Genomic DNA, 72089 nt, shown 5'->3' on the forward strand with positions numbered 1-72089 from the left:
ATCATCTGCACAGATTTGCGTGCTGAAAGCGCCCTGTCACTTCCTGCTCATGCATGTTGGAGCTAAAGAAAGACATGTGCTGCAGGTCAGTTGTGAGCAGCAGGGCTGTCGTCATGGCAGCTGCTCAGTCAGGTCCAAAAAACAAACCAACAGCCTGACTCAACAAAAAATAAATAAAGACAGGAAAGGCTCCAAAGCAAGGTAAGTGCCAGGGTGTGAGGTGAATTTGTCCTGCTCATGCAACACATTTTGAGAAAATGTAAAGATTAACCACACGATGAGAAACCAATCGCTAACAGCCAACAGTTTCTTAAATTGTCAATAATGTAACTAAAACTGCTGTCTATGAAAGCAGCTTAAGAATAAGTATAACGGGTTTGATATTTAGAATTGTATAAAATTAGTGTTATCAACATACCGATTTAAATTTATAGTTGTTTCTTAATTTCATTTAATAAAAACGGAATTTAACTCAATATGAGCAGGATGCTAAATTTTTGGCAATGTCTTTTTTTTTATCACTTATCAGATTGCTATTTAGGGAAAAATGTACTTAATATATGTTATTATTAATAGGTTATTGTTTTTATTTATTATTATTAATATCATGTCCTTTGGATTTAATGCAAGAGAAATTTAGTAAATTACATAACAATGAAGTAAAAATATAATACCAAATATTTAATGATTTTACAATGCACCATCAGAAAATTCTTAAAATTCTCAGTTTGAAAAATTGATTGAAGACATTTATAAAAACAAAGAGTCTTTCATTTGATTGAATTTAAGATTTTAACGATCTTCTGAAACCTTGGTGTGTTAAGTATGCGTTCAGGTGGGTCAAATCTCAAGAGAGTTTAATCATTTTCCAATCAAAGCATGTGAAAAACACTTGAATAAAACGAGAAGTAATCATCTCTAATCTTGTTTTTTCCCTCGACAACTGCTCACTTTTTCTGTCCAGTTTGAAGACACGAAGTGGCCCAGAGAAGGTTTTGAATCCAGCCTGACCGCAGCCCTGCTGAAAAGTACACTAGCACTTTTGTGTAGTTTTGGTGGAGGAGATTTTCTGAAAGCAATTAACATTCAGGTGAGCTATTCAGATAAACTATCAGCTAATAAAGACACAAAACGTTATATCTTTACATAAAACGTACATTTTATAATTAATCAAGGCCCATGCACGAGATTTTCATAATATTTAAAGCAAAACATACAAATGTTAAACCTCTGACCTATACGCAGTTACAGACAAAAAGACAGTGAGAAAAAAGACTCCAGCAAGCTTCTGTGGCCTACTGGCTATTCTATTAAGAATAAAGCACATATGGTGATCCACATAATACAAAACAATGCACATACATTTGCATAAGGCACATTAGAGAAGTGCAGACGGGAATGTGTAGGAAGCAGGGTGGTTCAGGTCAGGGCTTTCTGCATCCCTCAAAGCGGGCCTTGTGGTTTGAATCAGTGTCCGTAGCCCTTTTATCCTCTTTCTATTTCCCGTAAAATTTCTTGTTGAGCAGGAAAATGAGCAGGTTGACATTGATGGTGGCTCTGTCGAAGAGCTTCATCACCGCCACACCTTCATACTGCAGCTGGAGGAGATCCTGAAAAACAGACGGGGAAAGAACAAATTAGCCACAATAAATATGCCAAATGTGTTTTCAGGTTTCAGACAGAGGGTGAAAAGAAGTGCTGCAGCACAGGCAGTATGAGAAAAATAAAGAGCTTTTTGAACATTGAAGCATGGAGACATGTAGAGACACTACATACAATATTAATATGAACCTGAAAATGAGCATAATAGGGCCCCTTTAAAAAGAAGTCCTAGAATTACTGTAGGTACATTTAATTATTGACAATAAAACTCACTCGAGGCAGAATCGAGCTCAATGGATTCTTCCACGTATTAAAAGTGGTATTCTCCATTCAAGTCTTAATTAAGCTAAATCTAAAGTGTAAATCTGAAAAAAAGCTGGATAGGTAGTTTAACAGTCACCAAGGAGTTTATAATGAGCTTACATCAATGAATCCAAGACATTCAATTAATTCAGTTAGTCTATCTACTTCCCTGGTGGAAAGATATAGAGATATGAAAGCGAAACAATACCTGATATTCCAACTGTAACGTCTCCAAGTGCACGCCCATGAACTTGGCCTTAACCTCGAAAACGCCGACAGTCTCTGCTGGAGAAATCTCAAAAATAGCATTTTTGAACCTGTAAAGAGTAAACAGGAAGGACAACATATCATTAATGTTGAGGAAAGATAAACCACGCAATAAGAAACTGAGCAATAACGGCCATCTGATTTTTAAATTGTCAATAATTTAACTAAAGACTACTGACCTTTTTTTTTTTTTCATGAAGGTCTATGACAGCAGTTTAATATGAAACTCATGTTTTGATATTTAACATAAAAAAGGGCTTTAAGTAGCATACTGATCAACAACTGATTTTATTTTCCATAGACACTTTTTAAACCTTTTCAAACAAATCAAAAAGTTAAAAATAGTAATTGCCTCAAAAATACTGTCCAAAATGGCAAGTATGAACTATTGATCTTGCTGGAAATCACACATTTTTGACTGTGACGTGTAGGTGTTCATTTTGACGCCTGGCAGAACTCACTGGTTGGGCTGCAGATCCTCGATGGCGATCAGCACGCCCTTCTCGTGGAGGCGGGAGGCGGTGTATTTCTGTGAGACCTGTTTACTCTTCTTGGCCTTGTTGTTGCCTGGTTTCGCCCTGAGAAGAAGACAGAGAAAGACAAGTGTACAGCTTGATACCATCTCTCAGCACTTGGTGTGAATGATTCTTCGAGTCTTGTTCAACATGTTTGGAAATGGGGTTTTCCAGAATGACACTAATGAAAAATGAACCAACCATGAATTCCTGGCCTTCATTCCGGTGTTTACTTTGCAGAGTATACACTGTGGCTCTCTGATAAATACACCGTCAGCTGTTTCATGTGTATGTGTTTTGCTGACACAGAATAATTCCACTTCTGACAAACAGATGCCTCATAAAAAAAAGAGGAAGGATGATCTACTCTGTTTGAGATCCTGCTCTTTAGTTCCCACAGGTTTCCTATCTAAGCAGGCAGCAGCTGAGTTGAGTTGCACTCTGCACTCTAGCAGTAAAACGGCACTGGATTAGAAGTCCAAAATCAAAACCAGCGGGAGTCCGAGGATTAACACTGTGACCCACAGCCTGTTACCCATGACCTAGTTCAGATTTTTGGCACAATTCGGCACGAAGCAAAATATGCTTTGAAAAAGATAAAAAGAGGATCACAGAATGCTATATTTCGTTCATTACATATGAGGGAATAAGTCTGATAGAGTTCAGATATCTACATGTACAGTGTAGGGCTGCACAAAAAATAGTTTTTATATAGCCATCTCAATATTAAATTGCGTGACAAACGCATTACGAAAAGCCTTAAGGGACTTTTTTTAAGAATTAGAGTACAAAACTGCCCTTTGAAATATAAACTAGATTATTAACCAATATCGGTTCATTTGTGCATTTGTGTTTGGTTCCATATATATATTTTTTAAATCAACAACCAATGTGTTAAGTGTTAGGGAATAATTTGCTTAGGTATTCAACCTTTGACACAGTTCATCGTTTTCTCTTTTCACCGTCTCTTTTCCAATCATGGCAATTGCTGCTATCTCTCTTAAGTAGGGGCAGCTTGGGATCATTGTTGAGGCCAGTCTATGACAGAGCACAGCCGCCATGAGGTAGTTTATTGTTCAGGAACGTAGGTTCCCTGGCGCACATTCTTTTCTATGGACGAGAGCTCTAGTTAGATTCAGGGTCCAGTCTCGCTGCTGAGGAATGTTGATCATTACACTCCGAACTAGTTAAAACCTCAAACTACAGAAGAGTTCTTCAGAATTGGTTTTGCAACCAACCACTGTGTCACCTCGTGGCACAGCACATGTCTAGTCAATTCTTCGGCCATTGCTCCATAATAAACCATCAGTGTTTGCCATCAAAGTTTGAGCTCTCTCTGTGTCTCTCTGAGTTCGTCTCCATTGTTTCAGAAGTTTCCATCACAATAAGCACCAAGCCGTTTACTGAACGTAGCATAACGGCAGAACTGTGTACACCACAATATCTGTTTTGTCCCAAGTAATATCATTGTTGCAATTTCAAACAATGTATTTGCATATTTTCCCTGATATAGAGTGGTGCAGGAATCAGTCCTAAAACCCGGACATGAGTTAGCATTAAAGCACCTCGTTTCAACTTAATTTTTGGTTTTGGGAAGATGCCTCAAATAAAGTCTGTGGTTATTAAGAGATGTTAATGTTATGTTTTATGACATAACATACATCAGTAAAATACGCCACTTCTGAATGTGTGGAGAACAGTCTCCTTTGTGCCCTAAAAACGTTGACTTAATCTCATAACGCAGGACAGTGTTAATATGTGAAGACCCGCATGTTTGGCACCGAGCTTATTTTCCACTTCAATCCAATGGAAAGTAGGACCTCCACCTTGGATGCAAACACCAGCCCAACCCCAGCTGGAAATATAATCCCTGTCTTTTTGTGTAAAATAAAGATGGTAACCGTTACTGCTTCTGTCTGCAGTTCAATCATGCACACATGTGGGTTGTTTGGCCTGTCAACAGAAATCCTATATGACCCATATTTCTACGGTATATGTAAAACAAGAAGCCAATAAATAATCAAATATGTTAAAGAAAGTTCTCCACTGCATTACATTTAATTTAAAGCTAAAAAAGGTCACTCACTTGCCCTTGCTGGCCAGGTTGTCCATGCAGGTCTTGATATACTGATTGTAGGAATCGATCTGGACATTGAAGAAGTTGGTCTTTGAATTGAGGGCGGTGTTGGTCTGCTGAAGTCTCACCAGCTCGGCTTTCCTGCGCTGGCGATACCGCCTCTGATTCCTGATGTCCTGTAACACACACATCACATATATGTTAAACACTGAAGAGTTTAATTGTCTAAATCCAGGGGATGATTCGATGTTTTCTTACCTTGGCTATGTCGTTGATGAGGTCCTGGTAGCGGTTCTCGGGGTGCACCTTCCCCAGCTCGGCGAGCCTTTGCAGGTTGCTCTTGATCTTGTCCTTCTTGCCCTGTAGCGTCAGGCTGTCGTCCACCACCGGCTTCACCTGCTTCATCTTCTCGGGGGTCTTGGCGTCTCTGATGGCCCTCCTCTGCATGGCGCGCTGGTACTCTGCTTCCTGTCATCCAGGGAAACCGGAGGAATTATAGCTAGTTAGTCCATGTTAAACCATGTTCCCATTGAAAAAGCACTGTATCTTTAAAGTGCAGGCAACTATTTCAACACTGTTTGCAGCTTACACCTTATTTACTTAACATTAAATTAATTATGGCAAGTAGTGTCTATGATTTGGCTGATTTGCTACAGCAGCTAACAGATGTCCGTCTCTGCAGCTGCTGCCTGCCCTGCTCCTGGCAATATGAGTTATTTTCACGCTTCCTTCACTTTATAGGCTTTAATCCAATAAACAAAACTTTGAACTGACTTGAGTTCTGTTAATATGCACTAGGGCTGTGCAATTAATCGTATTTTAATCGCGATTATGATTATGGCTTGCGACGATTATGAAAACAGCATAATTGACAAAATACGATTATTTTGCTGGGTGCGCTTTCGCCCCTCCCTAAAAGCCCACTCGGCCACGTGGGAGTGACATGTGTTGTGAGTGTTCAGCGCGAGCGAAGATGTCAGAACAAGAGCAGCAACTCGTTAAAAAGAAGGGTAAAACTATTTCCACTATTTGCAAGTACTTTGCCATTACATTCCACATCGCTAAAGATATGTGCCCAGTTAGCACTGTTAGCAACCAGGGCTTTAAGCAACTTGTCAACACGTTCGACAAGCGTTACGCGATGCCGTCTCGGTATTATTTCAGCAGGTCTGCGCTGCCTGCGCTATGTGACAAATGCCGTGGGGAAGTTGAGAGAGATGTGGCTTCAGCTGACTACTTTGAGACCACACCTATGGTCTAGCTCAGGGGTGCCCAACCAGTCGATTACAAGATGTGTCTAAAAATAGAACAACAATATTCTGTTTTATCGTTAATGTCCTGTAACATAATCTTCCTGTGCCAGAATAATGCACTTGAACGCATCAAAGCTTTGTGATTGGCCGGCGTCACCCCATGTGTCGGGGCGTGGCTGAGGGTCTTCAGTACAGGTGGCAATATCGTCACCTGCCTGCGCTCATCTCTGAAACCAGACCATGTAAACAGGCTGTTGTTTCTTGCAAAAAATCTTTAAGAGATGACATGAGCAGCCCTACCAGCATTTGCCATGGTGGCCTAAAATTTTTTATTTGGTCTTAAATTGTAGTTCAACATTTATTTCCTGTTACTTCTGGACCATGACGGTTGGCCAGCCTTCAACGTTTAACTGAGTGGAATATGTTGAATATGTTTTACCAAAATGTTGGCTATATGTTAAGGAGTTTTCAGTAGGTTGTGACAGTGCACTGCAACATGTTGGATTTCATTTATTTTGGTCTAATTTCTTTTTATTTATCATATTAATAATATATGTTTAGTATGGTTTTGGAAGTGTGCTCCAACATATTTGTTGATCTTGTTTATTGGTAAAATATTATTTGTTTTAAAGTTCAATAAATGGTCAATGAATAATCGTCAAAATAATCGTGATATCAATTATTGACCCAAATAATCGTGATTATGATTTTTGCCATAATCGCACAGCCCTAATATGCACTCACTTGATCCTCCTTAACAAATGGATGTGTGTCTCTAAAACCAAACTAAATTGGAATCACAATAAATTAATTTGGAAATAAACTGTAATGACAGTTACATTTCCAGGCAGCATCATATGAATTGTATTATATTACACTCAATTTTCAAGCTTATTGGGGTTGAGTTGTCTCAATATTTATGATTTGCTTTATATTTGTAACCGTCATTTAAACAATATTCTTTCCTCAGTGTCACATTTTGGATGTCTGCTAAAACTGCTTGCCATGTGTACTTCCCCAATACATAAATAAAATAAACATGATCTATTATGAGGAATTGGTGTTCTCATAGTCAAACAAATAGATTGTGAAGAAAACAAATGTTAGCAACAATACACCTATCTGGTATTTTAGTAGTATCATTAGCTATAATGATATCTAATAATGCCATTGGCCCATAAACACAGCTGCATGTGTTACAAAGAGGATTTTGCCATTGAGGTATTTTCAGTTTGTACAAATTCTGTGAGAAAAATAGGAAATAGAATAACCTTTTCCTGTTTTGTGCCATAAGAAAAAGCAGTTTGTACACCTGTGAAAAAGCTACAGGCTTGTGGTGAGGGTCTAGAAGGTTGACATTAATTATGGCAATTTCTTCACATTTTCAGGTAAATATGATCAGTTGTCGCTTCTATTGCCCTGAATGGTTTGTCTGACCTGCTCTGTGCTTGCTGACAGGTCCAGGATCTCAGTGAGAGTGTCCCCAGGCTGGAACCTGATCACATCCACGATGAGCCTCTTGGTGCTGAAAAGAAACATTTAAGAAACAATTAGATTTTCTGAAACAACCAAATACAAATCTACTCTGATAGCCATGAATGGACAGTATCTTACTTGAGCAGGAGAGTCCGGGCATCCATCTCTGCATTGGCCTCACCAGGGAGGTCAAACTTGTTAGTGAGGGTGAGAGACACCTCCGTCTTCCCCATCAGCTCTTTGTTGGGGTCGTTGGGAGGAAGAGGATTCTCCCCTAAGAGTGGATCAGATGGAGAGAGATGTTGATTTAAGGCAAGTTAGACATTCACAGGGCATTATATGACATAACATATATATTGTTAAAGGTTAATGGGATAACAAAAATCTCTCAGTTACGAATGTATTCTTTCTGTACCTCAATCTTTTTCTATCAAAGCATGTTTCTCAAAAAGTATCCAATTTTCCCTAATACACATTTTTTAGAAGTAAAAAAAAAAAAAAAAAAAAATCTTTATCGCTCTTTAATGAGCTTGTAGCGATATTTGCTTCACTACTGTCTAGTTTTTTTACTTACGTGTACTTTAATGTTGCACACTGCAATTTGCATTGTTCTTAGCCTTATGACAATAAAGATCCAATATATTCTCACCGATGAGGGACTCCACGGTGGGAACCTCCCCCAGGTCCTCCAGCAGCTCGTGGATGGGGTCATTATGCTCTGGAGCGATGGCGTCCTGATGGTCCAGCAGCAGCTAACAGGAGAGAAGAACAGGCAGTGTGTTAGCCAAACTTAAGAAGACCAAACCGTTCAAAAACATCTGATAATGAAGAATCCAGGCACCAATTGATGAGAATACATATAAGCAGTTGGGATAACATGAGGTGGAAGGAGGTCCAAACTCACAGTGTGAGTGTTGATGATCTCTCCAATGGAGATGTAGATGACAGGTTTGGTGACAGTCACCAAGTCAGAGTACTGATCCACATTAAACTTATCCTCCAGCGAGGGAACATCACAAGCTGCCAGGAAGAAACGCCTGCGATGAAAGGAAGGATAAAATCAGATGGTCCAAGAAACAAAAGAGACGAGGTAAAAAGGAAGGAATAGGATTTCTTGAATGTATCTCTACAACAGCTAACAACAGACCTGAACTTCTGGTAGGAGTTGCTGAGATATTCGTTGATGGGGTTGAGGTGGGCGTTGTCTCCCAGGAACATCTTGTTGGAGGCGGCGTGCTGCAGCATCTTGGCAACGGAGCCCAGGTTTCTCCGCTGCTCAGTGGTCAGCTGGCCCCCCGCCGACACCTCGATAATGTCGAAGGCATCGGGGGCCACGATGGCTGGGTTCATGTAGCGGTAATACAAGAGGTTCCCCACAATCTGGAAAGCCGCAAATAGAATGAGTCAGTTAGTTTAAATTATAACTATAACTATTTGACTTCTTTTTTGTGCTTAATGAGAACAATTTTAGGAGGACAAAATAGTTGAACAAGCATAGAAAGGCTCTTATGATTGGAAATATTACCTAACGGATCAAATAAAAGCTCAAGCAATGTTAGTTCAGTTATATTAAAAAGGTGCTGTTTTGTATGGAAGCCCTGAGAGGCAAGTTCAAAAATAAACATTTTGGTGAGAGCATTTTCTCAGTCAAAATGGTTTTATCTGTAGGTCGTAAAAATGTTTTGCCTGTATCATTTTTGAAAGTTCCCTACATTATTTTCATCTGTGAAACAACATGTTTGCCTTGTGAAAATAACTACTTTTGGCAAGATCATACTTTAGGTTATTTATATGTTTTACTCTGTCAAAACAAATATTTGTTTGTTGGAATAATTATATTAGTTTGTGTTGTTGTCATATCTGGAAAAAACACAAATGCTTTTGATCTCATTTAAAACATGGTGCAGTTCAGCCTAGTGTGGCCAAAGCTAGTATTACAACAACAAGCTCTGTCACAGACCAAAAGCCGTATCACTGGATTAAATAAATCATTGAATTAGGATGATTTTCTAAACATTTTAACTTTGGCCATTCAGGGAGTGCACTTGTTGTCATTCAAAACAAGGAGCTGCAAATGACATCTTTGTTGGCATCTTTCTATTGAATTACTATTCAGATTAATCTTGAATTGGATGAGTTGAGTTTAAGAGGTTAGTCGGTTCTACAGAAAAAAAGGAGGAAAGGCTCTTGACCATGTCAGGACACAGCTTGTGGAGGAAGAAGAGGAAAGCCAGGAGAGTGTCAGGGCTCGCCTTAATGTCAGCAGACACCCCGCCCCGACAGACAGGCTGCAGCTGGTCCAACAGGCGGGTAAAGCAGAGCAAGAGCAAGAAAGGGGAACAAGGAGAGTCATGTTTAAGAAACAGTGAAGAGGGAGCCAGGCAGAAGATGGGAAAACACTTTCAACAAAGAGGCCAGAGAAGGGAAGATTTCAACACACGTCTTTCTATCTCAGTATGTTTTAAACTATCTGTGGGCTGGTTGTGTCTGAGTGGACTGGGAACATAAATATATATATTGTGTGATTTGAGTGAACTGATCCTTACCCCTAACCCTATGACAAGTATAAACACTCAGAATAAAGAAGCGAACCTTGAGCAGCTCGTCCTCAGTGGCATCAGGGAATTTCTCATGAAGGGTGTCTTTCAGCACCTTGGAGACGAAACGCATCCCGTATCTGACAAACAAAATAAAGTGTGAGACAGGCAAGGAGAACAAATAATGATTACTGCTTTGAGAAAGCTGATGAGGATGCTGAGGACGCAGGGAGGAACGTACGGAATTTTATCCACCGAGACGATTATGGCCAACAGGAATTTGTCTGTGATCGTCTTCATGTTCTTGATGGACGCCTCCAGTCTTATCCTCACCTCCTCGTGGGCCATGGCCTGCTCTGGAGTCACGTCGTAAGGCAGCTTACTGTTGAGGACAGGACAGGAAGAGATGAAGACATATAGAATCTAGTGTTCATAATAACCTACTGAAGACGTATGTGCTTTACTGTGTAGACATGCAAAAAAACAGCATTGAAAAACAAGCAAAATAATTGCCAGTATCAAACATTTAACATCTTTTTAGCAACATTGAGCCCCATTCACAAACTGCTTTTAAGAAATGTATTCGTTAAACGCTCTTTAGCATAAGATTGTGACATTCACTAATGTTTCTTATCTAAGATAATTTTAACAGGAGCACATTTGAGAGCGGACCCGTTTTTCCAAAATAATAGGTTATTGCATTTTCTTTAATTAAACATTTGATAATAATAATATATTCGTTAATGTAATGTTGCGACCATGCAATCACTTTTTGCAGACTCTAGCTGAAAAAACTGATGAAATATCTTGCTTAGAAAAAAAAAAAACAATGCTTTGGAACAAGTTTGATTAATGACTGAATGGTGCTTTATGATAATATTAAAGGGGCCCTTTTATGCAAATTCTCAGGTTCATATTTGTACATTCCCTTAAATGTATATTATGTTTTAGAATAAAGCTCTACATATACTGTACCATGTGTCTCCTCCACCTGACAGTTGTCGCACAGGCAGTGGAGGACTGTAACTATATTTACTGACTTACTGATGCACAATTTTGAGGTATTGAAAGGGTCCCTATTATGCTAATTTCCAGGTTCATAATTGTATTTAGTGTCTCTACTGTGACATGTCTCCATGCTTTAATGTTCAAAAAGCTCTTTATTTTTCTCATACTGCCTGTGCTGCAGCACCTCTTTTCACCCTCTGTCTGAAACCAGTGATGTTTAACCGCTTAGATATGTCCCGCCCCTTAGCCGATCACGTACAATGTGTTGGAGGGCTAGCCAATAGAAGCGTAACTGTTACACAGTGATGTCATTATGTAACAGAAGTAAACTTGGCAGTGTGACAGGCAGGGGGGGAGAGAACGCCTTCTGGAGGGAACTATAGGATTTTAACCTTTTCTAGACCATTTACATGCACAAAACCTATAGAACACACTACAGGAAAGGGAACCCTCCAAGAAGCATAATAGGACCAATCCATATAGACAGTTATAGACCAATGAATTGCTTTCCTGTTTTTTAGCATTGATATTGCAGTATGTTTTCTACATTATGAAAAAACATGAACCCCTCCGGCTCACCTGGCCTCTCCAGTCTGCGTCTCCATCTGGTTCACCCAGCTCTTGTAGATGTCCACGGGGTCGGTCTTTATGTTTAGCGTTTTGTCATCCATGATCTCCTTGACGACGGGGGCCAGGATCTGCCGCAGAGCGTTCTGTCCCCGCGCCCCTCTGTGGAAGCTCACCACCATCTTGATGACGGTCGGGTTTCCTGTGATGATCTCCTTCATCTCGTCCACCTTTGACCTGCGAAACAAAACATGATTACACAGTGTATTCATCAACCAGGCCTCGTGATCCTGTGGGTATGGATGACTGTTGACTGTGTTTCAGTGTCAGCTTCTCACTTGATCTCCTCCTGCAGGGCAGTTTTGAAGAGCTTGGTCAGCAGGTACTCCTCCCTCTGGTTGGAGGCGTAGTTATACAGGGTGAAGATGACGGAGTCCATGAACTTAGTGGACTTATTCTGTGGCATCTGGAAGATCAGCTTGGCGAGATACGTGGGGTTGGTCTAAAAGGAAGGATTATCATAAGAGAGTTTAAGACCAGGATAAAAAGCTGCTGTGAGTCTGTTGTTCAGAAGACAAAAGGCTCCTTTCACATGTGCAATGCAACCTTACAAATATTTAGAAATGACCCAGAGGAGCTGTATGTGAGAACAAAAAAGTCCTTATCGTTCTGACAGGATATTAAACAGGCTTTTCACAGCCAGCTTCCTAGTACTGAGTCTGAGTCATGTTCAATGTGTGAATAGAGACCCTTATAGCCCAGAGAATACATAGAAGATAAATGGCTGCGTTGATGACTTTTCTATCGTGGTTGGCAAACATATTGGAAACACAAACAAAAATACCTTTTCCCATTTTGGGAATTTCTTTCTTTAAAAGGCTGACAATAAAACATTCAGACAATTTTAAGGAACAGTAAGAGACCTGATTGTTAAGGACAGGGGTCTTTAAAAGGGGATCCTGAGTGTTACAGCAGGGGCTCCACATTCCTTTTGTTGGATAATATTTTTTATTTTGTTGTATTTTATGCACTTTACAGGAACATCATAAATAAAACATAACATTGAACTGTTACAAAGGTTGGAAATTAACTCTTGAATAAAAAGTGTACCGTCTCTTGAAAGATTAATATTGTTTGTTGGGCTGTTGAATGAAGCTAATTCAACAGCTACTTGCATACCAGCATTTGGCTGAAGCTAATTTCCGAGACTGCTCTTATTAAAGGGGCCCTATTCTGCTCATTTTCAGGTTCATATTTGTATTTTGTGCCTCTACTGTGACATGTTTCCATGCTTTAATGTATTGTAACGTACCTGTAACAGATAAAAGAGGAACTGGTAGGCCTCCAGTTTGACCCTCTTCTCCTTGCTGAGGGCCTTCAGCCCCCCCCTCTGCTTGTTCATCATCATCATGTTGGACAGCTGGCCCTTGTTTTTCCTGGTCAGCTTCTTGCTGTGGGACACCACCTCCTGCAACGTGATCTTGTTCTTCACCAGCAGGCCGATCTTGATGTCCATCAGGTTCAGGTCGTTCTCCAGCTGCTGGTTGGAGCGGATGTTGGTGACCACCTCCTCGCGGATATGCATCAGCTCCAGCTCCTCCTGGAAGTCCTGGTCGCTGTGGTCCAGCAGGTGGACGAACTTCCTCACCACCGCCATCGGAGGATCCTCGGCGCTGACTGCGTGAGGAAGGAGATTTCGAGAGTCAAACCACCGCAGACACTAGAGAACAATCCAAAGCACTATAAAAGGTCTGTTGGGAAGCTACTCACTCAGCGTCTTGTAGTCGTCTCTGGCCTTGTTGGCTCTAATGAAAGCCTGAATCTTCACCACCTGATTGATCTGCAGTAGGAAACAGCAATCACTTGGTTGATCAATTGTCTTCATTAAGCACAGGAATGCACTTTGGGCTCAAGTGGAAATGGCTTCGCTCATGGCAGAGTGTTAAATGAGCCTCCCTCTAACCCCACAGGACACAGACTAAATGTCAACAGATGTCAGGGGAAATATATGCACAGTGATTTACAGCTTTTATTAGAGAACACTGCGATTTTACTAAAAACCCTAACAGACCATTTGTCTTGGTTCTTTGTTGTTGTGCAAAACTCAGTTATCTGTGATCTCTTTATAAAACATGGTTTCAGGCTATGAATACTCACGTGATCTTGGAAGTACTTCAGCCTATCCTTGTATTTCTTACGAGCTTGGTGCATCCGAACCATGGATTGGATCTGAAGGAGACAAAACAAATCCTTTAGTCTTAACTGTATTTATACGAGCAATGATAATATTCAGATTACATAAATTGCTAGTACTTGACAGAAATGTTCGAAGCTTTGAATCTTCATTCATATTGTTTACATCCAAATACTTAAATCATAGATTTTTTTCAAAAGAATATATTTTTTGCAGGCATTTCTACAGCACAGTACACTTCTATTATTAGCACCTTGCCATTTGTAGAATATATTCAGTGGTGGCTGCATTGGATTGTTTATAACTTGTGTGCCAATAGTTTGCAATTATTCCAGAGCTTTGTGAAGTCCAAATGTCAGAAAATGATTGAAAAAAGTTCAATGAAAAACATTTTAAAATTCTAGAAATAGATTTGAATGTTTAAAAACATGCTGCTATCCAGTTTGTGGCAAACACAGGGAAGCATGCACGAGGCAGTCCGGCAGCAATCCAACAGCTTCATAAATCACATTTATATAACAAAATATTTGATCTTTTTCTAGGCTGATGACGTCAGTTAAATATAACAATAGACATTCAAATCTCCATTTTGAAAAACTCAAGAGAAGCTTTGAATGTGAAACAGTCACATTCAGTACATCCTGACATTGTGTTATAGTTTCACCTTGACAGCCTCATCAGTGTGGTCTTTCAGATACTGCTTACGGTCTTTGAACTTCTTCCTCTGTTTGTGGCCTTTCCAGTGAGCCTGACGGTCAAATAAATAAATAAAATGAAGATCAGTTGAATAATAAGTCCTGATAGCAGACAGGAGTTAGCATTACTCAGGATGATATATGTACCTGTATGCAGTTAACAGCTGGTTCTTGGGATTTCAGGAAGTTCATCCTCTCCTTTTGGCCATTCCTCACCAGGTAGCCACGGCAACGAGCTTGCAGCTTGGCGATCAGAGTCTCGTTGGCCAGCCACAGCTGCTCGCGATTATAGGCAGTGGTTACCCCGGAAACCACCGACTGACAGGGGGAAACAATGAGTTTAACGTGGTGCTAAAAAGCTGCGCTGTTGTGCTGCAATCTCAGCGGCCGTGACCTACCTGGATGTCCTCCTTGTTGAGCTGGGTGTTGTTCTGCAGGAAGCCCTCCGGCTCCACCCAGGTGCCCTCCTTGCTCTGCAGATTATAGTAGTAGTTGTGTCCTCCCTTCACCCAGTGCTTCATCCACTCACTGCCATTATCACCTGGACAGACAGCATTACAGAACACAAGGGGACAAGATGGAGCCAGACGTTAGCAAGAAGCATCTTCCATCCATTTCCAGTTTAGAGAAGAGTTTCTTGATTATAATAATAATGATTATAAGGGAAACTAAAACTGTTTTCAAAATGAATACACTTTATTCCTATGGTCTAAGACAGAGGGAAACTTTTTCTGTTTCACAACACACAGAAAGAAGCAGAAAAATATCTCCAGACAATATACTTGATGACATCACAAGTTTGAGACAAACTTTGAGTGTGAGTAGCTCATGTTCAACTAAGGACTCATGGAAAGAAAACATCTGAATGTATTTATAAGGTGATGTTCGCCTTGAATTATAGAAACACAGCAGGCAATGCACATTTTGTACAGCAAAGGGCACAAGTCAGATACAAAGTCAAAATACAATAGTAGAAGAGTAACATATTATATAAAGAGGCCATCAGACGTTGATGAAATAAATTCAAATTCATACACATCCAGGTAGAACAATTATTTGCAGCATTATGAAGTAAGTAATCAAATAAAAGTTTCATGTCTTTCATGTCACAGTATAGGGAGCTACTACCACTTTTATTGTACATTTTAAAACCCTATCAGGCCAATCTCTGCATCCTTTAAAACACTGGAAACCGCTTAAAAGATGAATCATTCCTCCAAAATGTAGCAAAGTTGTCGATGATCAGCACAGCAACTGTCACATCAATACTTTTACCACTGAATATTCTCCTCACCTTCTGCCTTCTTCTCCTCTTTGATCTTGGACAGGTCGTCCTGGTAGGTCTGCCCACACTCAGAGGTGACCCCGTACAGTCCGGCCCCGGGGCTGCGCAGCGCCGCCAGCGTCTGAGCCGGCTCGCCACTGTCCACCGCCTCATTCACAGCCTGGATGGACTGAGAGACTGCGGGTACAAACGCAAAAAACATCAGTCTTTGCTGATCTTCTTCTCATTCTGCAGACTTATAACTGAAATAGTGTACGGTTAATGAAAACAGAGTGTGCTCTTACACTGTAAGGCCTCCTGGGTGTCCTGGTTTGCCTTCAGAACAGCATCCTGGATCTCATCCAGCCACAGCACAGCAGAAGGGTCTTGGGTCTCCTGGAAGGAAACCGAACAATATGTTTAGAAACAAACACACACACCATCTTTCCTGGAGTTAATCATGGTTGTATCAGAGAGCTTTTGTGTTCTCTTCCAAAGCAGGAGGCTAACACCAAAGTTGTATTGTTTGTTTTAGTTATAATATATTATTAAAAACAGCATAATCAGACTTTTTTAGTACTCAAAACCCCCTTTGTAGTAGGTCCTGCTACAGTATTCTATAACCACATGTTGCATCGATTCTACTTCTCTCATATTGTGATACTTACAGACTCACAAAGTAAAAACAAGGTGCAACTGCTTACATTTTTTCTTTGAATATGTATTTAAAAAAGACCAGGTACATCTTCCTGCTTATATCCTCAGTCCTAGTGTGGATAGTAGTGGGACAAGGAAATCCTCGACTGTACCATAAAGATAAGCAGCTGTGGGTTAAATGTGCCGGATATTTAATCACAGTGTTCAAATTGCAGCATCTCTTAGGGTTGCATTATATTCTGCTCTGTTTCCTGAGTGGATGTCGACATCCCTCGCTCTGTATAGATTTCTACATTTGTGATAGAAAAGCTGTTGCTTGTTGATTATGAGGGACTGACACCTCATCGCTGTCACATTTAAGCTGCTGTAAATACGCGGAAAGCTGTAACACCTTTTAAATTTAGCCAGCAATAAAAAAAACACCACAAACAGACCTATAAAGTAATAAATGTCACTCAGATGTTTTTGTTTAAAGTTATGTCACTTGATTCCATTTGCTTAGACAACACCAAGGCCTTTATACTGAATGTAACACTATATTATTATGGACTGCAGTTCTACCTAACTACAACCAGATGGCGCACTCTGTCTCTGTATATCATGTGGAAGCGGTCTACCCCCGGGTAAAACAGGCAACTCATTTTGTTTCAGCCCACCCCCTCCTCCATGTGTCCCGCCCCTTTATGCTGTGCTCCAGGGTAGATGAGGTGTGTGCATGTATGTATGTATGTGTATGTGAAAGAGGTGGGCGTGTATGACTGATACCCCATCTTGAAGGTTTCTGATGTAAGGGGAGGGGGAGCAAACATCTGCAGCAGCATGCAACACCAGGACTCATGGCGTTTTAGTAAACAGAGCCCTACCTGTTGATTACTGTTTGTACTCGGCAACATAAGTGGCATGTGTGTGTATGCGGTGATGAGGAGCTGCCCTCAGCTGGCAGGAGACAGGGTGTGGTGCCGGGTGGATGGTGGGTTGGTGGAGGACTTGGGCCTGACTTTGTGTGGTTCACACGTTACAAGCTCATCATGGAAATAGAGGAAGTGAAAGCTGAAGAGGCTGCGTGGTTGAACTTTTCTTCTGCAATTTCTTTCTCAAGTCCATAGAAATCATGAGCAAGGTTTCAAAACTACCTTAAGAACATTGATTACATTTTTCTCTTTTTAGTTTTCAAATGTTTGTGTATGTATGTCTTTTATATAAGGTATATAAAGATGTATTGTCAATATTAATTTAGGTATTTTTTATTATGTATTTATTTAAATTTGCTCATATTTTCTCTTTATTTTAGATTTTTTGTTCATGTCCTAAATGTACATTTTCTTTCAATTTAATTATTTACCTCATCTGTCACACTGCCACTAAAAGGACACCAGAGGCAGAAATGTCGATTGCATGTATTTACTTTTCTCATTTTATATACTGCTCCGTCCTATATATTCAATATCATCCGTTTCATATATAGAACATCACGTCATTATCAATGAAAAATTCTTGTACAAATGTATAAATGGAAATGAGCACTGGCACAATGATATAATGTATGACTAATCTTCTAAAGGGCCAAAAACTATTTTGAAAAAATAAATAAAAATAAAGGAAACCATGAGCTCATTCATATGTCTATGGGCCAAACGCCGGAAGCATGAAAACACACATACAGAACAAAGCATGGCTACACTGAAACCCACACAGTCCCCTTTGTGTTAGTAGCAGTTACACAGCGATAACCTTCTAAAGAAGCGAACTGTAGTGGACTACATTGCGCTTGTTAGTCAGTGCAGTCTGGGCCGGACTTCCTGCTGTTTATCCAGGCACAGCCCTCAGCCCACAGTCAGCGCCGGCCCCTGCCTCACTGTCTCTGACTAACTCTTCTAATACTGCACAGTTAATGAGGCGACACAAAGAAGCCAGCCACAAATGAAACCACAGGCGGAAAGACCGTTGTGGCTTGCTTTTTCTCTGAACTCCCCTGCCCTCGTATCACCTGGAAACACCCCCTCCTGCAGCCGGACTGTATCTCCACCATATGGGTCTTCTCCTCAGTTAACCCCACCCCTCCTCTGTGATCCCCCCCCCCCCCCCCCTCTCAGCTGGGGAACATCTCTTCTCCTGCAGCGCTTTGAAACCCAACAGGAAGCTCACACTGCCCTAACTACTTCCTCTGTGTTTAACTAATGGCCTCAAACAGAAACATGCGCTAATCAACAATCAGAGGGAGGTGTGTTTGCGTGTGTGTGTTCGTGGTGCATGTATACACTGGTCAGCTTTCTGCCCTTTTATGGAAGCAAAACACTGCTTGTTATTTCCTATGCCTCTGAAATCAGCAGGAAAATAGTCTTTTTTTACTCCCTTGTTTTTTGTTCTGGGTCCCGTTATGAAAGTGTGCCGAGTTCCCACATGATGTAATCCAGGGTTTGGATATAACTGATGGTTGTTGACATTTCAAACAGTGTGGGTAGCGGCCAAGTATTTTGGAGCCCAGACTTGATAAGAGATATTTTTGTAACTATATTTACACAGGATAAAAACAGACTCTACTCAAATGGATTCACAGAAGGTTGTTCCTTTTAAATAATTTTTTTTTTAAAGAAACCAAGTGAAAACTTGTGCTTGGTTAATCATATATATTATTTATTCAATTGTGTTTGTTTTAGTCCTGTGTCAAAGGTCAACCTCATTCTGTTTTTTGTTTTAAATGTATTTAAAAGTCATGGTAATTAAGACTATCTCAAATGTTTAGGTCTAGTTTTAAAAACATTTGATATTGTAGTCTTTTTTGTCATCAGATTATATTTAATAGATAATCTGCTCTAACCAAAATATCAGTTTATCCAGATAAAAAAAGGTCTTTAATGAAAGTATGAACGTTAATCCACTTTATGCTTATTAGGGCTTTTCACCTCTTCTGCAACTTTGTGCTCTGTGGTGAAACTGAATCCACCTCCTGCAGTCTAACCTCACCTACATCTGCGTTGGCTTTGCTTCTCCTACGACAGGCAGACAAGCTTAACATGGCCGCCTTCCTGTGAAATCCTATGCAAATGTTCTGCACGTACAGAAACCACGACCATCAGCTTGCCTCACTCGAGTAAAGATAACAAGCAAATGAGGCAGCGGATGATCCGCCTTCAGGAATGACTTTTCAATATCATGTCTGGACTTACACATGCACATGGGAAATAGGGAGGGGTAATGAAAACAGAAAAGATAGGTGAAACCTCAGAGAGCTGAAGAAGAGATGATCACACCATGACATCAGGCGTCTGGTGGTGTCATGTGGAGCTCAGAGGCCTGAGTCACATGGAGACATCTGCTACAACCCCATTCATCTGTGACCACACATCACAATAATGCTTCTGCTGCAGACAGTGTGTGGGTATTTAAAGGGATAGTGGAAATCCGCGAATTTTGGGTTTAACTTATGTATTTTTATTAAAAAATAAGCATAATAAACAATTTTTTTTAATTTCATGCGCCTAGTTTCATTTTATTTTCAATTTTACTGCGCCCTCTCAATGAAACGAAATACTTCGGGAATCGTCGGGAATCTTCGGGTGATGACGAGAGCATAGGAAGACGGGCACAAACAATGGCGGACATTCAATAGCATTTGCATGTGAATAGCCGAGTATATTGCCATAAATATGATGATTGATTATCAGTAAAAAATTCTACGTGACACAACGACATTGGATTAACCTTGAGATGCGTTTTTATTCCGTTGAACACAACTTTTGATCACAAATCAAAAAAGGTAAGACGTAATTATTGTAATATTTTTGGAACCGGATGTTGTTTACTTTCTCTTTTCTGGCGGATAGCTCCAGGAATTCAAGGTCTTACAGTGATGACATTACATCTGTGGAGTCTCAGCTTTAAATCGTATATCTTGTTTGTGCAGTTAAGATAGTAATAAGGGCATTTCTACCGTGTGTTGTGTGTAAAAAAGCGTTAGCATTAGTTAGCATTGTTTCGCTCAATGCTAATTCAAAGGCTTGGTATTACACTTGTGTTTTTTTTAGCTAACAATTGTTCTTATTGTCAGTTAGCGGAGTTTCTTACCTTTAAAAGGGTATGAAACATTAATAGTTTCATAAATGTTAAGAAGCCCTGAGACATGTGAGAGAAAAAAAACTGTGGGAGGGGTCCACTGGGGGGACCTTCGGGCTTAACTGGTTAACAATGATTAATATTTGTAAAGGCTACAGGTGATCTTAAGATGCGTGAGCTATGCTTAGGGACCTACCAGTCAAGATTATTTGTGCGTAGGGGTGCATCATCTGGCGCCTGGTCCTGGTCATCCTCGCCATTGCCCATGCCGTGAACCATCACCTCGGGCTCGAACAAATAAGGACGTAATGGTCCATCGTCTGGCTCAATATTGTCACCATCGTCGCTTACTGAACCGGATTCAGATTCAGTTCCTAAAACGACATTTTCATAGGAAAGCCGAGAGGATGTTTCTGACTCGCTATCATCACTGGATACCTCGTACAATCCTTCTTCTTTGTCTGGTATATTTGCCCTTCCACGTTCATTCTGCATAGACGCCATGGTTTGTTATCGTATCGTCTTCCTACGTTTTCGTCACTTCCAGTTTGGCTGAGTCGAACATTTCGTTTCTAAAAAACTTCGGGGAAGCTGCAATAAAGTGCTTCTAACATGCGTAAGGCAATTATTATATTTTTTTAATCAGGTGTGATTGTTTTGGTACGTAATTATGCTTGTATATAAGTTAAAACGAAACTATTTGAGGTTCCATTTCCACTATCCCTTTAAGGTCAATTGATTTAACCCATAATGGAATGTTTTGTGTTTTTAACTATTAAAGGCTGTAAGGTGATGTGATGCACCCTGCCCTGAGCCCTTTGGCTGTATAGAGGCTAGATGCTTCTTAAAATGTTTGAAAAAGCTTAAAGTTAAGCATCAGGATATCAAAAAGATATGTTTTTTGTGTCCAATTTCAATATGAAGGCTTATATAAAAATATAGCAAATGCTTAAATTAAATAAAAAAATGATCCAAAAAGGGTTTTTTAAAAAAACAGAAGCTAGGGTAAGAATTTCGGATGCAAGAGCCCAAATTCAGGGGCCATTCTAGTGACACTGTTACATCTTATTCCCTGGTCTGAATTATTTGTATTGAGTATGTCAACTCGATTGAAAAAAAATAGTGCATTTTTGTAAAAGAAAATTAGACGCATTGAACATACAAATACTAATCAAAGTAGTAATATTTAAAACCAGGCTGTTTGCTTATTTATTTATTGACACCAGGGGGTTAATCCTGACATGCCACTACGATAGTTAGTGAATTGATTCACTGTAAACCGAAATAGAACCTTATTAACAACTATTTGTCAAGGACACAGGTTTCAATAAATTAAGGGTATAAATGACTATTTCATAACAGAAATCCTGATTGTAATTTAGTAGTATGAAAACAAATTGCCCTGATAACTTTCTGGGAGTGTGTGCAATATTTTGGAGACAGATATGAGTGCTTATCCAGCAAGTCACTGCATCAACTAAACCAAATATTGAATATCGCTCCATAGTTTTGGCTCCCCACATGTTTCAAATGCCCAGTTATACTGTATTGTTTCATTACAGTTATCAACGGTATTAGCTGCAGTAAAACACTTTTAAAAGTCTCCACGTATCTGTAGCCAGGCACGGTTAGCATATAATGTTTGCATAATGCTCACCTGAATTAGATACACATGAAAAAAAAAGCAAATAGCAAAAGGGCTAACCCTAACCCGTGCTCAGACACGCTAACCAGAGTAAACATAATAATCATCCATACTTCATATTTATTTTTATCAGTCTCTACATGAAAAACGTGTCAATGTTTGTGTCTTACGTGAGCCTTCTCTCTGCGGGCCTCCAGCAGTTTGTCGTGGTAGTGCTGAGCCACAGACGGGTCCACATCTGTGAGCTTGGCTGAGGGGTTCTGCAGCATGGACAGGGTCTTGGTGGGATCCCCCTCATCCAGGGCCTCGTTGATCAGCCCGATGGCGGCAATACCTGCAGAGGAAACAGATCAATTAAAACTCTGTGGGTCCAGGACCACAATACAAGATGAATTGGAAGATATGGACGAGAGGGAACTTTCCAAAAGTGTAGAACTGTTCTCATGGAGCTCACTAAATAAATCGTAACTGTAATCCTCTGCATTAATACTTTTTCCAATGTATTTTATACCTCCTACGGATGGGATATTATTTATAAAGTGTTACAGTTAAAATGTTTACCATTGGCAGGTTAGTTGTTAGCATACAAGCTATTATTTTTGGAAGGGTTTGTCTGTCAGGAGGATTATGGGAAAACTACTGGCCTTATTTTCATAAAACTTGTTGTAAGAGTGAAGCATGAGCCATTCGGAAGCTGTCTAGTTTGGGAGCGAATTAGAATCATGGGGGAGATCCACTAACTTATTTTCAGTTCCGTTAACATTGCAAGATATGGCCTTGGCAGAGGTCAGTGCTTTCTGATTGCCTTCCTAGTTATCTTTTGTGGTAACCATTTTAAAACAGTAAACATGAAGACATTTGACATATTTGGGCGTGAATGGATTCCAATGTGTGTCTTACGTTCATGCTCCTCATGCACAGTGAGGTTGACTTGGTCGATGCAGGCTTGGATATCGTTCCAGGTGAGATAGTCGGAGCCCTCTTCTCTGGCTGCTGCCTTCTGACGCATCAGTTCATCCATGTACCTGAGGAACAAAGGTACAACATCATCAGCCTGCCTACGCCCCATCAAGAAACACACAAAAACCTGTGACAGCACTTATTCAATGTGTGTGTGTGTGTGTGTGTGAGTGTGTGTGTGTGTGAGTGTGTGTGAGTGTGTGTGTGTGTGTGTGAGAGTGTGAGAGTGTGAGAGTGTGAGAGTGTGAGAGAGTGAGAGAGTGAGTGAGTGAGTGTGTGTGTGTGTAGTGTGCTCACCTCTGTGCATATTCATCCTCCACATTACTGAGTCCAGTGACGACGCTGGACAGCTGTTTCCAGAGGGCGGTTCGGTCCCCAGCGTCCATCGCCTGATTCATCAGCACCACCGACGACAGCATCTCCACGGCAACCAGCAGTTCTGGGTGGGACAATGAGCCCTGCGGGAATCACGACACACATTTACCTCATCTGTCACACTGCCACTGAAGGACATCAGAGGCAGACATGTTGACGACATCTTGACTTGTTGTTCCACAGTTCAATCAGAGGAAACATGGCCGAATTGAAACATCAGAAACACACTCTAAAGCAACAGGTGATAAAGTAGTCAGTTATACGACCAATACACTGCTTTTAAATTAGCTGGATATGTTATGTACTGTCTGCCTTACAGAAATACATTTTAGTCAGTAGTAGTAGTAGTAGTTAGTTTCAACTAATAAAAATGCTCTGCCTTCCAATAAGTAATATCCTTGCAGGGCTTCAACTAATTCATATTTACATTGCTGACTCATCTGTTTAGTCTTTAAGATGTCATAAAACAGTAAAAATAAAAGTATCCCATAACAGTTCCTTGATTCTCACAGAATGCATTTATATTGCAATCAATCCAAATAACAAATATATTTGTCAGAAATTATATATATATATTTTAAAGATCTTAAAAGCTGGATTCTAGCAAAGGTTTGGCCTACTGTATTGATGTTCTGTTAATCGCCTCATTAGTTTATAAACTTATTGGGATTTATTTATGATATATTTTTTCTATCTGAAGGTGGAATAAAATGACTCTGGAAATCTGTTACAAGGTGTTGGCTTGTTTCAAGAAATTGTTAAAACAAAACCTAGGAATAGGAATTGGGGCTCACTCATGAAATGTCCAGTGGGGTATCATTTACTAAGGCCTTGCATTTATTCAAATGTTTATTCCAAACTGTGAGTGGTTTAGTTTATGATTGTTTAATCAGCATATTATATCTACCAATATGTGATTGAAGTACCTTATCAACAAGTTAGCAAACAGAACATGCTTTACTTCTATTATATTCAAAGTCTGCCTTTTATATTTAATGGGAAGTGTTTGTCTTTGTATGTTATGTGGAAAATACAATTAACTAATTGCTTCAGAATTGTTATGTTAAATACAGGAAAGTAAAGTGTGGTGCATTTAATGTATGTTATTATTTGTAAAACTAGGCGATAAATGTTTAGTTGATAAAGTAAACTGAGATATCAACACAGTGGGCTAAATTGCCATGCCACATCTGTAGTAGTATAAACATACCGAAGTATAAACTTTAGTATGGTACTGACAAGATCAGTAGATTTCATTTTTTAGATTAACTCATCCCTTAATTTCCCCTGAAAAGCCACATAATGGATCAGCGCATCTCCCTTTGTGTGAGTGTGTTCCTCGCTGTGTGTACCTCCAGGCTTTGCTGCTGCAGGCAGACCAGCTCTCTCTGGTAGAGGTCCGCAGCGCTGGGGTAGACTTCAGGCAGCTGAGCGTCAGGGTTCATCAGCTCCTCCACCGTCTTCTCTGGCACCCCCGCCCTGATGGCAGCGTTGATGCGCTCCACTGCCTTCAACACTACACACACACAGAGAAAATTAACACTTGTGCAGATAGAAAGGGGGAAAGAATAATTGTATAAGAAAGCATGTGCATACTCTTTAGGTAGCCTGCTACAAACTCATTAGACACGTCCACGCCGGTCTGCAGCTCATCTTTAGTCAGGGCTTCTCCTGGAGATACCTAATAAGAAAGAAATGAAGTTGAGATTATACCGAGGAGACAAAGAAGCCGCACCATTTTCTTGAAATAAATACAGCTTGTTTTTGCACTCTGTTCCCACCTGGTCTTTGTTCTCTCGGTCACCCTGCAGCTGTTTGAGGTACCAGCCTTTGTTCTGGACCTGCAGGTTCTGGATGCCCATGGCTTTAAGTGCCTCGTATAACTTATCCTCATCGCCGCTCAGCAACGCTTGCTCGGCTGCACTCAGGGCGGTGGCCACTGCAGGAGAGAGGTTTACATTTTAATACAGCACCATGGAAACCCAAGACAAATGAACAAATCGGTGAATAAACGTGTGCCTTTGCGTGTCTTACCGTTGACCTTGTTGACGTTGCCTTGGATTTCTGCCTGGGTGAGAAGCTCGTCGTAGATATCTCTCTCTGCTTCGGTGTTCTCCATTTGCTGTGTGGCCAACAGCAAATCAAACATAACAGCATTACACATGAGCATCTCTTATCATCACCTCCCCGCAGGACACGAGAGTAAAACATGTATCTCTGCGGTTATTTTGTTCTCCTTTTACCATCTTTAGAGTAATTTATTCACTCTGCCTGTTGGCACAAATTTACATTCTAAAATGTACATTTATCTTTCACTGTAAGGACATGCTGGCAAATATGATGATGGAGTGATTTTACTCCTCCGTCTACCCCCACCCAAGCTCATCTTTCAGCCTCCATGCTTTACTTTTGTGGCTGTTTTCATTTCTGCTGCCCTGGTGGTTTGCGTGGATTCAACATTTTTACTCCTCTCTTCTGCTTGGGGCTACATGGTTCAATTATCCTCTCATCATAAAGTGGACGATGGCTGGCCCCTTTTTTATTTTACGGCCATCTGATGATCTTTCAAGGATAACGTGCCCCAGGCTAACATTCCTCTCTGGCCATCATAAACCATCTGAATCCACAGCACACTATCTGTGATCGCTGAAGTTTAAACCTGCGTACCCGTTTGCGGGAGTTGGCCACCTTCTCTCCCTTGGCCTGGTACAGTGTGTCGTGGTAATGGTGAGCAGCGCTGGCGTCCAGGTTGACCAGCATGGCGTTGGGGTTCTGCATGGCGGCCACCGTGCCCTCTGGGACGCCGTGGTCGATGGCGTCGTTGATGGCGATCACAGCAGCATGTACTGAGGATGAAGAGGAGTACGGGAGGAGCCGGCTTGAAATTACATTTGGGGGGCCATTGGAGGTATTTAAAATTAAATGGTTGGACATTTGTAAAGTGTGTTTAATCGCTCTCTTGCTCAGATATAGATACCACTCTAATTACTCTTTTTATTCAACTAATTCATTATTAGTATACACAAGGAACAGCAAGTAAACAAAGGAAGTTGAGGCAGGAGAGCAGAAAGCATAGCTTATAAAGAAAATAGCCCTATGGTGAGTTACATAAAATGGCACAGCAAGGGAACTGTTAGCTTAGCTTAGCATAGCATAACGACAGCAGTTCCCAAGAGCTAGTCTAGTTCTGTGGGGAAAAAAATTCCTACATGCAACTCTAAAGCCCACAAAACAATAGTCTAATAATGACAAGTTCTAGTCTTTTTTTGTATTAATAAATTAGACACGATTTAAAGTTTAAATTATTGAGCTTCAGAAGTACTGGTAAGTGGAAAATGTCCACTTTTGGAAATCAAAAGCTAGCAGAAGCTATAGCGCTGTTTCCAGTCACATGCTAGGCTAAACTGAGCAATTAGCTGTAGATTAAGATTTTAACAGACAAATCCGAGATAGTATTCAATCTTTCATTTAATTCTAATAGCAAGAAAGTGAAAAGATGTCAATCAACTTAACTACATAATTTGCAGCCATGACATCCCACCCTCTCCCCATGACATCTGAGCCCCACTCACAGGCAGCTTCATCCACAGAGAGCTCATTGGCCAGGATACCGCCAATCTTGCTGAAGGCGGGCATCTGGATTCCATACTTTTCCAGCTCGCTCTTCATGTTGTTGATCTCCTCCTCTGTGGGAGAAGACAGAGCAGAAGGAACATATCAATGGAGGGAGCAGACATGGTGGTGGGGGGACTGGGTTAGAGTAGTAGAGACTGTGGAGACAGACTGTTCCTGGCTCATGTGAGATAATCACATGTCTGACTCCGGCTCCGGGACAAGGAGCTACACAACTGACAGGAAAAGCTCTCACAATTACTAATGACTTTCACACACTGTGGCCTGCTGGGTAAAAAAAAAACTGTGTACCAAAAACATTTTAAACTTCTTGTTAACCTTGGCAGCACGGTGACATTTGTAATGCTCTGGATTTAGGCTGACATAATTGGGTTAACAGGGACAGAATGAGGAAAACAGATGCACCTTCTCGAGCTTACCAGTGAAATCCACTTTTCCATACAGATCCTGGATCTGGGGGGCCAGGCCGAGCTTGAACAAGTACAGGCTGTAAGACAGAGACAATAAAGAATGAAACATTGCAGAATGGGTAGTAGCAGAGCTGAAACGTCACACAGAAATGGCAACAATACAGAAACTAAAACACAAAAATCTATTTCATGCAGGTTCATTTGCTCAGGGTTAAAACAAAATTGAACATAAGACAATTTTAGTTCAATCTAATCACCACAATAAAGAGAGGAAAGTAAGAGAGGTTCATAAACAGACCACAAGATTATCAGAAGGCAACCCTGTCATTTCACAGTAAGACAACAGATGTTTCTAAATGCTGCCACTTGTTTGACGTTTTTGCTGTGGATGATGGATAATTGAAACATATGGAGAGGATTATTTTGTTTGTGATTGGCTTAATACATTATTGCAGGTGCCTACTGAGGTAAACCAAGAAAACTGTGCTGCGTATTCTCAAATTACAGGCAATAAAATGTTGCTGATTGGGACTCCCTAAAAACTTGTATGGGTGTCTTCTCGTTGGGTAGTCTTTTTAGCTAGCGGCAACAAAAAAAGGTTCTGAAATATTGTGAAATAAAATAAAAACTATACTAATATTTGAACATTTAACCTACAGAACACCTTACGCGTAATTGTACCTCACAACATATATCATTGTATCGTTTCAGACTTAACTCTCCTTACTGCTGTACTGGCTGCAACTGAAACTGGACTTCACTGCAGACTTTCAAATGACTTTTACCTGACTGTTGCTAAATTGACAATCATACAGAGATAATATGTATCACTAAATAGTTCTAAAATGTATTTAGATGGACACAATTATTTCTGACAACATTCCTCAGATAAACTAATCTCATATTTTATGCATGTATTATTCAACTGAGCGTACACTGCTACATCCTGCAAACTTTAGTTTGTTTTGCAAGACAAAGGACGAAGTTGTTAGGGAGTCCCGAGCCTCTTGTTGAAGAACAAGACGGGACAGGGCACAGGAGGACAAGAGAAAAAAAGAGGAATAGATCACAGTCAAACAGAGAATCATGACTAGACCTGAATCTCACAAATAAAATAAAACATTGAGTAGATCTTCTCTGTTTTAAAAAGGAAACTAAGGATTCTTCATATTCTAATATCACAACAAATCCCTGTTGATGGCTTCTTGATCTTTCAATGAAAACGGGTAAAGAGCATGTTTCTGTGGCATCTGGGTGTTACTGGTTTGTGTTGGGGCCAGTTATACAGCCACCTGCATCCATTTTACCTGAGGAGGAATGCTATATTAAAACAAACCACTTCATTGCTTGTACCACTGAAGGCATTTCTGCTGAAAAACTGCACTGTTCACCTCATAAAAACGTCACAGGCTTGATGCATGCTCACACCACTGATGTGTGCGTTCCACAGGGAATAAACCAATGAATGAGTAATTCATTCTACAACAACATATATGTTTGTTGAGCTCATTTAGATGTTGTTTTTGTGGTTTTCTGATTGGATTGTGTCCAACTTCAGACTTCATGCTGCAAAAGCCACATAGAGGAAGAGAAGCAAAAAGTACCTGAGTGCATGTATGCAGTAGATGCAGCGTGGCATGTTCTTTCTGTCATATATGTCTGTGGTTTCTGGGTAGAAGATCTGAAACAGAGACAATGCGTTTTCAGCAGGTCAACATTAGCATGTCAGCGTGTCGCAGCATGCTTGCAGGAATGATTCAAGGTAGCAGCTCTAATAAGAGGATTTCATAATGTGAATGTGTGACCACACGCCCTGGCAGTGTCTTTGTGGGGCAGCTGAAATGGAAGTTTTGAAGGCAGCTACTTATATTTTATGTTCAAGCTGCCAACCGGTGATACTTTGGGCTGATTCTCAATTGTATTTCAAAACAGCATAACAACAAGAATTCAGAGTTTCCACAGAGGAACATTTTTAGAAAGGACATTTACTGTAATAGGCAACTAGTCACTATCGGAGTTGAATTTAAAGGAGCATTTCAACCTTATAACTACAAAACACAGACAGCAAATCCATTTACATTGGATCAACAGTATGCTGTGGATGATATTAAGCACAACACAAACTGTATGATCTGCAGTTGATAACCTAAATCATGCAAAACTGACAAAGCCAGTGAGACCTGTAACACATACAGGCTATCATTTGCCTTTTAAAACAAATGAATACATAGAAAGCCCTCAAGGAAAACCATTTTTAAAGACAAACACACATTTCCATTGAATGTTATACTTAATGGTACTGGAAAATGTGCCAGATGTACAAAAAAAGAAATATTTATTTAATAAAAGTTTAACACTCAGAATTCCATTGTAGGAACATTTGCATGTGAGAGATAGTATTGGAGAGATGAGAGTCACGCTCACCTTTGGTAGTCCCTTCTCTGACATGGCGTTGAGCCACTGGATGACATTATCTGTGTGTCTGAAATGGAGACCGGTCGCCTGTAGGAGAGAAAACAAATGTCAGAACATAACAATTATGTACAGTCCCAACTCCCAACTCAAAAACTCAGATCCAGCCTTATTCATATTAACAACAAGAGCTAAAAGCTGAGGTCCCGTTCATCGATCAGCTCCATACACATTACAACACAAAGCAGGGAAATACATACTGATTCCACAAAGGTTTAGTGTTGAACCATAGACCACAGTCACATCTCAAACCAAAATAACGATTTTTGGCTAACAGAAGTATGACAAGGACTGCGGGTTGGACTGATACTAGCCAGGTTTCAATCCAAATGTATCGCTTGTTTTTACTAGATGGAAACAATTGCATATCAGTTTGATTTATGTCAAAATGTGAGGAAGGTTACATATAGCTTCCATCGTGGACATTCTTTTCCTAAAATCTGTTTCTATTGCCAATGTCACATTTTGCTTTTCTACCTCAGCCAAGCAATAAATAAATGTAGAGAAGAAGAATTGTTTCAGTGAAATAAGGATGGATTCATTGTTGTTGAAATGTATAGCCTTTTAAGATTAGAAAATGGTGATTTTTACTTTTTGCCGATATATAAATACAAAATACGTGTTTTTACCTTGTAACGTGTCTGTTCGCGATCGTAGATCTTCTTGAGGGAGACGGTTTTCGGGGCGAAGAAGTTGCCCAGTTTTGCCAGATAGACGCCATTCCTCAGGCCCTCCTCCAGCTCTGTGGTGGGGGGCAGCTCCTCGTCGAGACACGCCTCCATCCATCTGCAAGACATCACATATCACAGTCAACACAAAGAAGAAGAGATATCCATCCATACTTAAATAGACGGGGGGATGATTACTGTGTTTTTTTAAACTTATAACATTTCATTTTTTTAAGAAAGCCCAAAACAATCAAGACAGATATTGAAAGGGGTTTTATTTCAAGAAGGTTATCCTAAAAGTACCTATGGTTGAGTTACTGATGGAAGATGCTCGAAAAAGTTTCACAAAAGTTCAGCGTGCAGTTAGTTCTGGCAATGTCTCTCTCCCCATTTTCAAATCACGCCTCAAAACATATCTCTTCACACTCGCTTATCCACCCTGATCATTATCCATCACACATCCTCTGTTTTATTTATTTGATTTGTTGCATTGTCTTGTTTATGTTTCTTATGCTGGTGTTAGGTATTGTGTATCTTGTTTTTTATGTGTTTGTACGGCGACCTTGAGAGCCTTGAAAGGCGCCTATATAAAATAAATGAATTATTATTATTATTATTTAATGTTAAAAAAAGTACGGCTGTATGAAATATACTGTTCTGATTGGGTTATTATTTAGTTACATGTGAAGCAACTTAGTAAAGATTATATTCATCTAAATGTATTTGTGCTCAGTTTAACTGTATCCTATTTAAGTAGTACTTCCCTTAATCAAGTACACTGATTGCCCAAATTAATCCATGCTTCCTGTTGCACCAAAGCTAACAAGATGTGGAACAAAGTAGCTGTGGAACTTGCTCTCATTGTAACCTTGTTTACTTTGGTGTTACAGCCCCCTGACTTTTCCTCTAGTTTCAAAAATAGGTTAAAGTTGCAACTTGTCCAACACTTCAGTTCATGACTTTAAAAAAACGTTAAAAGACAATGCTCAAAATCCTTTTAGCCTTCACCATGCTTTAAAATGAGGTAGGCTATGCTAAACTTTAACATATTAGCCTCAGCCATGCTTTGAAATTAATGCTAGTAAACTTTAACATACGAATGCAAACAAATCATGCATGCTAGTGTTAACATGTGCAGCTAAGACTGACAAAGTGTAGGGTAGACTAATGAAAGAGAACAAGGTCTGACAAGGTAGAGCTGATCATGAAATGCCTGGAAATTGCCACTATAATAAATCTTCTGGATTTAAGTCAGAGTGATATCTCTTTTGCAAGGTTATCTCAATTGATTATTTTACTTTTGCAGTGATTCAATTCCAAATTTAAAATACAGGACAACTTATTATCTAATCATTATTGAAATGTCAAACATCATTTTCATCACAAGATCCCAGAGAAATGTCGTCTCAAATCGTAGCAGTCTTAATATTAAGGATTCAACCTTGAGACTAAATGGAAGAAAAACAGCACTGCTTCATTTACAAACATTATGGATTAATTATTCATATTAGAGCAGACTGATTCATCTGCAATTACAGTAAATAATGAGCCCTAAGGGAGGATCACTCGTTATTGTTTTCCAGATTAAAATGGTGTGGGGTCACCAAGTAAAACCACATTGAAAATATTAGGCAAGCACAGAACTAGCTCCCACAGGTTTGGATTGCATACATACAACAACTCCTCCACATTCCCTCCTGTGATTTTCATAAAAACCAACCTTCTCTTCAATTTTCTGCACCACTAAAACTTGTTGCACCTGACCTGGCCTGTGGTAACCTCTCCTCCTGAGCACATAGTTCCAAGCATTCCTCTTGTGTGACATTTCATTTCTTTTGAGTCACATTCCTGCTGTGTGCCCATGTCAGCTCTGGGCCGCAGAGGAGACACGCTGAGCTCCCATACTGGGACAGGCCTGGTGGACTAGATTCCTGCAGCTCATGTCATGGCCGCCCAGCAACTACAGTGGAAGTCGGTCTAATTTAGTCCCTAAAAATAAACCTGACAACCATCTGTTTAGAAGTTGTACGTTTCTTCTTGAGTGGAACCACTTTTATCCAATGTGCTTCAAATATTCAAGATTTGAAAAGATAAGAGAGAGCGGTATAAGAGCGCCTGAACTTAGAGTAGCTGCATTGTGCGGTATGGAACCAACGTACCATTTTATTAAAGAGGTATAACATTGTTTGAACATTATGGCTTTCACTGTAGTAGCACTGCAAAGCCAGAATTTCCGGGTGTCTTTTCCTTTAAAGATACGATCATCTCAAGGCCAATTACAGTACATTCACTGAACACCACAACACCATTTGGAAAACAGGGCCACAGTTTACCGCAAAAAGAAACGTTTAAGGAAATGTACTTTTTTTCTTCTTAATTACACTTTATTTACATTGCATCTTAAATTTGATATGAACAGAGCACAGATCGGATATGATTTTTTAATCCAATGAGGATCCGACGTTCTGCCGTTGCCTTCCCCACCTCAAGGCAACACATCTTCTTTTATTAAAGATCACATATCTTCTATCTGGTTAGGAATTGTTTATTTCGGCCTCCAAATATCAGCTCCGATTATGAAGACCTTGAGTTTATCGTCGGCTATGAGGAATTTCACAGAATGAGGGCAAACTGAAGGAGGTCAGATGAAATAGGTAGGGATGCACGATATTGGTTTTTTGAAACTTAACTTCCTGCTTCTCAAGACCGATACCCGATAATAATATTATATATATATATATATATATATATAAAATGTACCTGTAGTTTTTGCACACCTGGTGGTAAAAAAAAGACTAGTAGTGAGCAAATGACATGAGCATAATCGGGCCGATAATTATCGTGCACCACTAGAAATAGGCAAACAGTCTTTTCATCTGCCGAGCAAACACTCCCACTCTTCTGTAGCTAAGGTCTTTGTCAGGCAACAACAAGGTTAACTACTGTACATCCTGAATGAGATTAAAATATTCCTTTCCTCCTACAGACAGACCCCCCTTTACACACACACATATTTGTATTACTAGAGCTCACACACTTTTCAATTATTTTCAGGACATTAGGTCCTCGTACAAATATATGAAAATACACACAAGCCAACTACCCTCCAGCTGAAACAACTTCCCTCCCAGGAAGTCAGGACATGGGGTCTCCACACAGGCCCCCTATTGAGGCCGAGGTGACCGACCCGTGGCGCGAGGCCTGGGCATGCCGGCCGGGAACAGCCCCCTCCTTTCACTCCGCACTGGAGCAGTCAAAGGCTCCATAAAGACGGCTAACTAATGGCTCTTTTATCAGGGCTACACACCCTTTCCAGGCTAGCACAAACACACCCTCCACTTCACCAGCCAGCAATGAATGGGATTTGTTTTATGTCGACATCTGGATTCCAACAACGGCGGAGAAGAGCCCCAAAGACATTTTCATGTTGTGGTAATGGCTTTCGGCATGTATACGATCAAGTAATAGAGACAATTATGAAAGCATCGTCTGGAATTAATCTGAACAAATACCAGATGAGAGATATGAAGGTGCGTGAAGGCTAATGCTACGTTCATGGCATGCCATGCAGATCTGAATAACCAGCAGCCTAGTGAAACAAATTCCAATATCTCACACTAAACAAAAGAACTACGGGCAAACTGGCTGCAAACGTCCAAATCAAATCGGAGTTTAAAACAGAACTAGCAAATCAAAAAAATTGTTTCCATTTGTTTTCATTATTTTATAAAACCACTACAAATATAAAAAATGATACATTGCAATGGTGTGACTACATGGGAATGCAGGATAAATAATGCATACCAACCAACAACAAACCTACCATACAGTAGCTGGATATTACTCAGCCAGACAGCAAAGATTAAAATGTATTTTCAAATATATTAATGAACAAACTTTGGTCCATAGAAGGATAACTGCTCCCAGGGTGAGGGTTAGTGAGTATGGATATGATTAGAGAGCAACTTCTTTATTGCAGGCAGAGAATACACGCATACCATTAATCACCACAGACATAATGGTGTTTACATGCTCCAATACCCTATCATTTTTTTATTATTGCAGTGGTATTCAAACTATTTATGCCCAAGGGAAATTATACTGCAATTTTTCTGGTCATCGTTTAATCTGCAAAGAGTTTAAACGATCCATTAATCTATAACATTTCTGAAAATAGTGAAAAATGTCCATCTTAGTTTATACAATTCCATGGTGATCCTAGTAACAATCTAAAATAGCACACCAAAAAAAGGTTATACCAATCGCATTTAAACTTCGCCGGAAGCCAATGAGAAGAAGCTTAAATTAGTGATGTGATCTTTTCGGTTCACACATACTGTTTAAAGTATGTGTGAACAATCATTTCCCCATTCATCTAATGACGGCAGCAAGGTGCGAATGTATCATGAAACACTTGGTTCGAAATCTGGTCAAAGATGAATAGACAGGCAAATGAATGAGCAAAACTAATACTTGAAATCTTGTTTTGGAAATGGCCGATTTCAGAAGGCCTTTTGATGGATTATACTGTAAGGAAATATGATCATAATCTGCAATATAACAGCCAATTTGGCCAATGTAGGCTTAACAACCGGCCACATACAAGACAAGCTGGAGATTCATAAAACCTCCTATCTTTGATTCAATTATTGTTTTAATCACATCAATGAAGCAGCCCTCAAGTACAGAAAAACCTGGAAACACCATAAATCAATATCTTATCCCTCCAGTGTGCCGACAGGAAGCGGAAGTCTGGGCCGAGTTCAGAGGTCAGTCTCATAGGAAGAGCTCTGCTACTGACCGCTGTCTCTGCAGGAAGACTCGCAGGCACCTCGCCAGCCACCGTGCATCCTCTGCTCTGCACTGTTTACCTTCTAAAACCTCCTCCTACAGCATGGATTTACTGGGACAAAATTTTTTGGCAGCAGGGGGTCCGTTAATAAAGTCTAACCCTTGAAGAAGAGAAAACTTTGGACTTCAGTTAAACACTTCCCCTTTCCAGGTTTCACTGAGTCACAGAGCTTCCTCTGCAGTTAATCTTTAATAGCAGTAAGCTTACACTAGCAAAGCACAAGCCTTGTTATTGTAATGTTAAGAGGTATTGTTCTCATGTCCCTCTCTGGGAGCGGCCTGATCTTTCATCATTGTCTAGAGACGTTGGGCCAGGACTATAAAGAAACAAAGACAACCTGTGTCCAGCATCCAGCCTTCTTTAATGAAAGTAAAAGCCGTGATGTTTCATGTTATCAGATTGAGCTGAGCCCTGATACCAGGTTGATCTCAAGGCATCTAAAAATGTTAACATCAAGCAAGTATAAAATGGTTAAATAGTCAAGTATAACACGGTCATGTGAAAACAGTAGTTAACCTGGGTGTCCAAGAAAACCTGAGTCAGCCTCTTTGTCAAATGTTCTTAAATCACATGAAAGGCACACCGTAATTGGCGTTCATGTAACTAGAACTACACACAATCCATGTATACACAGTTCAGTTTATCATCAGAGACATCCCAGGAACCAGATGCAAGATTCACTTAATATTGGGTCTTAGCCAACACATATACCCTACCCACCACTTAAACCTTGAATTAAGCCAGGGAAATCCCCGGTGTACATGTAAATGTTTCCAATAACACTAGTCTCACCAGAAACACACACAACAAGCATCATAAAGCCAAACACAATGCTAAGTGTAGACAACAATGTATTCGGTGTTGTCCCTGGCATTATAAATAGATATTTGTCAGAAAGGGAAAGAGAAGAACCCCCCCTCCCCCCCAAGTTTCTCACTAACCACCCACCTTCCATTGTGATGATGAACTTGAGTCTAATTAAAGACTGAGTTTTAAGAAAAGTCTTTGTGAGTGTTTTTACAATCCAGCAGGACTTCACAACCTCGAAAGTAATAGTTTCATGAGGCACAAAGGAAGTGATGCAAGAAAACGAGGAGAAGAAGGACAAGAGGCACCACGCAAAAAAAGGATGAGTGTGAGCCAAGTTGTCCATTACATGCTTTGCTGCAACGCTGGAATCTGTGCACCATCTGACCTCGTCCTCTCACACCCCCCGACAGCAGCTGGACAGACACAGTGCACGCTGACTCACTGTGTCAAATCTACGCCGAGCGTGTTAAAGTGGGGGAAAAAATGTACCCTTTTTTTTCAACAAGGTTGGGCTGTGCAATGCAACACATATCCCAGGCTGTGACTCTGACTTCTTTGTTAATGTCGTGCGAGAGCTTATGAAAAAAATACATGTGCTAATTAAAAGTAATTATCTTGATGTTGAAAGGAAGTCATTCCACCATTTTGCTGATAAATCAAATGTTTAAATCAGTATTTCTCAAACTAGGGGTCACATGATCAACCTTTCTTAAAAAAATTATTTGAAGAATTTGAAAATATATATATTTTTTGCTCATCCATACATTGTTCATATGAAATACTGGGAAATCTTATTCCAAAAGTCATAGACATAGTGTACACATTACTGTATTTAATGGAATCCCAGGTAAGAAAGCTTTGGGATGACTGTTTTAATTAGGGATGCACGATAATTATCGGCCCGATAATTATCGGTCCGATATTAGGAATTATGACGTCATCCCGATAAACCCGATACCAGTATTAATAGCCCCGATAATATACAATATATTTTTTGGGTAAAAAAAAAGAAAAAATACTGCGGTGTGGGTGGATTGGGATGAGGGGCGCTTGTTTTTTACTCGGCTCCTCCCGTTTTGCCAGTACTGTGGTATTAGTGGTTTAGGAAGAGGGGAGTTTTTCACAAATCCAGCGCTCCCTAACTCATGCCTGGCTGTGACGTAAATGGTGTGCGGCCGTGAAGCCAGGACAGTAAACAAACATGTCGTCGGTGGTATGGGCGTTGGAGCTATGTGCAACTCAAGGCATATGCTCGAACCGGAGCTGCAATCATGTTGCGCACTATCCGTGCTGAGTGTGCTGACTTTTCGTACAATGTCCCACTGTCTGGCTTCCTGCATAAAGTCAAGTGCTAGGTGCAGTTGTGGCGAAATGTCGCTCCTCTGTTTTCATTTAAACAGCTCCGTATATCCGTTAGCGCAGCTAGCTAGCACCAGATGCTAACAACAACAATGCACGTAAGGTCTCTCTCTCGCTCGCTCGGGCCACACATACACACACCCTCCTGGTCCTCCCAATAGCCAGTCGGTGCTGGCCGAGGAAAAAAAATACACATGCCTTAATCGCGTTAAAATAATTAGTGGCGTAAACATTTTTTTATTATCGGTTATCAGTATCGGTATCGGTCTTGAGAAGCAGGAAGTTATCGGTATCGGTTTAAAAAAAACAATATCGTGCATCCCTATGTATTTATCAATAAACTTACTTACTATAATAACCACCTAGTGGTTTTGTGCCTCAGCTTTTGTGTAAAGGTCCAGTCGAGCATTGGATGCATACAAATGCAAATAGCCAAGCGGTTAGGGCGCATATAGTGGAGCAAGTGAACCTGATAAGCAAGTCATGGTTTAATTCCAAGCTGCACTTTTAGTTTGCCGCATGTCACTCACCTACTCTGTTTACACACATGTCCTATCTACAGGGTTCTTACACCTTTTCCAAAGTCAAATTCAAGCACTTTTCAAGGTGCATTTTCAAGCATCTTACAGCTGTTGTAAATTACATATTTATATACACATACTTATACTCAAAAGATTATTTACCTACCTCACATTAAATCAGATGTTCTTTATGCTATAAACAACCAAGGACTTGGACAACCAAGGACTGTTGATCTCTGGGTGAGTGCTGCTTCCAACCTTCACTGGACTAACAACGGCTAATCCCAAACTGTACTGCTTTTTCCTTGCGTTATTCGCCGCATCCCTACCCCCTCCTGCGCATAACAAATGCCAACCGCCACTACTATCATGAGTGATTATGAGGTCTCTACACAAGATGATTACGTTACATTCCACTGTCAATGTGCGCACAAAACAAACTAGGCATTGTGACTCACTGCTAGCTCTTGGCCGTGCTCTGATTGTATTACTACTGATGATATCGGGCAATGTGCATGTTCATCCTGGACCTTCTATTGTATGTATAGTCCTAGTTCTGACCTGTGCCCTGATGTCAATCTTTGTCACAATGATCTGAGTTTCCCTGACTTCTGCTCTCGTAAAGCTTTAGGTTTTCTACATGTAAATGCTAGAAGCTTACTGCCAAAAATTGACCAGATAAAAGTACTCATTCACAGCTCAAATCCGGAGGTACTTGTCATCACTGAGTCTTGGCTGAAGAAGAATATCCCAGACTCTGACATTGGCATCACTGGTTATAATGTGTTAAGGCAGGATAGATCATCTAAAGCTGGTGGAGTAGTTATATTCACAAAGCAACACCTCCAGTGTTCTATTGCCACTAGTAAATCTGTCCCCAAACAATTTGACCTACTTATCGTAAACATTAAAACTGGCAAATAGCTCTACACTGACAGTCGCTGGCTGCTATCGCCCACCCTCTGCCCCAGCATGTACCCTACCTGCTCTCAGCACCCTCCTGGCACCCCACACTCATTCTGAGTTTGTGCTACTGGGGGATCTAAACTGGGACATGCTCAACCCTCCTGCGTAGGTCCAAAAACAATGGGACTCTCTTAATCTCTCGCAGATTATCCTCACTCCTAAACGGTATGACACCAAAAATCCAGAAATGTTTAGGCACGAAACATACTACCAGTAGAAATACATTGCTTTTAAAATCGTTCTGTGTCGAATCAATAGATTATATTTCGTGACTATAACACGAAATGCCGTGAGACTGGGTTGAATTACAACAGTGAGTGCTTCATCCTCTGAACACCACAGGATGGCGACTGTAATGCACATATTAACATAGGTACGCTTCTCTGAAATGATTGTCCCCTGCAATTATTATTATTAACCCTCATCGAGTTCGCTATTCAGCTTGCTAACTTTAGCTTAAACAAACTTAACATGCAACGTTAGCCTAATCCAAAATGCTCTACTATGGCGTACCTTTCATGTGGCTTGTCAGCGCAGACTCTCCCATCGTGAACAACTGAAATTATTTGTTTGCACACTTTGCAGGAGGCTACTCGTGGGCTTGACCCTCGTCTTAGCCATGGCTTGTGTTTGTCTTCTGCTAGCCAAAGCTCGTTGAAACTGCAACCTCCTGGCACACAGTCATCTATCACTCTCATCAGAATGCCCAGGTCACATGTAACAAAAACACTTGCAGGTCACGTGCATAGCGCGGGAAGGCCGCAGCGGAGCGGTTTTATGTAAAAGTGAAGCAATTAAGCGCGCGCAGACTTCTTTATTTTTTTTAATCTAAAAAACAAAGTAAAGCATTTACAATTTCAAGCACTTTATCCCAAATTCAAGCACCATTCCCAAAATGTCAAGCATTTTCAAGGATTTCCAGCACCCGTACGAACCCTGTATCTAGTTATATCACTTTCAAGGCATTAGTTGTCCAAACAATGATAGGATATGATAAAAAAAATAATCCTTCAAAAGTTTAGTTGAGAAAGGGATATATTTTTGCTCATTTTAGGTTCATTTTTGTATTTCTTTCCTCTACAGTGACATGTCTCATGCTTTAATGTTAAAAAAAGCTCTTTATTTTTCTCATACTACCAGTGCTGCAGTACCTCTTTTCACCCTCTGTCTGAAACCAGAGCCAAGTCTGCTCTGATTGGTTAGCTGGCCGGCTCTTTTGGAGATGTCTCACGTAAAATGTGTTGAAGCACGAGTATTACGTACTTAACGTAGTGATATCACTTGTTCTGTACGTTAACATGGAGGTGTTTCAGGCAGAGGGGGGGGAGTGTGTGTGTGGGAGAGAAACTCCCTCTAGAGCAGTGGTTCTCAAACTTCAGGGCCCCCCTTTGGAGAAAAAAAAAAGTCGGGCCCCCCCAACACAAATAGTCAGGCTCAGTGTCGGCGCCAGATATTTATTTTGGGGGTGCTGTGGGGTAGCTTGACGTTTCATAGAGGGTGCTCAAACATTTAGGGTTTCCCATTAATGTACCGGGCGCTACAGTGGAATGTTCTACTGCAACACTCCACACGCAAATACACAGTGTGACAGTTACAATGAAGGCTCGATAACCAGCTCACGGGCATATAGGTGTAAGCAGGGGTAAAGTGCTATTTTTATAAGTGGGGAGTGGAAGATTTATTTCTAAATATTGAAGTTAAAAGCATCAATCTGGTGCACTTTGAGAGCAAAATGAAGAGATCTATGGATACCTCTCTCAACACATATGAAACAGACCTGGAAACAGATTTACTTTTTCTTTATGGATATTTTACAAATCACCCTTTTAAACTTTATTCTATTTTTACTGTCATATAGTATTTCATACCTGTTTTTAATTTATTCTCTTATTTTTTTATAACTATAATGATCATATAAACGTGTGCCTCGAAAATAATTGTTTACATCAAAACGTTTGAGACCCACTGATATAACTTAGACTAAAGTTAACTATCTAAACTGAGCCTCTCAGTCTGACAGGAGAGGACTCTCCTCCACTTTGTTGTTGAAAAAACTCCTTATATCCGTTAGCGTAGCTCGCTAGCACCAGAAGCTAACAACAACGATCTCCGGTACCGGTGCGCTCTCTCTCGCACGCACACAAAATGGCTCATTCCACATACACACAGAGCCGAGCTTTAATGAAACACAGAGACCCAGATGTAATAGTACTGTATCCTTATTTTGTATCAATAATCTTTCAAATTATGATTTTTTTACAGCAAATACAACAGCACAGATTGTTCAGAATATCAGTATGAGAAAAACGACACCCTCTATCCTTAGACCCTCACATCGTACAAGGAAAAACTTCCAGAGAAAACCCACAGTTTAAGGGGAACATGGGAGAAACCTCAGGGAGACATGACACTGGTCATGAAAATGACACCAGTAATGACAAACAGATGAGAATGCTGCGTGGGGTCTGGGTGCCGTGTTGGCGGGACGTTGCGGGGCTCGCTGCTGCGAGGAGCGGACTGTGAGCTGAATTACTGGTGTCGTTTCCTGGTTGCTGCGTGGGGGTCTGCGAGACAGCGAGATCCGCAGCTGAGAAAAGATAAGGCTGAGAGTGTGTGTGTGTGTGTGTGTGTGTGTGTGTGTGTGAGGAGCTCCGCGGATTGGTCCATTTGGACCTGGGTATCGTTACGTCACTATACTCATGAAGGAAAAAAAATGGAAAAAGAAAAATCTCCAACGAGGCGTTCTGGGGCAGCATAGACAGGTCTTTTCTGTGTTGGAGTTTTACTCCCTACAGGGTGTACTTTGAGGGTTTGTGACTTTGCAGACTGTTCACATGCAGAAAAAGCTACATAACACACAAGGGGATGGGTAATAACCGGAAAAGCATGTCATGGGACCTTTAAGACACTTTTGTTAGCCTGTTCCTCAACAAAAACACAGCATCATCATTGGCTGTGACCTTTGACCTTGGAGGCTACAGGCCCTCTGAGGTCAGTCATCCATCACATGTGACCTGCAGCATTACAGCCATTACTGTCTACAGCTGAAGTTATCTAAGAGCAAATACCAGCTGAGTGCTGAGGTACAGAGACGTAATAACAGAAAACCAAGCCGGCCTGAGACAGTGAGAGTCAGGTAGGCCTGCTGATCAGGTGGGGGGGAGGGGTCATTGTCAGTCAGATGAAACTGCTGTATCAGCTCAGCTCTCTACAGGTTTCCTCACCATGATAGATCCAGGGAGTGTTCCCGCGCTGTGACGGAGATCCAAACTGGAAGAGTAACTTGTGGTCTCAGGTTTCAGACGGCCAGGTGAGCGGCTGTGGAGGAGGGGCGGGACCTGGCCCATTCCCGCAGGGCCTTTGTGGAGTGCTGATCCCTCTCTCTTTCTTTCCCTTTTCATTCCCACATTCTCAACTGTCGGAGGTGTGACTTAGGCCTGTGTGCCGGGAGGCCTCAGCAGGTAACATTTACACAGCAACTCAAATACAGCCTACAGTGTAGCAAGGACTTCAAAGTATTCAAAGCAAAATAAGGTTGAAGGAAAGAGTCCCTATTATGCTTTTTGGGGGTTTTCCCTTTAATGTAGTGTGTTGTATAGGTCTTTGTGCATGTAAATGGTCTTCAGAGGCTTAAATCCCAAGTTCCCTCCAGAGGGAGTTTCTCCCCCCCCCCTGCCTAAAACACCTCCATTGGACTCCTTCGTTTACTTCAGGAACATATTGACCTCACTATCTAACACTCACGCTTCTATTGGCTAGCGCGTACATTGTACGTGACCAATCACAACAAAGCCGGCTAGCTAACCAATCAGAGCCGACTGGGCTCAGGGAGGCGTGGGGTGCAGTGGGTTGTGAGTTGGTGTTCGGATCAAGGGGTCACAGGTTCAAACCCCACTGCAGTCAGCATGTCGTTGTGTCCCTGGGCAAGACACTTCACCCCAAATTACTCCTGTGGGGATTGTCCACAGTATTGAGTATGTAAGTCGCTTTGGATAAAAGCGTCTAACAAGTAACATGTCATGTAATGTAATGCTGCAGCACAGGCAGTAGGAGAGCAGTAAAGTGTGAAATGAGCATAGAAGGGCCCCTTTAAAAACAGCCAGACCACAAGTGTTGGCCTTCTTCCCTAAAAAAATGTTTTTAATAACAATGCAAAAATGACCCCTTCCTCCAATATACTAAATCAGATTGTAATTGCAATAGGTCAAAAATATTCACATTCCATTGATTAGATTCCACATTTTTCGTGCTCTAACCCTATAGTTAGCAGCTTCATCTTGTTTACGGCTGTGTTCCTCCCTGTCATTATGAACAGTCCTTTAGTCCAAGAATATCTTTACAGATCAGTCACCTGAGGTCAGATGGTATCACAATGAAAAGGCTTGAAAACATCACTCTTGTGCCATTGTTCTCCACGGAGCAACTCAATGTTGGGGCATTGAATTACATAATATTCATTGCGGCAGTGGCTGTACACAAGAGGGTTATGAAACAGTTTGAAAACAGGAAATTACAGGCAAATGGCCAGAGCAGGAACTGGGCCGGTCTGCAGTGAGGCGTGACATTTATTAACACATTTAGACGACGGCGCTTTAAACTGACACTTTCTGTGTATTACATCATAAATAGGGTGTCAAATCTGACTGATAAAAAGCCAGAGAAAAATTTGAAAACAGATTTAAAGTTATAAACCTTTTACTTCCATCTGTGTCTAGTTTCCCCGTCATTGTGCAATGCATAAAGTGAGTAATCCTTTTCTTAAATGTATACATTTCAAAATATTTTAGGTCCAAACTTCTTCCAACATCAACGTGGCACAAAAAACTGACATGGTTTTGAAGGTAAAGTTTGTAAAGTATCAGGGATTATGTCTTGAGATAAATTGTTTTATTTTAGTGGGTGTCAGATAACAGAGAGGAAGGATTACAGAGTGTGACCACTCTGATGGATTATCTCGCTCTCTCAAAGTCGTCTTTTTACACAAACGCCTTCTCTTGAGGGAAGATTAAAATATGGAGATGTAGCAGAAACCAGCACACTCCCATACTTGAGTAACGTTATGACGCAAGTAGTGAAATGGTGTGTGGAAACTTTGGTTTTCATGTCATAACTGGCAGAAACTGCTGCGGCTGAGAAGATGGGCCAGTTCTATTACTGTTATTAAAGCATGTCATGGTCCCACTATAGTGTTTAACTGTGACAGTAGCATGGGGAATAAGTTGATGAGGTTTGAGAGAGAGGTGGAGAAACATAGGATGAACAGCAAACCCACAAGAATGTATAAACCAGGGTTCCTATGGGTTTTCTCCCGGGAAAAAGGGAGTTTGGAGAAAATTCCTGATAAATACTTGTATTTAATGTCCCAGTATTTAACCCTAATTGTCCCTTTTTATAAGTTATAGCATGGGAAAATTCAATATATCCTGACAATATGTGTATGTGATTTGTAATACATTGTATGGTGGCAAACAGCCCAAAACACTTACATTAGGAGAAACACGCTGCACATTCAAAAACGATATAAATATAAAAACACACATTTTCCAAAACACATGCAAATGAAAAAACAGCTTCACCAACTTGACAACACATGCGCAGCGATTACTAAAGCGCAGCATAAAAAAACGCTATAAATACCAAACGCTGCAAAAACAAAAATGCTACAAGAAGCTCAAAACACAATGGAAATGGGGACACTGAAGTGATGCAGACAGCTGGGACCGAAGCGGTTGTTGATGTTTGGGGGTTATAAAGTTGGCACATTTGTTAGCTTCTCCTAATGGAAATGTGTTGGGCCGTTGTAACACGTTTGCCCCTGTCGACCACAGTACATTCGGGATAAAAACTCAAATGTTACCAAGACATCAAAACCTCCAAAAGATTTCCACCCGAGGTAAAAATGTATTAAAAAACAACAGCAATTTGTGACCTAACTTTCACTGATGTAACTCAATGAAAAATGCCACTGTGGTATTTGTGCTATTTGTCCCAACAGTCTGGTCTCGGGTGAATGCTGATCATTCCTAAGCGTCAGTTACTTTGACGCAAATGGAAGAAAACAATTATAATTCTGCCATTTGCCGAGAGCGACCTCACATAAACGATAACACTCACTGAGATCACCAATCTGTTATACTAGACAAGAAAAAATATCTTCATCGTCTCAGAGCACAGTGTCAATAAAACACCAGCGTGTCAGTCAGTCAGTGAAGCTGCCAACCACAGGTAAACTCTGCTGTTGCTAGGCAACACTCACAACACTCATCACAGAACTGTATTGATAAAAAAAACAGTGTAAAAAAAAACTAATGTAAACAGCATTGGTCCGTTTGCTGTGACCCACACCGGGTGATAGTCACAGTCATCAAAGTCAAATCAAGATCAATGAGCAGACACAAAAACGTACTATTTTTGAGCTTTTTGGAACACAGTCATGAATCCATACAGAAGAAATAGTTACAAACATAACTAAAATGGTCGGTAAGAGCAATATGTCAAATTAACTGAAGAGGAAAGAGAGGTAAGAACCCCAATTACCTTTAGGACAAGAACTGATGCCACTTACATTTTTATAAAGGTGTAGGCAGTTGGGTCAAATTAAGCATTACGCTGCACTAGTTTGAGTTTGAACCACGAGGACTCAAAAGTGACGCATTTGGCCATCAGTAATTTTATCTTTCCATATCAGACAATCACATTTATTTCAAACCTAACACTTGTGCTAAATCAACACAAACTCTACCCCAAGAGTGGTGTATTTTCGTAATTTATTTTTTCAGAAAATACTTTCAAGACCATTCATTTTCAAGGGTCATGTTCTTTTTCTCAAATCCTTCAACATTTAGGAGAAAATCATGGTTATAGTGAACCCTGTCATTCAAAGGAATTACACTAAACAGGCACTATTTAAACTCCAGATCTGAATGTAACCCTCCCTGTCGAAGGAAGGATGAAGACCACAGATGGCAGTGATGTGGTCGATAGGGAGTTTTTATGGAGTTAAGGTAGTATCATCCTCCCTACCTTAACTCCATAAAAACTGTAGCTCTCTGAGACAGACTTTACTTATCACATATCACGTAAATCAGGCTGACACTGGAGTAAACCCTGCTGGTTTATACATCAGCCCTCCCTCGGCAGTAGTCATTGCAGGACTTCACTCAGTTGAGCACCGTCTAAACAAAGACTCCTACAGAATTACAGCTGTGGGCAGGGCCGAGGAGGAGGGAGAGCACAACAACACAAACGTAGTAAAATTAGTTTATGAAAAGGTCAATATTTTCCTTATGCCATCAGCTTTACAATGCAGCTCAAAAGAAGAACAGTTAAAACAGAGCTATTTCTACTGCTGGTATTTTAATACTTGTTCTCTTTTCTCTTTTGTTCCTTGTTTTAACTTGTGTGTCAATTCTACATTTTAAGTGTTTCATGTGATTTTTAGGGGCCAAACTAGGAAAAGTCGATGCCAGCCACCAATCAAAATTGGTAGGATCCTTTTAAAAATTGAGGGCATTTCTCGTTTGATAAGGTGTTTGGGTATTTGGGCGTGTCAAATTGGCAAGACCACGCCCCCTAAGCATTTTCATTTATACATGTTCTCGTACTGCTTTTTACTGACCAACTGTAAAGACAGACTTCCTCTCTAGTGGACAATAAAGTTTGTTTGATTCAAAAACAGCAGGAAAATTAGCAACTAACAAATAAAAATAAAAGGATGTTTTGCATGCATTTTTTTAAATCTAAGCTCAGTTCAAATGTTCAAATGAACTGGTCTTGGGCCTAGTTTTCAAAGTTGTGGCCTCCCTCCACATGGTGTAAATTCATGCAGAGAGTTATTTAGCATGTTAAATGCTGGCATTCAGAAAATGCGTTTACACCACTGGAACCAGTATGTCCAGTCAGGCAATGACACGAGGTCAGACAATCCCACAGCATGTAAACAATCCCCCACTCCAAACACACACAACTATTAGCACCGGAAACTGAAAGTGAGCACACCCAAAACATCTGTAATCCTCCTCCACAGCAAGGAATGGAAGGAGAGTTTAACCAGGAAGTGACGCTACAAAATCTAATGGACATCTACAACACAGATTGGGCAATAATACTATATGCTTTACTTTGTTCTTCTTCTATTTATCCTACTTTCTTTCCAAAAAATGTAATACAATAAAAACAAGTTCTAGTTAAACATTCATTGCCAGCCTCTGTGTCTGCTCAGGGAGTTGACGGATCTTATCGTATTAGAAATACCACATGAAATGTTAATCTCACTCACTGCACTCTCTCCTCCCCTCCCCTGAAGAATAATCAAACGCTCCTGTTCACATTCACTGTGCTGTCACTCTGCTGTCTGATCCTTCTAGCCACTGCCCCAAAGAAATTTACGTCACCCTCTAAAAGAATCTGCTGCGTGAGTTATTTACTACCAGCTTCAGTGCACGTGGCACGTGGCTTAGGGTTAACTTAATTGTATGAGTCAGTTATTGTCAGAGAATCTACAGCGAAACTACTTGAAACTGTTTTCTGTGCACTGATGTGATAAGGAGGGAATGTGCAGTTAGCAGTGTGCACAGATCAATAAAGTGAAGCATCTCACTGAAAACATAACATGTCCAACTGCATTCTCAGAGACTGAAGGAGCCAACTAGGATATACAGAGTAAGAGGGCCTTTTTGTTGGAATACATTCAACAAGTTATTTGAGTACTCTAAACAAAAATTCTGTTTACATGATTGGTTGGTGAGAATTTGTGATTAGGTAGGAGTCATTTAAGTTAAAATGCCCAAATGTTCTCATACCAGCTCAATCAAATGGACATTTGCAGCTTTTTATGTTTCATATATTGGCCAATTAGACCTAGGATCCTAATTTGGTTTATTGCCAACAAGGTTGTAACGTGGAAGGAATTTGGCTTGGCTCTCGTGCATGACATAAACATAGTAGGAGAAAATGAAAAAAAAATCCAATACAAATGTGAAGAAAGAAAAAAAATACTACACGATATATAAATTAAAAAAAAATATCTCAAAATGGTTGAGAAATGTGTAAAGTTATCCAATAATTAATTGTAAGAATAATCAATAAAGAAAATAGTCAAAGCTATAGCCAAAGAGAAAAGCTTAGCAGCATTACAACATATTTGAAAAGCCAAAAGAGTTGAACATGTGACCTAGAATTCAAATATGGTGTGATAACACGCACAGCAGGCCTCAGACTGTTTCTCAGCATCTCATGGGAACATGAAAATAAGAGTGATAACACATACTTTGCATCTCTGCAGAGAGAGAGTATGAGTTCATGAAGTGCCATTATCCATGTAGGCCTTTTGTGCTCGAACACACACCTGTAGTAGTCTGTGCCCGTCCACACAGCGGCGTGCGTTGTCGCTTGCCGGCGGGCGTGTCTGAAACTCGACCAACAACCAATCACATGAATCTCCCGCCCCTGACACACAAGCAGCGGTTTGATTGGCTAGAGCTTGTACTGGCATATGATTAGATTGGCTGACGCTTCTGCCGAGGCTTCAAAAGTAGAACATTGCTCAACTTTTGCAGCGAGCCACGCCAGCAACGCTCCGCGTTGCTTCCCACAATGCAGTTCGGCGAAAAGTGACGTCACCCCATTCAAAGTGAATGGTGAAGCTTTCAACGCACGCCGCTAAGTGGACGGGCCGTTAAAGAGCCACAATACATTGCAGCCACCCCCACAGGGCATCCGGCTCACACCCTGCTGTGCACCTGTCAGAGGCATTCCCATCATACCACGCAGCTGCGACACACACTCCCAGCATTCCTCTTCCAGCAGCCATTCCCCGCAGGCTCAGGTGTTCCCCACATAGAGCTACCTGAAAATCTGCCTGAGGGGAACACCATCGACCAATCAGGACGCTCGCAGGGTGAAAGAGCTGCTTCAACATCAGCAAATAACAACAAAAGTGTTTTGCTGTTCAATCAATGCTAATTATTTCTGTTTCAGTGGATTTGGCAACACCCTTACTCACTTGAATCAAACTTTAATAAAATAAAAAATTAGGAAAAACCAAGCCCCCAGGAAGTGAGCTGGATATTGAAAACATTTCAATAGTGGCCAAACGGTTAGTCTGTCTTTTTAGCATATATACAAATTTGACTGAGCGTGACCCTCAATGACAGAGCTGATCGGAGGCGGGGCTTAGCCAAAAGAGCTAGTGCATGTTCTATGGGCCCAAGACCCCAGATGATCTGGGTACTTTTGTTTTTGAGTCAGTCCTTTTTGGCTTAATGCACCACTGGGCATCTCTCATAGGAATTAACGGGGACCCGCCCCAACGCCTTATCCAGTTCTCTTTATACATCCATGGGAAAAGCTAACATTGTGATTATTAAAGTCTGCACAATCTTTTCTGAATACTGCATGTGTGTGCATATCTTCTCCTATTTTGTGAGATACAACCAATTGCTCATCATACTTTATTTACGTAGTATCTAGGCAAATTAGACTTAAACTATAACAACATATATTAACCAACAGTCCTCTCAATGTGCCCAAAGAGTGAATATAGTATAATAAGAAAAACTCACTTTTCAGGTTTGACCATTTAAGCGATGTGTCCTTATGTAAATTCAAAATGTGGACTGTGGCAACAAATGGTTGATAGCAGACTCTTCAGTTCCCATGAAAACAAGCCCTGGACCAACAACAGGAGTTAGCAGCCATACTCTGCTGGAAGTAGAGCAACAGACCTATATGGCTACAAACCACCAACAACATTATCAAGCAGTAGCATATTTCTAAAAAAACAGGATTAAGTAGTCCATCTTCTGTCTTAATTACACAGCCTACACTAACCCAGGTAATCAGCTGAGAAATCAAACTTAATTTCATAACACAGTCATTCATCAAAGTAAAATCCTAATAAACCATCAGACGTGTTCGATCAGACTGTGGGTTAAAGACGCTAGCTTCAACAAGAAAAAAAACACTTCCTTCCTCTGAAAAATTCTACCCTGACATGCACATTTTGGTGGCAATCCCCATCACTGTCAGACTTTTGTGATGTGGTGTGTTTAGGAAGAAGAATCAGGGTCATGAACATGAAGAACCTAGGAGGAGAATAAATAAAAAGCACATACTGGAAGTGTTCTTTACATTTCTCTTCACAAGTGTGAGATATTTCAACACTAGCAGGAACAAAGATTGACCAAACTGCAGCAACAAGTCATAAAGAGTTTTGACTGAGGCCATCTTTTTTTTTACTGTAAAATATATATTGCTCTTATTTTATTGAGAAACGTTCAGGGACACTTGCATGGTTTAGTTATTAAATAGTTATCAAGTTATTTTGGGGAATAACTGTGAGAACAAACTGAGGTATACATCTCAGGTGGATGGAAAAAATGGGACCAGACAAAATAAAAGCCTTCCAGGAATTTCCTGAACATCACAGGTGGATGGTAAGTAACAACCGAGCAGGAGAGAGATGCCGGACATCAAACAGCTTATTTTTTGTAATTATTTACAGCAGAGCGCACTTACTCCGGAACCTGTCGCTATGACAACAGCCGGTTTCTGTGGCAACAGTGGGAAATACTTTAATCAACAGGGACTGAGTCACTTCCTGTCTCGCACGGTCCTTCCTCTTTTGAATCTGCTAGTCTGCAGCGGGGTCGGCTACAGAGCCACTAAAACACGTTAACACACTGCAAACACCAACACACAGATACATAAATGTGTGTGTGTGCGAGACAAACACACTTCATCTACTTCCAATTCCAAGTATCAAATGAGAAGTTTGGCTTAAGTGTGAAATATAAAGTTAATTTCTACAATAATTTAATCCATCATAATACGTGATGACACACATGATATTATTATCTATTGTTGAGGAAATAATGTCCAAAAAATCTCAGAAACCTTTCATTTTTATAGTCAAGTCTTTGTTATTTAGAAATGTCTAAAAAAAAAAAAACTTGATATCAGTCACTAAAGAAGTCAAAGCTCTCAAATGTTGTTGTTGAAATACAAGCAGCTGTGTGAGGACTTTGGCAAAATAGGATATGGAAAAACTGGAAAGACGTCATGTGGAAATATCAGACCACAGAAAAGGAAATGGAGATGAATCTGTCCAAACATTGAATTCTAACTCTCAAGACTTGTCATTTTCTGCTTTACAGTCAGTACCAAAACACAGAGCCTAATAACCAACTGTAGCTTAAGCATCAGTGGGGATTAAATGATCAAACTGACATCCGCTGCACTGAACTGCTTAATACAACTGGATGGACTTCCCAGTTGTTCAGTCAGATTGAGGCTCATAACAAACTCTGCGAAGTAGATCTTCCCATTGAAGAGCACCAATCCATCTCCACAATGCTCCCTTTTAACCAAAAGATATATAGAGCCAACTGTATGATACTCTTTGGAAACTTTGCTTGTAAGGCAACATGAGACCAGAAGTTGCTGTTGCACTCAAACCTGAGTCAGCAGCCTGCTGTGACTGAAGCCATATTTTATAGATTTCAGTTCCTATCTATCAACACAAGTGCATGACTTCTGAAGTCCAAGCAACCAGTAATTTCATTCAGATGCTGAAAAATTCATTCTTAGCTTAATTCTTGAGAATTTCCTTCTCGTCTTAAATGTTTTTGACAGTAAAACTGATTATTTGGGGGTTTTGGTCTGTTGGTTGGACAAAAGAAGCTTCTAGGAATCTACGATTACCATTTTTCAAAAATGTTCTGACATTTTGTAGGCATTTTTTAACAGAATGTTAATGAAATTGCCAAAGGACCCCTATTTGTTGTGGATTGTTCATGCCATGGCCAATACATGAACCCTTGGTACGGTCAGTATTGGTGCAAATCCGGTGAACTAAACCAATGCATCTGGTATCTGTATCCTGAGGATTTCCTTCTTTTCTTGTGTGTCTTTGATAGAAAAACTGATTATTTTTGGGACTGGTGGTCGGAGGAAATAAGCAATTGGAAGACTAATCTTTGGCCTCCTAATGGCAATCCTAAATTGAAATTTTTCATACTTTTCTGAAATTCTTGTGGGCATTTAATGGATAAAATATTCCGTAAATGTATCGATGATTCTGATAATAGCCTGTTGCAGGCCTTATTGCAGCTCTATTTCTATTTCTTTGAATCACGGCCAGCTTTCCCCCTTTTGAGAAGCCTGAAGAGGTTTAGTCAGCAGGTGAATCATCTTTCAGCTCTTACCTTTTGGCTTCCTCCAGGTGACACAGATACTCGTAGGCCATGTTGGCCTGCCGCCGCTCATCCATCTCCTCCGCTGTGAGCCGCTCAACCCCATCCAGGACCGCTGGAGCCCAAAAAACATACACAAATGACTTTCAAACTGAGGCAAAAACAGGAGTTATTATCTGATATCTGAGAGAACACTGGAACCTTTAATTAATTGACCACCAAAGTCAAGAAAGAATAATTGTGGATTGTTGTACTATTTTTTTTTTGCTGTTTTCTCCCTGGTTGCATCACCAGGAGAAGTTTCCATCCCACTCCCAGCCAGGTCTCTCCTATATACTGAAGTGTTTTACAAAGGAAACAGGCGTCATTCATTAGTCATCTGTGTAGCCAGTTAACAAATAAGCTCAATGTGGCTCAGGGCTGCCAGACTGTAAGATGAGGGCAAGCCTTTGTCTTTAAATGGCATGCTTATTCATACGCCGCAAACAAAAAACAATGGAGGGGAGTTTATGGGGTTGATTCCCGTGAGATTACACAGAGTGGAGCTGTGATCCCGCCTGCACTCAAATGTTCCCTCAAATAAGTTTTCTCCCAAATGATAGAGCGGGGGGATGGGGCACAGGAGGGCGCGCAATACAAAGAGGCCCCATTTTAGCCTCCTGTCCTGTCACATCAGAGGTGGGTCAGCAGGCATCATCATCATCAACAGGTAAATCCTGATTTCAACAAAAACTGACAACACATGCCATAGAAATTCACAAATCACCCTTCAGCCCCAGTGTCTAGGTTCACCACTCAAATTCAAAAATGGAATGTTGGCATGTGCTACTTATTTTGTTCCATATTTGATGGGTTATAATGTGCAACCAACATGAAATATGGAGGCCTAATATTCACACAATCTCCACATTTTGCACCCAAGATTTTGTTCTAGTTTCTTTTAGTTTAAGTTCATTACAAATGATCCATGGGCGTTGGTTTTCAGTTAAAGTGTATGAAGAAAGAAATAAAAACCTTGCATTTGGAACATTCTGCCCTGGTTTTAATACTTGGCGTGCGTAGGTAACCACTTGGACGTTAAAAACTAACGTGTATGTGTGGAAGAAAAAGTTGTGTAAACTCTAAAAGCATACCTACTCCCTCTTCACACTGCGATGCATTATTATTAAAAACGCGGAAGTCATAATTTAGCTGTAGCCATGCTGTCAGAAATAAAACCCACACTGAGCATTTAGTTAAAAAACTTTTCGAAAACGTTTGGGGAGCGTTTGCATGCAGCAGAGCGGGGATCCGGGGCTGTTCTCCCCGGTAGAGTGAGGGGAAGCCGCCCGCCCGCCTGCCTGTCCGCCTGCATGTCAAGGTGAGCAGAAAGAGAACACTTACAGCCATATCTCGGCCGGAGCCCATCTGCCTCGTCAGAAGTTGACATCCTGCTCTCTTGAGAAACGCGGCACTCTGCGCTCCACGGTTAGCTTCAGTAAAGAAGAAAAAAAACTTTACGCACAACTTTGGACAGCTTGGTTCCTAAACCCTCCGGAGTCACAAAAACACTCAAATCCGACAGAAAACCGGGCAGGACATTTCGGTCCTCTTGTTCCTCCTCTGCACTTTGACTGTAGACTTTTTCTTCTTCAAACCTCACTGATGTCACTGGGTGTGTTCTTCCTAATCCTGAAGTATGCGTTTCAGGAAACAGCTCGACAGCCTCCAGGCGGACAGAGAGCTGCCACAGCGCCGCCTGCTGTCCGCCGCAGGCAGGTGCAGAGGCAGGGCTCCAAGCAGAGCTCCGGGGTCCTACTGAGGGACCCTAATTATAAGTTATTAGTGTTTAGTGTTTGCATTATTTTATTTAAGTATTTTACTTGTATTGAGTATTACTACATAGACAGTATTTCTATTGTTACATAATTAACATTAGTACTTCAACCTCTGGATGATATTAAAACGGAAACAATGTTTGAAGATGAATTAGCGTTTATGGTTTACTTTCTGGAAAATACTTTTCAGTGTATGAAAAATAATATGCATGATAATTTTCAATGTGTAAAATAGTTTAAAGGGGCCCTTTTCTGCAAATGTTCAGGTTCATGTTGTGCCTCTACTGTGACATGTTTACATGCTTTAATGTTCAAAAAGTTTATTTTTCTCATACTGCCTGTGCTGCAGCACCTCTTTTCACCCTCTGTCTGAAACCAGAGCCCAGTCTGCTCTGATTGGTTAGCTGGCCAGCTCTGTTGTGATTGGTCAACTGCATAGAGATGTCACCATAGACTGTATACTACTAGGATGTCACGTATAATGTGTTGGAGCGCCAGCCAATAGATGCGTTAGTTTTACATAGTGATATCACAATGGAAGAAGCGTGAGTGTTAGATAGTGAGGTCAATATGTTCCTGAAGTAAACAAAGGAGTCCAATGGAGGCGTTTCAAGCAGGGGGGGGGGGGGGGGGTGTGGAAGAGAAACTCCCTCTGGAGGACACTTTGGGATTTTAGCCTTTGCAGACCATTTACATACACACAAACCTATATAACACACTACAGGAAAGGGAAAACCCCAAAAAGCATAATAGGGCTTTGATGTTTTCAGCTGCCATCCTGGGAGTAATATTACTTTTCATCACATTTTCATTAACTGAAGAGAAACTGATGATCTTATCACAGTTCTGTTCAATTGTTATTTGTCTCTATCTTATCAGACATATGTTCAGTATTTCTATAGGTCTCACTATAGTTCCAGAGACTCAGTTAGAAACTGGACCTTGAGAAAAGACTATAGTCAACATCATTAGGTATGGTACTGCCTGGTATGGTAACTTGACAGTGCAGTCAAAGTCACAGATCGCTCGCCTGGTACAGACTGCTATGAAAATTATGGGGGTTAAAAAAACAAAACACCCATCTCTCCAAAACATATACGAGCAGTCCATTATCAGACAGGCAAACAAAATTGTGTCTGATCCCACCCACATACTCCACCCAGAATTCCAGCTCATACCTTCTGGTAGAAGATGTAGGGTTCCCAAGAGCAGGCTGAACCGCTATAAGCACTCATTCCTGCCTATGTCCATTAAGCTACTTAACATTCACATGAAATGAAATGTAGTCAAATGTAATGAAATGTACTTTTTAAATGTTGGCCATGAGGGTAGTGCAATAGCTCGCCATTGTCAGTATGTGCGTCTCAATTCAATTCAATTCAAAACCTTTATTTATCCAGGTAAAATCCCATTGAGATCAATGATCTCTTTTTCAAGGGAGACCTGCAGCAGTAGGTTCCACAAGAAGACATAAAAACATAAACAACAGAACACATTTGTGATATTGGGCTATATAAATAAACATTGATTGAACAACAAAAGGACATCATACAGCAAAATGTACAGGGATTACAATTTACATATTTAACCACATGTACAGGTACCAACAGCATCTTCTGTGTATTGTGTTTGTTCAAACGGTGTATGACTGATGATATGTGTATGTCTCTTAATGTCCACTATGTTTGTATATGTACATGTATGCGGAACTGCAGGATGGAGTCCAGAACAAATGTCCTTACGGGGACAATAAAGTATATCGTATCGTATCGTATTTGAAAACCTACAGCGGCAACCTCAAGTCATCTTCTGTAATCTGGTTTTCATGGCAGTCACAAAACAAACCTGACAGATTTGATCTGATTGACATTTTAGAAATACAAGAAAAAATGTATTGATAACTCAACTTTCAAAACTAAGGAAGAGGAATATAGCCACCTTTGGAGAAAAAAATGTAGTTTTCACTTTAATCTCAGAATTCTGAGGAAACAAACTATTTTGGTCAGATTTCCAAATCATTTTCACATGAGGCCCTAATCCTCTTCCGGAAAAAAAATAAAAAATGTAAAAGACACATAGTTTGCCCCCCTGATCTCCACAAGCAGGTCCCCACAGTCTTTGAATCTCTGCAAAGGCTTTGTCACCTTTGTGTAAGATCTCCATCTTGGAACAACAAGGAATGATGCATCCAATGATCCGAGGACACAGGAAGAGATATAGGGCAATACACGGTCTGATTAACAACTTGTCCTGAGGCCTGTATTAGTCCCAAATGATACGTTCCTGTACCTACACATTAGGCATTTAATTAAAAGATACAGAGATGGTTACAAGATACCCAACAGGTATCGGACTGAATTAAGAAAATAGAAAAACACTTGCAAGTGAAAACACCATCTCAGACATCTACGGATTCTAAACAGCTGACATGACAGAAAATAAAGAGAAATGTCAGTAATCCATATTTAGGACAGTACTTAGGAGTATATACTTGAACAACCACACATTTGAAAAGTCCTCAATATAAAGACTTGTATTTGAGTTGCGGTGTTTAATAAAGAAATACCATCTGCCACAATGTTATGTTCCTGACATTTCAGGAAAGGTCACATAGTGTTATACATGTCAATGTAATTCCCACACTGTTATCTGCAGAGTTGTGCTTTTTATTTTAAAGATATCCTATATAGGACAACTTAAAGTGCTTATTTTGCCTTTTAAAAAACACTGAATAATTTTCCATCAGCTTCAATTTGGCATTGAAACTATAATGAGAGGGAGGGATTAAAAATACATGAAACTTCTTTTAAGAGTCCCTGTTTCCAATTGTGTTTTGAGCTTTTATTTTTATTTTTTATTTGCATTGTTTTGTGTCTGCGACACACACTTAACCCTGTCAACTCGACAACACCCTGTTTTGTCGAGTTGGTGAAGATTTGTCTTCATTTGCATGTGTTTCGGCAAATTCAATAGTTTTTATTTCTGCATTTCTTTGTAAAGTTTCTCCTAATGGGCCGTTGTAGCACGTTGGCCCCTGTCAGCCACCACATTTGAGGCTTCAGCTTATACCTCATAAAATAGGGAGGTTTTTTTCCAGATGAAAGTTCAGCCTTTGGAGTAATTCAGCTGGTCAATGCAAAAATAAACATTTTAGTAATCATGCATCTTGAATCAGATAGCATTTTTAAGTCAATTTAAACTGTGATGCCATGCATAATGATTAAACTCTTTAAAACAAAAAACAGAAACATTAAATAGCACTCTGTTTCATTCATACACTAGCAAAATACCTTCACATTCAAAGAAAAAGTTAATCTTATATTAAATATTCTAAATGGATTTGTGTTGCCTTTCTTAAGCAATTTATTGAGCAAATAAAAAATAAATAAATAAAAGCCACATTCTGAATGAATTCATTAAAGACAATAACCTGGACTCTCTGTATCTGATCGAAACATGGCAAAAACCCCTGGAATATTTTTTCTTTAAATCAAATCACCCCAGCAGGATTCACATACATTGACAAACCTCGCCTACAAGGGTGGGGTGGTGGTATAGCTGCTATTATCAGAAAGGAAATAAAAGCTACCATAATCCCCGTCCCTGATGTTTCTTCATTTGAACACCTGATCTTTAAACTCTCTGGTCCCACTCCCCTGGTCACAGCCATCATCTACCGTCCCCCGAAGCCAAACCCCTCCTTTCTCTCCGACCTCTCTGACATTCTCACTCAGCTTTCTGCCATATCCCCATCTGTTCTCCTCTTAGGTGATTTTAACATTCATGTTGACGACCCGACCTGCAAATATGCCTCTGAATGTAAGGAAACCCTTGACTGCTGCAACTTCTCTCAACACATCAACTTCCCAACACACAGCCGTGGTCACATCCTGGACTTGGTCTGCTCTACTGGTCTCACCATCCATCATCTGTCCAGCCTCAATCTCCACATCTCTGATCACCTGGCCATCATCATGGACATCAACATCCCCATCCCCGCCCAGAAGCAAAAATGCACAATAACCTACAGAAATCTCAAATCCATCTCACCTTCAGCAATCACTGCCTCCATTACCTGCAAGATGTCTGTCTCCCCCCCCCCCACTTTCTGAAAACCCATCTGAACTTGTGGACTATTATAACAGCACCCTCTCTTTCTGTCTCAATGAACTGGCCCCCACAAAAACAAAAAATGTCTCTTTCATACACTCCGCCCCCTGGTATACCCCCGAACTCCGCCAAATGAAATCAAGGAAACGTCAACTTGAACGCCAACACAAGAAAACCACACTAACAGTCCATCTTCAAATCTATAAAGACTATCTCCAGCAGTACAGTAACGCACTCAAAGCAATCCGGTCTAATTACTACTCACAACTCATTCAGTCTGGCTCCAGCAACCCCAAGCGTCTGTTCTCCACCATCAGCAAACTTCTCAAACCCTGTGACAACGCCACCTCGTCCTTCACCACCGAACAGTGCAACTCCTTCCTCTCGTTTTTTCCAAACCAAAATCAGCAACAGGGGTCACTTCTCCCCTGTGACCCCTGTGCAACTGTCCGACTTCATGACTGGAATTAACTCCACCTGCACACTTGACCCAATGCCCTCCAAATTTGTTAAAGAGAGCCTCCCTGCCATCTCCCAACTCATCGCCACCATCATTAACTCCTCCCTCAGATCTGGATCAGTTCCCCCCTCTTTCAAACTGGCTGCTGTCACACCCATTCTCAAAAGACCTGGACTCACACCTGACATCATGTCCAACTTCCGGCCCATCTCAAATCTCCCCTTTCTGTCAAAAATACTTGAACGTGTCATTGCCTCAGTATATACAATATATAGATATTAATTTCATGATGATAAACATTGTGGAACAATGATGAAAAATGGGAATGGAAGTGGCGACGTAAAACTGACAGAAAACAACAACAATCTTTTGCCGAGCCAATTGGAGAGTTTCATCACCAGCACGGGCTAAAAACCACCAATGAGCGCTCAGCTCAAGATACCAGCGAGACGTTTCCCATCAAGCATTTAGCTTCCGCAGTCCGTGGAGAGAAACTGCGCCGCCCATGGCGCTGCCTCGCCGCGCCTCGCTCTCAAGTCTGCGGGCGTCTTTGTCCCGCGAGATGTCAACCTCTCATGTAGGCGAGCCTCCAGAGCAAGTCGTACAAAATGACTAACCATCATGCAACGCACTAGCAAGACGTTGATCGAAATTGCGCAGGTCTCGCTTGTCTCAAACAAGCCTACTGTTGCCCCTTTCACACCAGCGCTTTTTCAGCTCCGGCTCGGAGCTGGAGCCTGAAAAGCGCCGGTTTTTCCTGTTCACACCGCAGCGGCGCCGGCTCTTAGCTCCGGAATCCGGTTCACTTCCAGCTCCAAAAAATTGTCGGTCTAGAGGCAAGAGCTTCGGAGCTAAGAGGTGGCGTCGCTTACGTCTCTCTTACGTCGAGGCGTGCAGGAAACTAAACCCACCTCCCCTGAACATGGGTCGACTGTCGTGCCTGCCTACAAGCAGTAGTGCTTATAAACACACTTTATAAAGTCAGGCAACACTAACCAGGCTTCGTGTGATTCTGTTTATTTGTACCTTACTTTGACCATCCGTTCACTGTTATTGATCATTGTGGAGAGAGGCAGACGTTTTGTTTTGTATTATAGCAGCTATCGGATGGAATCAATACATGGGCTGCACAGGTTGTCGTGTCCGACTATCACAAGTAGAATCATAATAAAAATACGCCGGTAAAATGTGCCTGTAGAAAACGGTTTATGCCACAATAGGATAGCAATAGCAAGTAGTCAGTTTAGCTTCGGTTGCTATGCTAACATCACCCATTTTATACCAGAGAAACTTTCATAACAGCGTTGTGATACCAAACAGCGTCAATTCAGACTGACACACATTCACTTAGGCTAAGGGGAACTGGGGATATGTATCAGCTGTTTGTGTGAGTCGGACAGTGAATACTTTAGAGCGGCCGCTGCAGTGTGAGCTAACCGGGAGCTAACGGAGGAGAATAAACTCCCGTAGAAGAGCAGCCAACACTGCAGCGGTCGGTAAATGCTGCAGAAACACATTAATAAACAATGAACCACGGCACCCTGGAGCAAAGTATAAGGTTGGAGAAGTCGTTATTCAATTTATTCTGGCTTCGTGTGATTAAAAGCAACACGATCATCGACCCGACGCAGTTCCCCGTTGTTGTGAGCGCCGTAATGCCGTTGGGGAGCAAATCAGCGATGTAAACGGTGACGTCTTGACGCAGCAGCGGCAGCACCAGTCGGGTGCTGGGCGGTGTGAACAGAGCGGGAGCAGAAAAGGGAAACCGGAGCTGAACCAGAAAAGCTCTAGCTCGGAGCTAGAAAGGGAAAAGCGCTGGTGTGAAAGCCGCATCTGTCTCATTTGTTCAGAGACCGTGGCGCTCATTAAAAGTGCCAAAACGCCAAACATGCCCTCTCACGTCAGAACTGAGGTCACAAAAAATAAATATCGTTCCAGCGCAGACTAACCGAGGCTAACCAATGAGCACCTACATGTGTGTATGAGAATGGCCCTGACACCATTTCAGCCCAGATTTAAACTCCTGGCAGGACAAGCTCGAGCTCAATTCTCGCACTGAATAAAAAAAAGTGAGTGAGGGACTGCAATATAAGAGGGAAAGAAAGAGAAACTTTAAACTGTTCAATTGTTATGATGTGTAAAGACTGATATTGTTCTATAATCGGCTGAAACTGTTAAGTCATGATGTGAAACGGTTAACAAAAAGGGAAACTCAAGCTGCTGCTACACTTTATTTTATTTATCTAAAATTAAGCACTTTTAAGATGCACATATTTTCAAAAGCTATTTTATTTATTTTCTCTATTTTATTTTTAAATGCAGCCAGGGAGGAACATTACACATAATCACAGTATTTACTGTATATCTGTATATTTCAATGTTAATTGACAATACATATTGTTGTTTATGAATTGTACTTTCTTTATTTGACAGGCTACTTCAATATATATCACACTAATTCATAAAGCAAGTTAGACACTTTGAAGTTCCGGACCTTTGTATAATAATAATAAAATAATACAATTCAATAACGTTCTTCAACCATCAGGTGTCCCTTTCTATCTGTTATATACACATTCCTTCACATTTACATTTGAATTTGCATTAAAGTATTTCGTGAGGCCTTCTAACATGTTTTTAAATATAACTACGGTTGTAGTTGAAGAGTTTGTAAATTAACAAGAACCGAAGCTGTTGCCTGGCAACGCTATCGCACAACGTCACGTCCGTTAATTCCACATCCACACGCATGGATTAACATCGATTTAATACATTAATGTAGCCTTTATTTCTGCTAAAATAGGTGTTGACCAGCTGGGGAAACGAGAAAATCGGGGTAGCATTTGCTTGGCATTTCCGGTTATTTATCCACTGGTTAACATGGGTTAACAATACCGTGTAACTGTCACGTTTGAAGCATAAGTTTGAAGCTATGGTTTGAAGGGACGAAATCGTGACATCTTCACGTCTCCCAGCATGGTAAATCGTCACATGTTCACGTCTTGCCGTGATACCGGGTTGATTATTCCATGTCAATATATTTTATGTATTAGTTCCTCAGTCAGTAGGCCTACCTTACTTTACAGTAATTGAGTACTTTCCACTACTGCAGAGAAGACGAGTTTCCAATAAATATATTCACATATCTGGAAAGCTAATCTAATTTAGAAGACAGAGTGTGTTGGATTTCTCCACCCTGCAGCCCAGGCTCTCCTGCATGTTCCTCCTGCAGTGGCCTCTCGGGCGGGGCTATGGGAGTCCATATAAGAGTGGTGGATGTCCGGTGGTTGGAGGGAGATCTCCTGTGGAACTGCAACGACTCTCTGCTCCACCACCACTGATCTGCTGCCTCTTGCCAGGACCCCCGCCCTCCTCCTCCGGCAGCACCACGGATAGCTCCGGGATGCTCCGCGGGATGCTGTTCCTCGGCCTGCTCTCAGTCCTGTGTCACGGCCAGGCGTCACAGGAAGTGTCCGCAGAGGACTTCGGAGCGGACAGACCCGAGCCGGCCACAGACAGAGACCTGGTCAGTATCTGGACATGCTCCACCCGTGTTGGTTTATGAGAAAAGTTAATAATGTGGTTCAAAAGATAAAGATCCCTGAAGCTAAACTTTTGCAGAATGAACAACCTGTTGAAGATTGTGTATAAGCATGTGTCTATCCGATTTAGCTTTTTTTTTTGGAAAAGTGTGTGCAAAAAGACTTTGCACATCCCCTGTTTATTTTCTTTGGATTTTATAGAATATTTATTTCCCTGCAAAATAGGAAACATTCACAGAAATACATAAATCTATGTGTTATACACAATAGATTTATAGTAAACGTTTTATGATAGGAATTTAAACGTTGGTTGTACTTGGTCTTTAAAATGAGGATGCATGTGGAGTTTTCATTGAAATGTAGCCTACTCATATATTGGTCAGAGGTTATTTTTTCAACCTTATTTTAACACTGATTCTCCACCTAGACTCTACCTACCCATCATACTGCAGCTAATGTTCAAACCCACACTCCATTGTTTTAACTTCTGGTACAAATCTATCACATGGAACTTTGGTAAATGTGTGTAAAAGATGAACAATATAAAAAATGGCACAATGGTTTTAATTGGGTCCTCAATAAAGAATTACAGACACAGACCACTGGCCTACAGTTTAAAAAAGTATATTATTAATTGAAAGAAACATAACTGTTGTGTTTGTCCCCCCCCCCCCTTATTTTGGTGTTCCCTGTACATTTTGGCCGTTCTGTTTTAACTGCTCTAAATGTATTAATGACTATTATCATCAACATATTTTCACAACACCCTTTTACTATGTCTCAGACTACTGGTGTCCATGAATAACTGCAGTGAACATACAAAATCAATGTTATATGTTCAAATGCCTGCTGTGGAGGATATCATAAGGCCTTAAAGCAATCAAATGTAAAGCACAATATTTATGATGATGAAAGTAGTAAATATATATGATTTGACCCAAACCAACAGGAGGGTTACGTTGATATTTCAATGTTTTAGATATGAACTTTCACAAACAGCTTGAATTGGATACATTTGTCTATTTTTTTGCAATCTTCGCTGAGCAGATCGAAGCACTGGAGGCTCTGCTGGGCAGGATGCATGACCGGAGTCCTTCCACTGAAAAGAGAGGAACCATCGCACTGGTAACGTCATTATTTATGGAATGCAGCAATACCTTATGTCCCTATAATTTTGTAATGTAAAGATTAGTGTAAGACATTCCTATACATTGTGTGTATTACTCCATCACTGCTGTTTAATTAAACCAGTAATTAAAAGATAAGGAGAAAAGTGTTTTAGTTGGCGCAATTACAGCCTTGCTGCCCGATTCCAATTAGCTGAAAGAGAGCAATTTAAAGTTTTAATCCTTCTGAAGTGAGACAAAACCAGCTAATGAACAAGACTTAATTATTACTCTGAAAAATGCTGGAATGATTAACATGTCACCCTCTTTCTCTTGTGTCATAAATCAGAAGAATAACTGAGAATGGAAACAATGACTCAAATCTAATATACTGTATAATGGAAATACCTTAAGGTGTCAATTAATATTAATAATAAAGTACTTCCTGCCAGTGTTGCCAATCCTCTTTGGATATTGAACAACCTTTTTCAAAGTTTTTATTGTTTATTAATGTCCTCTCCACCTCCCCTCAGTGCGGGATGGGGGACCGGTGTGCCATGAAGTTCGGGCCCCGCATCGGGAAGCTGTGTGACTGCGGCCGAGGAGCCAACTGCAACTCCTACCTGCTCAAGTGCATCTGAAACACTGAGGACTTTTATTTTGTTTTCCACAAACCCAGCATCACTTTTGCAGGACAAAACATCCTCTACACCCTCAGGAGGCTTCAATAAACTGAGTGGAACATCATGTCAGTGTCTAACTTCATCATTTATATCCGTTATGCAGTGTCGCTGTTTGGGCAGCTGCTTGCCTGAGGATAAGCATGGATTTTGTAATGATGACTGATAATTGACTGCTGCATGTAAATGTTTTATGTTCAATAAACACATTTATCAACAACTCTTATGTTTTTTTATTACTCAATGTTTACTCGTAGGATTGCAAGGTCCATTTTGCCGTATTAATTTGAGGGATGAATTAAGTTTTGATTGCCTAAAACATTGTTGGAATTATACAGCTGTTTTTTTTGTAAAAACATATATACATTCTGAAATGTTATGGTCACTTTTTGTCCATATTGGGGCTTTAGACATGGTATCTTGGACTTTTATTAAACTATTTTCTGGTGACCCTTTTCTTAAAATGAATGGGGTCAAATAAAATAAAAAACAACATTATATAAACTCTTCAGCATATATAATCTATATAATAGATATTCGTTTATACACCACAATACAACAATGTTTCAATTATTTAAATGCAATTTAATGGTTTAAACACATGAAAATGCTTTAGGTTATCCACTAAACATGGGAAATGTCAACATAAATGCTTTGACCTCATGAAAAGTTTGCACTGCCCCCATAACAGGATACATGAAGTGTTCAGCTGAAATGTAAATGAGAGCTTTTGACAGTCTGTCAGTAATCCTGCACATGTCTGTCATTTAGAAATAATAATCATTATTCTGCACACAAAGTCAGCTGTCTCAGGCTCCTGCTATCACCCTTTGAAGGCCTTTCAATCTGCTCTGTTTTCTGAGTGATCACTTCAGAGTTAAGTTTCTAAACTGGCTTATGGCAGAGCTGGAAAAGGACTTAGATACTTAAAATAAGTGAAAGTAGTAAAACCAAAGTGTAGGAAAACAGATTAATAAAATATGAAATGTCCTGCATTAAAACAAAGTAATTACACAAAATATAAGAATGTATTGCAACAGTAGGAATTAGGTAAAACAAAATCAAAAAAAGAAGTACAAACATCTTTGAACAGTGAATAATCTATTGCCAAACAAAAAGATAGTCCGACAATGTTGTACACAGTGTCTGTGAAGAAAATATATTTTAAATAGTTTACATACAACATTTAAAAATGTCTGAAATGTAACATAGGATGAGGAAACTGAAGAGACCTTGCCTCGCTTTAGTCGCTTATATGATGTTTCCCAATAAATCACATCACTTTATGAAGGTATCAACTCCATTGTTGATTGACTCTACTTTCAAAAAGAAGCCCATGTTCTGTAACAAAGATGAAAACATTATATTAAAGGTCACCTATCATGCTATTTTTAGGCAATAGCATAGGTCTCAGATATATACAAATATATAAAAAACATGTCTATGAAGTGTTTGGGTCAAAAAACCAAACAGTTCACCCATTCTAGCCATGCCTTATATCCCTCTATTTCTCTTTCTGTTCCAAAAGTGCTGATTCTGGGTATAAACAGGTCTCTCTTGAGAATGAGACCCTGTGTCTCAATGAGATTTTCACTTGTATAAATAATGGTTTTTTAAACTGAAAAATAAATAAAAAATAAGAGGGGGCGGAGCTTATGTCGGCTCATGCGGGACCTGGCAGATACTGTCTAAAATGCTGCAGTGATGAAACGCAACGATTATTAGATCAAGAATTATTTCTGAAACAGTATGGAGCTCAAAGGCTTTCTCTCTTGCCGGTTATACCACAAGGTGAGTTCCTTTTTATTTCCAGCTTCTTCACACACATGCTCTCTCCAGTAGGTTAGCTCTGAGTGTTAGCGATGCTAATGTAAACACCGACCATATTACGTCCAAAACAGTCGGGCATTGTTTCTGATAGCAACGTTTCTGATAGTGCTGTGGGTCCGCCGCCGATATTACGTCATATCGGCCGCAAATCTGGATCAGCTCCGTTGTATCCCCGTTGTTAGAGATTTGGGTACGGAGGAAAAGAGAGATGGTTTTATTTTCTGACGCTGCGTGAGTTCCCTGACACACCGGGGACTAGGGATGGGTATCGAGAACCGGTACTAAGTCAGTGCCGGTAGCCGATTGGAAGGTATCGATATACCGTTAAGCCGCTGGACAAACGGGGCTGCTATTGGTATATGAATTATGCTTCTTCCTTAGTTTAAACAATTCTGGTTGGTTGGGAACCCTCATCCCGTGTGACATATCCAGTTTGAGTACCACTCTGATTGGCAACTGTGAATGCCACTCGTCATCTCTCCTAACAGTGCTCTTATTATTGTGAGACTCCCGGGGCAGACGCAACATCTTGCAAGAAACAGCGTCTCAAGGCTTCTTAACATTTAACAACCTATTAATGATGCATACCCACTTAAAAACGGATAGGGTGTCTGCCGCCCGAACACAAACTGGAAGCTGATTCCACAAATGTGGAGCTTGATAAGAAAGGCTCTGGCTCCCATTGTACTTTTAGAGACTCTAGGAACAACCAACAACCCTGCATTCTTGGAACGCAATGCCCTAGTAGGACAGTAGGGTATAATGAGTTCTTTAAGGTAAGATGGCGCCTGCCCATTAAGGGCTTTGTAGGCGAGAAGAAGAATTTAAAAATTCTATCCTGTGTTCTATAGTGAGCCAGTGTAAGGCAGCCAGAACAGGAGTAATGTGGTCCCTTTTCCTAACTCTGGTTAGTACACGAGCTGCAGCATTTTGAATCAGCTGAAGCGACTTGACTGACTTCTTGGTACACCCTGATAACAAGGAGTTACAATAATCCAGCCTTGAAGTAACAAATGCATGGACTAGTTTCTCTGCATCGTTTTGAGGCAAGATATGCCTGATTTTTGCAATGTTACGTAGATGGAAGTAGGCGGTCCTTGAAATTGATTTTATGTGGGCGTTAAAGGATAAATCCTGATCAAATATAACACCAAGATTCCTTACAGTCTCACTGGAGGCCAAATTAATGCCATCCACAGTTAGTATATCTTTAGATAATTTGTTTCGTAGATTCTTCGGGCCAAGTACAATAACTTCAGTTTTGGTCGTGTTTAACATCAAAAAATGTAAGGTCATCCACGTTTTTAAGTCCTGAAGGCAGTCTTGAATTTTATTTAGATGATTAATTTTATCAGGCTTGATTGATAAATATAGTTGAGTATCATCCGCATAACAATGAAAGTTTACAGAATGATTCCTTATAATATTGCCTAACGGAAGCATATATAATGTGAACAAAATAGGTCAGAGCACTGAACCCTGTGGCACTCCATGGCTAACTTTGGTTTGCGTGGAAGATTCATCGTTCACACGTACAAACTGAGAGCGTTCAGATAGATAGGACCTAAACCAGCCTAAAGCAGTTCCCTTTATGCCAACTAAGTGCTCTAGTCTTTGCAATAGGATATCATGGTCGATAGTATCAAATGCAGCACTGAGATCAAGCAAGACAAGAATAGAGACAAGTCCCTTGTCTGAGGCTATTAGAATGTCATTTGTGACTTTAACCAGAGCTGTCTCTGTGCTATGATGTGTTCTAAAGCCAGACTGAAAATCTTCAAATAAATCATTGTTTTTTTAAGTAATCATACAGCTGTTTTGCGACCGCTTTCTCAAGAATTGTTGAGAGGAACGGAAGATTAGAAATAGGTCTAGTTGGCTAAATCCTCTGGATCGAGGTTGTGCTTTTTAAGAAGCGGTTTTATCACTGCTACTTTGAATGATTGTGGAACATAGCCTGATAATAAAGACATATTCATAATATTTAATAAATAAGTGCTAATTAATGGAAAAACTTCCTTCAACAGCTTAGTTGGAATTGGGTCTAACATACACGTTGATGGTTTAGAAGAGAGAATCATTGAATTTAATTGTTCAAGGTTAATGGCTGAAAAGCATTCTAGTTTACTATCTAGTGTAATATTAGAACTTACGTTTCCGGGAGCTGTTGATAACACTATACTGGTCAAAGGCAAGAGGTCATTAATTTTGTTTCTAAGAGTAACAATTTTATCGTTAAAAAAGCACGCTGTGCCTTCCTATGCTGTCAGTGGCCGGCTCGACCTCGCAACATTCGCGGGGATTGGACAGACGTCACTCAAGCCCTGCCCGCGGCTGCCACGCCATCCGGGGGAGGAGGATAAAGGCTGATCACGAACATCAGTCTGGAGGCTCTGTATTGTGTGACAGATGCCTCAACCCTCTCATTGTGACAAAGCCTTCGTTCTGTGATTCTGTAGACTGACTAGCCGTGTGTATTCTGTGCTTCTGTAGACTGCTTAGCAGTGTATTCTGTAGGGTTCTGTGCGAGCACACTGGTTAGCAGTGTGTCGTGGTATTCTGTGTTTAGTGTAGGGTTTGTGTGTGTGTGTTGCGTAGATCCAGGTTGCTTAGCTCCTGTAGAACCGCATTTAAGATAGTTACATTGTGAAACAGCTTAGACTCAGGTGATTAGCGCCTGTAGATCAGTATTTGTGTGTGTATTGCTTAGACCCAGGTGATTAGCACCGGTCGACCAGCATTCCTGTGTGTATATTGCGTAGATCCAGGTGATTAGCACCTGTAGACCCGCACCAGCTGTGTTTGCCCACAGTCCCGTTTTGTTATTGTTTGTTTCCACTTTAGAAGTGAGGTATTTTCTTTCCTTTGTATAGTACTGGGCTACTCTCTTTTGGAGACCCGTTTTGTGAAATAGTGACAGCTTGACCCGTTGTTGGGCCAAGCTGTTTGTGTACAACATTTTGCTCAGGTGCGGTTACGAATAAAACCACCGGTAACAAATACCAATTCTACTCTGGTCGTGTCGTTTCCCTTTTGTCCCCCTAGCCAATTGGGAACGTAACATATGGGAATATAAGGCTCAATCGAGCTGTGGCTCTCTGTCAGCCTGGCTACAGTGCTGAAAAGAAATCTTGCATTATTCTTATTCTCATCTATTAATGAAGAGTAGTAGGCTGCTCTCGCTTTACGCAGTGCTTTCTTATATTCATTGAGAGTAATATGCCAAATTAAACGAGATTCTTCAAGTTTAGTGGAACGCCAGATCCTTTCAAGTTGTCTCGACTTTTGCTTTATTTTGCGGGTTTCGGCATTTTGCCATGGAGCTAATCTATGTTGTTTTATTTTCTTCTTTTTCAAAGGAGCAACAGAGTCTAATTTTATTCGCAGCGCATCTGTAGCACTATCAACAACATGATCAATTTGGGGTGGTGTACATTTTGTATAAGTTTCCTCCCTTACATGCAGACATGCTATCGAGTTAAGTATTGGTGGAATCTCTTCCTTAAATTTGGCTATAGCACTAACAGATACATGTAGGTTTCTGCTGCAGGAGCTTTTGACTAATGCTTTGTAGTCTAGTAACAGTACTTCAAAAGTTACTAAGAAATGGTCGGATAAAGCAGGATTATGCGGTTCGACTAATAGTTGCTCAATTTCAATACCATAAGTCAGAACAAGGTCGAGAGTGTGATTATAGCAGTGGGTTGGTTTATTTACACTGACAGAAACCAACAGAATCTAATATAGAGTTAAATGCAACAGTAAGGCTATTTTTATCATCGTCAACATGAATATTAAAGTCACCTACGATAATTACTTTATCTGTTTTAAGTACCAAAGTTGATAAAAACTGAGAGAATTGTGATAAGAATTCTGAATAAGGACCTGGTGCACGGTACACTGTAACAAATAAGATTGGCTGCAAAGTTTTCCAGGTCGGATGCGTAAGACTAAAAACGAGGCTTTCAAAGGAGGTATAATTTAATTTTGGTTTAGTATTGATAAATAAACTTGAGTCAAAGATTGCTGCAACTCCACCTCCTCGTCCCGTGCCTCGGGAAATATGAGTATTGATATGGCTGGGTGGAGTGGCCTCATTTATGCTGACATATTCTTCATGTCTCAACCAAGTTTCAGACAGCATATATATCAATATTATAATCTGATATTAAATCATTTACCAATATTGCTTTAGATGCTAGAGATCTTATGTTTAAGAGACCAATATTCCTGTTTTGTTGCACTGTAATAGTTGTTACATTTACTTTTATTAGGTTATTATGTATGATACCTCTATTAGGTTTTACCTTAAATTGTCCTTGGGCAGACACACACACCGTTAATATTGGGTATTTTATTGGGTTCGGGATTCCTATGGATGACTGCCTAGGATACCTCATTCACACCAACGCAACTCCGGTTCAAGCTCCGTGCTAGAGCTTTTCAGGTTCAGAACCGGTTCTTCGGTTTAGCGGAGGCTCTTTTCACACCGCCCAGAGTCCGACTGGTGCTGCGTCATTGCGTCATCGTTTGCGTCATGACGTAACCGTTTGCGTGCCTGCTTCATTAAGCCAAACCGCATGGAAACCCCTCACAGCTGACACCGACAACAACAACAATGGCCGATTGTGCTCCAGCTTCCTCTGTACCTCTTCGGAAGACCAGATTCCCAGTAGGTAGCTGGTCTCTTCAGTGGACCACTGCTGCTTGTTAAGTTTCTCCATCGTTGTGTACAAGCTGGATAAAACGCGGGCTTCTTGTTGTTGTTCAGGAGTTGATCCCGCCCCTGCCCCTGCCTCGACGTAAGCGTGACGTATGCGGTGCTTTTGCTCTGGCCGGACAATTTTTTGGTGCTTGAAACGAACCGGATTCCGGAGCTAATACCTCATTCACACCAACGCAACTCCGGTTCAAGCTCCGTGCTAGAGCTTTTCAGGTTCAGAACCGGTTCTTCGGTTTAGCTCTGGCTCTTTTCACACCGCCCAGAGTCCGACTGGTGCTGCGTCATTGCGTCATCGTTTGCGTCATGACGTAACCGTTTGGGTGCCTGCTTCATAAAGCCAAACCGTGCGGATGAAATCAGTTGTATTAATTTCTTATGGCTCTATCTGCAGCTTTTCCAGAGTCATTTCTGTGGTTTAGACTATATTCTTATAAAAAAGTGTACTCATGTCAATAAAGTTTTTTTTAAAACACAACTGCTTCCGAGGTCGGTCTTATTTCTTAAGGTGGACTGAACCATGAGTGTGGAGTAACGTTGTATCTTTCATTTAAATGAACTGTAACCTTCACCCAGGTATGTAACAGCTGTTCTCAAATGAACAAGTGAAGTAAAGGCTAATATTTATAGTTTTATAGATTTATAATGAGTTATAATGAGAGGTGATCAACGTGAATGCTCAGGTTCCACCTTAACACGCAGACACGTTGCTTCACCATGAGCAGAAACCTTTATATATACAGTCTATGGCAGAAACTCTTGTTAAGTTTCTCCATCGTTGTGTACAAACTGGAAAAAACGCGGGCTTTTTGTTGTTGTTCAGGAGTTGATCCTGTCTCTGCCCCCGCCTCGACGTAAGCGTGACGTATGCGGTGCTTTTGCTCTGGCCGGACAATTTTTCGGTGCTTGAAACGAACCGGATTCTGGAGCTAAGAGGCTGCTCCGCTGCGGTGTGAAGAGGAAAACTCGGTGCTTTTCAAGCTCCAGCTCCGAACCGGCCCTGAAACACTGTTGGTGTGAATGAGGTATCAGAGGCTGCTCCGCTGCGGTGTGAAGAGGAAAACCCGGTGCTTTTCAAGCTCCAGCTCCGAACCGGCCCCGAAACACTGTTGGTGTGAATGAGGTATAGGAGCTACCTTTTGCCGGTCCGCACCGGCTAACATGGGCTTTACTGTAGCTGAGTTACTTTCTAAGATGCGGAGCCGGGCTTCTATGGCTATGATTCCCGCCTCCAACCTAACAACTATACTACATTTAACACATGTTAACCAGTAAAGGAGGTAGGGAAGTAACCAAACATGAGACAGTTAGAGCAGGAAATAGCACCCGAGGTTGGGGAAAGAGTAGGGTTGCCAACTTCCAGAAATGGAGAAACGGGACACAAGAATGTGTCCCCCGCGCGCGCGCAAAGATTTTCAGGTTTCTGGCAGATTTAGTTACTTTTTTAGTTACTCCACCTCCTCACCTGCTGCGACCTCGGTGGGAGGAGGAC

At 40.7% G+C, this 72089-nt stretch overlaps 2 protein-coding genes across 3 annotated transcripts; one reads left to right on the plus strand and one right to left on the minus strand.

Moving 5' to 3' along the window:
• Positions 1 to 840: 840 nt before the first annotated feature.
• Positions 841 to 54009, minus strand: iqgap1 (IQ motif containing GTPase activating protein 1). Of its 2 annotated transcripts, XM_034197522.1 has the most exons (37): positions 53716 to 54009; positions 52345 to 52447; positions 30593 to 30749; positions 29916 to 29993; positions 29096 to 29172; positions 27501 to 27568; positions 27021 to 27134; positions 26116 to 26294; positions 25483 to 25570; positions 25230 to 25387; positions 25045 to 25129; positions 24801 to 24964; positions 23371 to 23531; positions 23014 to 23138; positions 22284 to 22447; positions 16064 to 16154; positions 15789 to 15956; positions 14893 to 15035; positions 14642 to 14812; positions 14464 to 14547; positions 13763 to 13834; positions 13376 to 13445; positions 12918 to 13282; positions 11944 to 12107; positions 11618 to 11842; positions 10272 to 10412; positions 10086 to 10170; positions 8641 to 8873; positions 8398 to 8530; positions 8143 to 8245; positions 7632 to 7767; positions 7455 to 7542; positions 5023 to 5232; positions 4774 to 4940; positions 2634 to 2750; positions 2114 to 2222; positions 841 to 1610 (listed from the first exon to the last, which is right to left on the minus strand). In XM_034197522.1, exons 1-37 carry the CDS (start codon positions 53759 to 53761, stop codon positions 1497 to 1499), a joined length of 4956 nt encoding a protein of 1651 aa, XP_034053413.1. In that variant the 5' UTR covers positions 53762 to 54009; the 3' UTR covers positions 841 to 1496. The 2 variants fall into 2 exon arrangements, with proteins under 2 accessions (XP_034053413.1, XP_034053415.1); XM_034197524.1 differs by lacking the exons at positions 52345 to 52447; positions 53716 to 54009 and adding an exon at positions 38340 to 38458.
• Positions 54010 to 61936: 7927 nt separating this feature from the next.
• cartl (cocaine- and amphetamine-regulated transcript-like) lies at positions 61937 to 64202 on the plus strand. The gene is made up of 3 exons (XM_034197538.1): positions 61937 to 62245; positions 63309 to 63386; positions 63901 to 64202. The coding sequence occupies exons 1-3, from the start codon at positions 61937 to 61939 to the stop codon at positions 64006 to 64008; spliced, it is 495 nt and encodes a 164-aa protein (XP_034053429.1). The 3' UTR covers positions 64009 to 64202.
• Positions 64203 to 72089: the final 7887 nt, after the last annotated feature.

Source organism: Gymnodraco acuticeps, unplaced genomic scaffold, assembly GCF_902827175.1.
Source record: "Gymnodraco acuticeps unplaced genomic scaffold, fGymAcu1.1, whole genome shotgun sequence".
Classification (NCBI taxonomy): Eukaryota; Metazoa; Chordata; class Actinopteri; order Perciformes; family Bathydraconidae; genus Gymnodraco; species Gymnodraco acuticeps.

Coding starts and splice junctions, on each gene's coding strand:
- cartl (XM_034197538.1), top strand. CDS start 61,937: ATGTTCCTCCTGCAGTGGCCTCTCGGGCGGGGCTATGGGAGTCCATAT. Junction 62,246..63,308: donor CGGCCACAGACAGAGACCTG/GTCAGTATCTGG, acceptor TTCGCTGAGCAG/ATCGAAGCACTGGAGGCTCT. Junction 63,387..63,900: donor AGAGAGGAACCATCGCACTG/GTAACGTCATTA, acceptor ACCTCCCCTCAG/TGCGGGATGGGGGACCGGTG.
- iqgap1 (XM_034197522.1), bottom strand. CDS start 53,761: ATGTCAACTTCTGACGAGGCAGATGGGCTCCGGCCGAGATATGGCT. Junction 8,874..10,085: donor CTGAGGACGAGCTGCTCAAG/GTTCGCTTCTTT, acceptor GCGGCTTTCCAG/ATTGTGGGGAACCTCTTGTA. Junction 2,751..4,773: donor AACCTGGCCAGCAAGGGCAA/GTGAGTGACCTT, acceptor TCTTCTTCTCAG/GGCGAAACCAGGCAACAACA.